The 58,339-nt window shown below is 39.2% G+C and overlaps 7 protein-coding genes across 7 annotated transcripts; 5 read left to right on the top strand and 2 right to left on the bottom strand.

Moving 5' to 3' along the window:
* The first annotated feature begins 2,877 nt into the window (after window positions 1-2,877).
* Window positions 2,878-17,731, top strand: LOC118275000 (uncharacterized). Its single transcript, XM_050696959.1, has 11 exons — window positions 2,878-3,017; window positions 4,522-4,659; window positions 5,192-5,329; window positions 6,641-6,775; window positions 7,527-7,703; window positions 9,740-9,832; window positions 10,320-10,418; window positions 10,867-11,016; window positions 12,651-12,788; window positions 14,781-14,890; window positions 15,140-17,731. The coding sequence occupies exons 1-11, from the start codon at window positions 3,010-3,012 to the stop codon at window positions 16,912-16,914; spliced, it is 2,961 nt and encodes a 986-aa protein (XP_050552916.1). The 5' UTR covers window positions 2,878-3,009; the 3' UTR covers window positions 16,915-17,731.
* Window positions 17,732-25,353: 7,622 nt separating this feature from the next.
* Window positions 25,354-28,226, top strand: LOC118274827 (NPC intracellular cholesterol transporter 2-like). The gene is made up of 4 exons (XM_035592552.2): window positions 25,354-25,503; window positions 26,840-26,953; window positions 27,066-27,247; window positions 27,830-28,226. Exons 1-4 carry the CDS (start codon window positions 25,431-25,433, stop codon window positions 27,980-27,982), a joined length of 522 nt encoding a protein of 173 aa, XP_035448445.2. The 5' UTR covers window positions 25,354-25,430; the 3' UTR covers window positions 27,983-28,226.
* Window positions 28,227-31,209: 2,983 nt separating this feature from the next.
* LOC118275120 (NPC intracellular cholesterol transporter 2-like) lies at window positions 31,210-34,105 on the top strand. The gene is made up of 4 exons (XM_035592984.2): window positions 31,210-31,378; window positions 32,715-32,828; window positions 32,941-33,122; window positions 33,705-34,105. Exons 1-4 carry the CDS (start codon window positions 31,267-31,269, stop codon window positions 33,855-33,857), a joined length of 561 nt encoding a protein of 186 aa, XP_035448877.2. The 5' UTR covers window positions 31,210-31,266; the 3' UTR covers window positions 33,858-34,105.
* Window positions 34,106-37,671: 3,566 nt separating this feature from the next.
* Window positions 37,672-41,115, top strand: LOC118274828 (uncharacterized). The gene is made up of 4 exons (XM_035592553.2): window positions 37,672-37,840; window positions 38,623-38,733; window positions 39,958-40,136; window positions 40,649-41,115. Exons 1-4 carry the CDS (start codon window positions 37,729-37,731, stop codon window positions 40,757-40,759), a joined length of 513 nt encoding a protein of 170 aa, XP_035448446.2. The 5' UTR covers window positions 37,672-37,728; the 3' UTR covers window positions 40,760-41,115.
* A 1,588-nt stretch (window positions 41,116-42,703) lies between these two features.
* LOC118274808 (uncharacterized) lies at window positions 42,704-45,130 on the bottom strand. The gene is made up of 4 exons (XM_050696994.1): window positions 44,963-45,130; window positions 43,894-44,007; window positions 43,255-43,448; window positions 42,704-43,012 (listed from the first exon to the last, which is right to left on the bottom strand). The coding sequence occupies exons 1-4, from the start codon at window positions 45,069-45,071 to the stop codon at window positions 42,920-42,922; spliced, it is 510 nt and encodes a 169-aa protein (XP_050552951.1). The 5' UTR covers window positions 45,072-45,130; the 3' UTR covers window positions 42,704-42,919.
* A 1,410-nt stretch (window positions 45,131-46,540) lies between these two features.
* LOC126911243 (uncharacterized) lies at window positions 46,541-51,594 on the top strand. Its single transcript, XM_050697116.1, has 2 exons — window positions 46,541-47,729; window positions 51,548-51,594. Exons 1-2 carry the CDS (start codon window positions 46,541-46,543, stop codon window positions 51,592-51,594), a joined length of 1,236 nt encoding a protein of 411 aa, XP_050553073.1.
* A 2,124-nt stretch (window positions 51,595-53,718) lies between these two features.
* LOC118275141 (uncharacterized) lies at window positions 53,719-57,168 on the bottom strand. Its single transcript, XM_050696993.1, has 4 exons — window positions 57,002-57,168; window positions 55,630-55,743; window positions 55,339-55,517; window positions 53,719-54,850 (listed from the first exon to the last, which is right to left on the bottom strand). Exons 1-4 carry the CDS (start codon window positions 57,072-57,074, stop codon window positions 54,698-54,700), a joined length of 519 nt encoding a protein of 172 aa, XP_050552950.1. The 5' UTR covers window positions 57,075-57,168; the 3' UTR covers window positions 53,719-54,697.
* Window positions 57,169-58,339: the final 1,171 nt, after the last annotated feature.

The following is a 58,339-nucleotide window of genomic DNA, read 5'->3' as shown; positions in this document are numbered from 1 at the left end:
GGAAGGGAGAATTGGGCCTATATATTTTATCTTTGCAAAATGTAGACTAGCTTCCTGCTTGCTGTTTGGTCCGTGCGGAATTTAAATATCTCGTATCCTAAATATGTAGTATATTAATGAACTTGTGTCCTTAGTTTTAAGTGACACGTGATTGTACTCAAGATTACAAATAACTTTCCCAAAAAATCTTTTGTATATTCATTAGTTTTATTTTTATCACAACAACAAAATCACTATACCTACATAAACAATTAAACATAGTTATTAAGCTTTTGTTTCATAGGGGGAAACCACTTAACGCCAGCTCGAGGCTCGAACTCGAACCGACCTAAGACCGAAATTAAAAGCTGATTAAAATTGATATAAGTATAAGGCGCGATAAGACCGCCCATTGTACACTATGTTTATTTATGTTGTCCTATGTGTACAATAAAGTATTAATAAATAGACAAAAATAGTTTTTAATAGATATCCAGCATACATTACATCATTACATTAACATCCTATAAGTGGGTAGTGCTCTCGCATTAAGAAGAATTGACCATTAACTCGTAATTAGAAATTAAAGTATCCTCAAGATGTTTTCCTTTACCGTATGTCAGTGGTGTTTGAGTAATCTTAGAAATTATAATATAACTCAGATATAGTCACACTGGTGCTCACCGTTAGTGGGTTTCGTGCCTGAACCTTCGTACATGACAAGAGGTCGTCACCAAGACAAATCAAGCACAACCATTAGACAATTGTAATGGAACCTTAAGATTAAGGGTATCCTTTTCCACCTATGGTTCTACGTAGACATGCTGTGAAGATGACCGATTCCACAGATACTAAGCTAAGTAGCTGTGCGAGTAAGATGGGATATGAAGATGCGTTGACGGGCGATGACGAAGATCGCCGAAAGTACCTCTGTTCTGCACATAGCTACACCACACGCGATCTATAGCACGCATCCGTAGCACACATCTTTAATCTTTCCATATAAAAAAGAAACATATCTTAGTTGAACACGTTTGCTAAGCTGTGTGTACTACCAATGAATATGAATGGTGGAAGCCGAACGCATCCACAGCAAAATAACATAGCACATCTCTGGAGGAAAATCACCCTAATGTAACTGTATCTCTAAATAAGCTCGGTTAATTGGTAATTTCAGCCGCTCATGTTGGCTAGTAAGTATATCTATCATTATCCTTATCTAAGTATGTTTTAGCCTGTTCAGTTATTTGGAATACGGTTACGAAAATAAAGATTTGATAGCACCGAAAAATTTCAATTGCAGAGAAGTAATTCTCACGAAAAAAAAGACATTGAGTTACTTTAGTGTCTTTAGTTAGCTGGGATATGGGCTGGATGATGAAGGATCCTACTTCATTGCTCGACCTATGCTTTGCTGATAGTATGCGATGTATCGATATCTTTCCATTTAAAAAAAACATAGCTTAGCTGAGTCCGTTTCCACTAGTGCTAAGCTATGTGTACCAATGAATATGATTGGTGGAAGTCATACGCATCCACAGCAACGTAGCATAGCACATCTCTGGTGAAAAAGAACCCTCACTGACTACGTTACGTCATTTGACGAATGCATGCATCCTTAGACTTAAAATAAGAAATTATAAGTCCAGGTTTTCTGACGATGTTTTCCTTCACCGTTTGTCAGTGGTGTCTAAGTAATTTTAGAAAGTACATATAACATGGAAAACGTCACATTGCCATAGGTTTCGAACCCGCACTCTCAAGCATCTCTTAAACCTTTTTGCTACCACGATATCATAATTAAGAACTTAGGTGATTAACATAATCTATTTCATTGTCTGGACTTTAAAAGAGACTATGACCTCTGAGTTTGTTTGGGCATTTCTTCTCAGAGTAGTCGGATAGGAAATGCCGGCCTCATCTAGCTATTTGAAATATTGACGTGTAAGTGTTATTTTATAACCTACTTACAGAAATAAATATCATTTAATTTCATTTCATAATGCCTCTCACCACGTGTTCGTATGTTGCTTGTAAGTATCTCCGTTTGTACAGAAAACACGCACGGTCCAACACACATAAATTAAATGTATACGGTACCTAAAAACATTAATGATCTACAACATGCAGCGATAATCGCCTTATCTACTTCTCTAAGGACTTGCCTAACCCTAAACCCTAGTTAAACCTTAGTTAATATTTCAAGTTTCTGTCTTCCATGGTTTACGCATTTCGATGTTTGGAAAAGTGTGTCGATGAAAATAAATACGCTCGAGTTTGAAACCTGTAATATTACCTAATTAACAAAAAGCTTGAAGTTAGCATAATATTGTGCCTTTGTACCAAAATGTTCGCCCAAAGAGAGATCAATCTCTAGCGTATATATTTATATACGTAAAGGGCAGCTTAGACAGACAAACAAGTCCACAACCTCTTGTATCAATTTATCGATCTCGTCTCTTCATGCACCCCTGTCGACGCAGCGTAGGTAGTACTTAGGTATACCTACATAGATATACAATACATGTACATCTATAGGGACTCGAAACTTCGAAAGCGCTACACGTGGCATGGTTACTCCATTATATAACCCTGCCGCTGACCGCTGTGACAACCGTGAAAGGATGATACGTTTCCATTGGAAAGCAATAATAAGTACCTTTCCCCCTATCGACCATGCATAAAAAAGTAACAAAGACGCCAGTTTCAATTATGAATGTCCAGTTAATCCTTTCGAGGGGTCTCCTGTTCTATTTTTAGGGTTGTCTGGAAACATTCCATCGCCATTCTTATTGGAAGTTCATCAAATTGATTCGTGTAAATGTTGATGTTGACCCCTTCGGTACACTAACAACTGAGCGGGACAGGTGAAAAATTGATCTGTGCTCTCAAATGCTAAACGTTGCAGTTATTTAGTGTTGTAACGCGGAGTTGACGTCACGCCGCTCCGGGAACAGTTTTTCCTGATTATTGATTGTGTTTTGCATTGCTAATTCGTTAATTAGTGCCCACTTTACATCTTAGCTCAAGATGCGAAGGTAATTACATTTTTATTACATTGAGTGCGATCTGTGGTTCGTTTTATGGCTTTATTACGTCTCGCCATTGTCACAGCGTAGCTTGACACTGACGGATCAGAGGGTGGCGGGTGGGTATGAGGCGGAGGAGGCAATTTTCGGAGCCTAAATTTACGAAGTAGGTTTAAGCTTTCCACACCTTAGCTCGGTTCCCAGCCGACTAAATCGAAAATGTCCTTGTAACGATTTTTGGCTGTATCATTGTCTGCGTGCCTGCTACGGCCGCGTGAAACAAACGTTACAGCGCTGGTTAAGCTACGCTCGCCGAGGTCGGTCCTCGGATGGGTGACCAGTTTCATTTTACGGCTGTTGATTACATTGGACCTGCATATAAGTAGTTCGTCCTTGCTATCGTGAACACATTTATGATATTTGTCTCGTATATAATGGATAATCCGAGAGTTTGACAAAGGGTTTAAATAAAATTGTTGTACGCAAACGTCAAACTACGGACAGCGAAGCGTAGATGGCAGCAGCTCCACGTAATGTGGCATTCTTGGACTGATGTTAATTTTAGATTCTTTTCTATATGATTTCGTAATGTTTTGCGTTAGTAATTAGTAGATTGTGTTAAATCAAATATTGTTATAATATCAGTGTAGTCGTTCTTGAGTTATAAGTATGCAGTTTTTAGAGAATCCTATTCTTAAATAGGTTTATCTTTATAGTCCAGCAGTGGAATATTCTAGGTTGTTGATGATGATTTTTTGGACTTCGGGAGTAGGTTGTAATGCGTACTGTTTCTACGTTAGGTATATAATAATAGAATCGAACTTTATCTGTTCTTAGACTATACTCAGTCATGGTGAAGGAAAATAACATAAATAGGAAGTAACCAGAATTTGTAACAAGAATAGATACCTATGAATTTACTACTAATACTATCTTTTAGTATGTGATAGTGATACGCGGAAGAGTAAATAAACATAAGAAGGTGGTTATAAGACTAACTTTATTTTTATAAATTGACCCTTTTTATAATAATAAGGGAGGATGATTGATTGATGATTTACATGAAGTATGTAGCACTGGTACATAGATGATGTCATAGGATGTTGCCCCCTACTGTATGTAGGTTAGGCTATAGGTTCCAGATGTTTTATACTTAGATACTATTACAACCTCAAATACCATATATAGATTTAAGACTTGTAAGTACCAGTAGGGTTATGTTCCAATATGAATTCTTATAACTAATTTATCTTATACCTATTACAAGGGAGGCCTTTGCCCTGTAGTGGGACGACCATAGCTGAAAATAAATAAATAAATTACAAGTCAAAAATGGTGAAGCTGTTTTAAGTAGGAGCAGACTTTTCATGTCACTATTGTTTGTTCTTATTTCACACAGAAGAAGTTTAAAGGCTTCATGTAGGTAGTCAAAGAAGGCTTTAAAGATTAATGAATATATGTACTTCTAAAGAGGATAATTTTGTATTTTCTATGAATGTTACATTAATTACAGTAAGAACAAATACCCGATGCGTCTCGGGGAGGCTGTGAACTCCATGCAGGTGGAAGTTATTGGCATGAAGAAGAGACCAATCGCCAAATCCAAGAAACGCAAGGGTAGGAAGAGAGCTAAGAAGACCACGACGAAGCCGTAAGTAAAACTTCGTGCATTTTTGATGGTATAACAGGTAAACGAGCTGACCTGATGTTAAGCAATCGCCGCCGCCCACACGAAACACCAAAGTGCATTGCCTTTGGGGGGTTAGGATTTAAGGGTTGTTGGGGTATCGGGGATTGGGAAGATTGAAAAGGGGGGTAAGGGGCTTCCGGTAACCTCACTCATACAGCAAAATACAAGGCAAGCGTTGTTTCACGTCGGTTTTCTGTGAGGCCGTGGTATCACTCCGGTCGGCCCATTTGTGCCGAAGCATGGCTCTCCCACACTTAAAGTTTTTTTTTAACTTTGACCCACACTAGGATTTTCTCCTATGTCGTGGGTGCGTTTACAAGCATACAAGTTCACGTACACATGACACCCAGACCCGAAACAACAATTTGTGGATCACACAAAGAGTTGCTTCGTGCGGGAATTGGACCCGCTACACGTTGCGCGGCAGCCGGTTACCCAGCCACCGCGCCAACCGTGCAGTCAAACAACACTAAGTAATCCTTAATACTTGCAGGGCTGCCAAGAAGAAAGACTCACCATCACCATCACCACCACCTCAAGTACCACAGGAGCGTGTAAGTAAGCCGCCACCGTTACCGTCGCCTGTATCTCCAATGAGATTGAGAAGCGGGCTAGTCGGTATGAGAAATGGGTAAGCACCCACTTTTTTATTATATTCAACTGCTAGGTTTGGATTTTTCATCGTACGGGTCATGACATGGGGAAGGTCTCCATAGGGAAGTGCCATAACAGGCGTTGCACCATGGGGGCTCCGGGGTTGGTCTACTAAGAGGGCCCGGTGCCTCCTTTAGGTGCAGATGGTGGCCACCGGGGAGGTTTTAGTGCGGTAAAAATCCCACACTCCCTAGTTTTTCCCCAAAAAGCTAGGCGCCTTTTGAAGGTTTCCCACCGTCAACAAAAAAAAAAAAGCTTTGGATTTTTCGTCGTACGGGTGACATTGGATTGTGTTTAGTAACTCTAATACCGCTCATCACCGCTACTCTTTCTGCGAGTGTAATACTTAGGAGTTTTTTGTTGGGGGTAAATAATTGACTTCTCCCGCCTTGGGTGAGATGAGAGGGAGTGTCAGATTCATACTGGAACAGGAACAGGGTGATTCTTAGAAGACTAAGAATCACCTGTTCCTACTCTTACTTTTTGAGCTGTACCTACGGCAACCGGTCTTCCGCGGCTCCAAATCAGATGTCAGCCTCATCTGTGCTGTAAAAAAAGAAGCATTAGCATAAGTTCTTTCTTGAATGTTCATATATTTATGTCATATGTTATGTGTAGGTTACTAGTAAGTGAAAAATATTACCAATATTTTTTATTATCCAGATGCCTTACAAAAATGTAATAGCAATCATACGCTAATAAATTGTAAAAATATCACCTTTCGTAATAAGTATGTTCAAAAACTAAATTATTTGTTTGAAAGCTTTAAAACGTAATTAAAATTAATGCAATGAAGTTTTATAGTTATTTAGTTTGTTTAAATGTTTTATTATTGTGCTCTGGTTAACACCAGCGCCTTTTAGTTTTTTAATATCAACGAGTTGCTATTATACCATTTGTAGCGTTGAACTCGACCTGCCGTAGTCAATCGTATTATTTATATAGGTATTTACATAATTATATACAAAAGGTAGAGGGAACAAAGAGGGAAAGTACCTTAAATACGAAAAACAGCCATTTTCAAAAGATATTTTTTTAATATTATGTTTTGCGATTGTTTTTGACAGCCTCGTTGGCTGAGTGGTTGTAATTGCGACTACTGGCAAGGAGTCCATCCTAAATGAGTTACATACTAAATTTCAATAGACAATGTAACTCAACCCCTGTTGAGAGTTGCTCCGTGCGGGAATCGAACCCGCTACACGTTGCGCGACAGCCGGTTACCCAGCCGCCACGCCAACCGTGCAGTCATATCATTTCATTCATTTGTTTTTAATGGCATTTTCAGGATTGAACGTCCGGACACTCCATTCCCTCTCCCGAGCTATTCAGGCGCACCGCTGGACTTGCGACAGGAACCATCCTGGGAATCTTCGTACAACATGCCCAGCACGTCTTATAGAGAACAGCGGTCGCCATTCCTGTGAGTATGAATAGGTATATGGTACAAGCAGGTAAACGAGCAGACGGATCACCTGATGGTAAGCAATCGCCGCCGCCCATGGACACCCGCAACACCAGAGCTACAAGTGCGTTGTCGACCGTTCAGTTAAGAATTTACACACTTCTATGAAATCCGCATCAAAATCGGTTCAGCTAACCACGTGATAATCGCGAACAAACGAACAAACATACATACAGATACTGTGCCCTTAGTATAAGTTTGCTTTATTGATGACTTTGTTTGATTGGCCGGCTCGAATAAGCCAACTAATCGCGCTCTCGTTTCGATTACTTTAAACGTAAAGCAGTCTCGTACTAAAGGTACTGGTCCTACTGAGCCCCTTTCGGTTTGAAGACAGTTAACACTTTAAACGCCACGGGGGTCACCGGTAGGGTTGCCAACTTTTTTTACAAGAAATAAAGTATATTTAGGTCTGAGAAGGAAAGTAAACAGTATTTTAGAAAAATTAACAGTATTTTTTTTTTTTTTAAATATGTGTGAGCGTCTAACATTTAACACTGTGTAGTGTTAAGCATTTTGAAAACAGTATTTTGTATACTTTATTATTGTTCAACAGTAAAAAGTATAATTTAGTGAAAAACAGTATAATACTGTTTTTAACAGTATAGTTGGGAACCCTAATCACCGGTGACCGACATTAGCGGAGGATTTGCCTTCAACAGTTTTCTATTGGCAGTCAAAGACTTAAAAATTGGTTTATTGTACATAGCAAGCCGCCAGAAGTCCCGCCAGTGCGGCGGTCGGGAGTCCGCATGCGTATCGACGGAGTGGTGGTGGTGAACCCACCGTCTTCGACAATAACTTACATGCAGCAACAACAGCAGTACAGCGCCAGGACCCTGTATCCCGTCAGAGAAGTACCAAGCGTCTCCCGTGCTATGGATGGGTAAATAGTATTTTTTATAGTACTCGTGTTTTCCTTAATTTTATTATAACTTTCTTGAGACGTACTAAATTAATTGTTATGTTATAGTTACTCACGTAAATGTTTGACGAGGAACTCGACGTAGCGATTGTTGTTAAGCTACTTTAGCTACTCCAGCTACAAGTATTTAGCTTCGCGACAATCGCTGTGTCGTATGTCGCGGAATGCTGCTCATGAATGTAATAAGCCTCTAGCATGACTTGAAACTAGGCGAGTTCCTCGCCAATCAGTTGCGTGAGTAAACCGATAACATAATAATTAATTTAGTAAAAACTAAATAAACTCTGATACCACAAACTTTAGACTTCTCTCTTCAACCGAAACCTATAAATACTTGGGTATGTCAGAAGCGTTAGGCATTGATGTAGCTGTCATGAAGCAATCGTTGCGGGAGCGCTTCTTTGGCCGCCTGAAGAAAGTTCTCAATAGTCTTTTATCAGGTGGTAACAAGGTGCGCGCTTACAACGGTTGGATCATGCCAGTACTGATGTACTCTTTTGGCATACTCAAGTGGACTCAAACGGAACTGGACGCCCTGGACAGAAAAGTCCGTTCATTGTTGACTGAGCATCGGATGCATCACCCACGATCATCAGTAATGAGACTGTACATACCACGTAAATGTGGGGGGCGAGGCTTTTTAAATGCCAAAACCCTACACAATAGTGAAGTGTGCAGTCTCCGAAAATATTTTTTCAAAATGGAGGTGGGGATGCATCGAGATGTTGTCTCAGTGGACAAAGGACTTACTCCGCTCTCCTTGGCTAATAAGGACTGGAGAGAACCTATAATACTAAGCACTAAGGATCGCAAGAATGTATGGCAAAGTAAGGAGTTGCACGGACGCTACTATCGGGCCCTACATGGGCCAGATACAGATTTCTTAGCGTCCGTATCCTGGCTACGTTTTGGTAACTTATTTGGAGAAACGGAAGGTTTTGTCTGTGCAATTATGGACGAAGTTATGTTGATGAACAACTACCGAAAGTATATTATAAAGGATGGAACGGCTGACATTTGTCGGGCATGTCATCGCCCAGGGGAATCCATTCGACATATAATTTCGGGTTGTTCTCATTTAGCTAACGGAGAGTACTTGCACAGACACAATCTTATAGCCAGGATTATTCATCAACAACTTGCTTTAAAATACAAACTTGTTGAATCTGAAGTGCCGTATTATAAGTATCTGCCTGACCCAGTTCTTGAAAATGGAGATGTCACACTGTATTGGGATCGAACTATCATCACAGACAGGACAATTGTTGCTAACAAACCTGACATTGTGGTGATAGATCGACCAAGCCGTCGCACAATGATAATTGATATAACAATCCCACACGACGAGAATCTTGTGAAAGCTAAAAAGGTAAAGCCAGTAAATATCTTAATTTAGCTCATGGGGTTGTCGATATGTGGGATGTAGATTCAGCAATCATTGTGCCGATAGTCGTATCTGCCAATGGCCTTATAGCCAAAAGCCTCGACCAACACCTGAGTAGGCTAACGTTAGATGGTTGGATCAAGAGCCTGATGCAGAAGGCAGTACTTCTGGACACGGCGCGTATTGTCCGGAAATTCCTCTCTCTTGAGCCCTGACCACCGGTAGCTTGGATTTATCCCGTTACTGGTGGGCTACTGCTTTTTATATTTTTAAATGTTTTATTTATTTTTTTTCTTTTTAATTTAATATTTAAAAATGTAACAAACAAGTAAAAGAAATAAAAATTATAAGGCTAACTAAAAAAATTTAGTATGTCTCATAGATATTTTTGCGCTGGATATCAGACTGGCTATTATGAGAAAAGAAGCTGTACTTTTATATACTCAGTGATACACAATTCGTTAAAAAGATTTTAATGACTGCACGACTGCACTGGCCAGTGGCTAGATGATCGGCTGTTACGTACAGTGTTGATTCGAGTGCTAATACCACACGGGGCAATTTTGTGTGATCCCTGAATCCCGAGTCTAGGTTTGTGTATTTTAATTTACAGATACTACAGCCCACATGTGAGGGAATTTGGCATACCGGAGTCGTCCTACCGTCCGATGCCAATAAGGCCACATATAAGCCCACCGGTCTACTCGTAAGTACTCTTCCTTAAATAATATAAATCCTCTTAGAATCAAACCAACTAGACACTTTGGCAATGCGTAGAGATGTAGCTTCGTTGTGCATTCTCTATCGCCTATACCACGGGGAGTGCTCTGAGGAATTGTTTGGTCTGATACCTGCCGCGTCTTTTCGCCATCGACCTACACGACAGCACTTTCATCCCCATCATATAGTATATAGTTGGCAGGCCACAACTGTGCGTTTCTCACTGAGATTATGTAGTGGAAAGTACGGTACCAAGGCAATAATATATAATCAAAGGTTGTAGGGAACCGCTGGATGCAGATCGCTTCCAACAGGGTCGAGCATGCATACATGAAGAGGTATTGATGAATGTAGAATGCAGAATAGGATAAACGACTAATTTTACTATAATGTCCGTCTTGTAGATTATTGAATAATATTAGACACGGTTTTCCGAAATAAATATTGACTTGCCTTACTCTCAAATGTTTCAGGGATCCATACTCTGCTCGTCCCTACTACGAGCCTCCGCCTCCGCCTCCGCCGTATTTCCAACCAATCAAGTCCGAGGCAGTTTCATCTATTTCCAATTAGTATGTAATGTATTTCTTTAACATATTTTATGTAAAGGAGGCCCAGAGTCCAACAGTCAAGAGCCGTTTGTTGACGATTCTTAAAAAAAAAACTGCCTCGTTGGTCGAGTGGTCGCAACGCAAGTGCGACTGCCGGGCAACGGGTTTCGGGTTCGATTCCCGGTTCAGGCGTATTATTACTGGGTTCTTTTCGGTTTTTCGAAAATTTCTCAGTCAGGGCTGAAAATCAGCGCCGTGCCTCGAGCTATCGCGCTTGGGCCGCGGCATTTAAGCTGAGTACTGGCCTTTTTGCACCGCGACTTTTATGTTAATTATTAATTTTATGTTTATTTTTTATTTTTTTAACGGTGCAAATAAACTGTTTTTTTTCTTTCTTTTTCTTTCAGTAGACACACGGAGTCTGGAATTGTGCCCAGTATATGGCATAACTGATTTTGTTTTATTACAGTGAAATGCGTACGGCGACGCGTACTCGGTATCTTCGTGAGAGGACTGAAGTTGGGAGGCCGGCAGAAGTGGATTCACCTCCTCACATCATCAGCCACACGGCGCCTATGAACAGCGTATCTATGGCCCCGCACACCATTGTAAAGGAACCGTTCGTATCACTTGTCTATTGCTTTATTTTTCTAATTCTAATATAAACATTGCCCCACACTAGGATTTTCTCCTGTGTCCTGTGTGAGTGTATTTGCAATCAACAAATAAATCGCATCTAGATCTGGAATAACAAATTGTGAACCACTCAAAGAGCCCGTCTATTCAATTTATAAGAACATTTTTAGGTATTTAAGTATATTGTTTTACAACGGGCCACTGTTGAAAATTCGAGACTCGAGCCGTCGTGTTCGGGCTACGGCATTTACAAACATACAAGTTCACATACACATGACACCCAGACCCAAAACAACAATTTGTGGATTACACAAAGAGTTGCTCCGTGCGGGAATCGAACCCGCTACACGTTGCGCGGCAGCCGGTTACCCAGCCACCACGCCAACCGTGCAGTCAATTTTAGCTGAGTACTGGCCTTTTTGCGTCATGATGCTAATCTGTTTACTCTATTTTCTCGTTATAACGGTGCCAATAAACTGATTTTCTTTCTTTCTTCTGTTACTTACATGTATTTACAGAAGGTTTTTGCGGTGAGTTTACAAACTTGCATAAAGCATATGGCAGAATAAGCGTTTGTGAAATTATTCTAAGGCGGATAGTGAGATGGGATCCCTCTTGCAAATGCTAGATACTCTTGATAAAACACACACTTATCTTAGTAAAAGGATTACTTAGAATTTAGAGTATGCCATTGCGAATAATATAGAGATGTTTGTCAGCTACGCTTGCGAGCGCGCGACCAATGAGGAAGCTTATTTTTTTTTTGTATTTAAAAAAAAACGTTGCCCCACATTAGGATTTTCTCCTGTGTCGTGGGTGCGTTTACAAACATACAAGTTCACATACACATCACGCCCAGACCCGGAACAACAATCTGTGGATCACACAAAGAGTTGTTCCGTGCGGGAATCCCGCGACACGTTTCATGGCAGCCAGTTGCCCAGCCACCGCGCCAACCGTGCAGTCAAACTTTCAAACTTAGACTGTCACTAGTGCTCAAAAGATACTTCTATACCATTCCAGATACCATAATTACGATATACCATATAATAAAAGCCATACATGACATACTATACATATATAGGTATACCATCTAATACGAGTTGTTGCACGTAAAGGTCCAACTACAATGTTGTGCCAAGTTTTATCGGATTTCGAGAATTCTCAGCTGGTAGTAACACGACGGATCGCTCCTTGATACTCATAACGTAACCTAAATGGCGAAAAGTGAGTATTTAATCTACTACATTTAACGTAAATCTCGGACTTAGTTTATTAACTAAGTCCAGGGCAGAGAGAGGGAGAGGTCCGGGTAAGGGAAGAAGGGAATTTAAGAAGCGTCTATATTAAATTAACTAAAATCACAGTTTACTCACGCATATTAACACATTGGCTGCCATTGGCGGTCAAAATGACCAACGCTAGCGGACGATTATTCTTCAGGAGGAGGAGCCTTCCACAGATTCATGTTGGCAGTCAAAGTATTAATGGAGAAAATCTCTACTAGTTTCGAGTCACAGAGGGACTCTTCATCAAGAGCAGCGTACGCAGATGCAGCGACGTCGCAGCCTATTGGCTTCCTGCTTCCCACCTATCTTTATTATGTTGTGTTTGTAGGAGTCCCGTAGACCCTGTGATGGAGCCGCGGCAGTCACCTCCAGTAGAGCCATACTTCAGAGTGCCACAAGTATCCGCTCTCTCTGTCACTCAGCTGCCGGCGCCTTCCTTCACGCAAATCAAGCCTTCAACGGTCGCGTAAGTATTATTTTTTACCTTTGATTGGTTTGGCCGCTCTCTCGCCTACGCCGATGGTAAGTGAAGATGCGGCCTACGATGGAGCACGTCTGGCCATAAGCAACCTCACTCGGGCTTTGAAGACACCCAGGGGCCTTAGTCTGAGAGGAGACGAGTGAGAGGGACGGAGCTATACAACCTTCATAGCTCCATCCCTCTCGCACTGCTCAGTGATCGACCATTCTGACACACTAATAGCAGACTAAGGCCCCAGGTTATACCCATCAGGAAACACAAAATATCTAAATAAAAAAATGGAGTTTGCTCGTTCTTTTCTATTTGGTGCTACACTTTGGAACGAGCACCTAGCTTTACTGATGGACAAACTGACAGACTATTACTATTTCTTTATTTGTTGATATTTCAATGGTTTATTGGAATAAATGATTTGACTTTAACTTTAAAATAAATCTGCCTTAGCATTTGGCTTGAACTATAACAGGAGTAGGAACGAGGTGGTTTTTAATCAATAAGAGTCTAACACTCCCTCTCGCCTCGTCCAAAGCGGGAGAAGTCATTGGATGTTTTACCCCCATAAAAAAAGGCGAAGAGGAGTGGCATACCTACATTCTACTCGCTTTAGTCTCACCCAAGGCGGGAGAAGTCATTGGATGACCCTCCAAAAACGTTTTTTTTTGCAGGAAAAATCTATCTATCTATACAGCGTGTAATAAAATACCCATATACATCAAGACGCACTGATGAATACAGGTTGAATAGAATCTCTACACAAAGTTTCAGCTTAAAATACGTTTAAAAAAATGTTACCAAATACTTGGTGTCGCATGGTTCTTGATTTTATATCATACAACAAACTTGTTACAACATTATAGGGGTCACTCGGTAATTACGAAAAATTTTTAAACTGACATGGTCACTAACACTATAATTAGAACTTATGACGGGATATTTACCATGTTTATTTAATTTGGTGAGTTTCCGATATTTCGGCACTGTTGCAAGCGCCATGATCACGGATTAACTCAATATCGGAAACTCACCAAATTAAATAAACATGGTAAATATCCCGTCATAAGTTCTAATTAGGTATAATGAGTTTAAAAACCCTTCCCGTATCGTTTGTTATGTTATCTAGAAACCGTGCACTTGATATGTATACCCCCTTTTTGTTACACAGTGTATATTATGACTTGTATTAACTACTTCGCTTTTGATTTGCAAGTCTAAAATCAATGTGCATGATTTATCTTTAAAGCTTGTTAATACAAGCAATTAACTAAATTACATTATAGTATTCTTGTTCCGACATGTTTATAAATTAATCATAATAAATACGTGCGTACTATAATAATTAACAATATTGTAGATTATTATCGATGACACAATCTTTATTAATTAAAAATAAATAAACAGATAGTCGCGCTGATTAAAAAAAAAGTACCTAGCAATATGACATCACTTTCTTGCACCAAATTTCGTGTGAAAAGTACCTTTTTAATCTCTTTTATCGTGTTAGATTATAAATTTCTAGTTAGCTTACGTAAGTGCATTGGTATTACCCTTCGTTAGATATTATCTATCCTACCGTCGCATGGTACCAACTTCTAACGGTAATTTTACTTAATACTTACCTTGGCTATTACATCTTTGTATAACTACATCTGAACAGGTCCGCTCATACTGTTGTGGTTCTTTCCTCTAAAGACCACTACAGAATCAACTTGCACGGTTCTCTCACATTATCCTCTATTTCATTGTCTGGACTTTAAAAGAGACTATGACCTTTGAGTTTGTTTCGGCATTTCTTCTCAGAGTAGTCCGATAGGAAATGCCGGCCTCATCTAGCTATTTGAAATATTGACGTGTAAAATTGTTATTTTATAACCTATTTACAGAAATAAATATCATTTATCATATCACATCACTGCTGGAAAAGCACTCTTACGCAGTTTGACCCTGCAAAGGTGTAAGATCTTGACATAAACGTTACAGATTCCTGGATATAAACAGCAACGGCACCGCTAGCAACTGCGCCAGTACATCTACCTGCAGACCTTCAGACCATCAGCTCAAAGACGAGAGACCTGGCGTACAAAACTACGGTAAGACTCACATACATAAGTGCATCAATTCTAGGGTTTGTCTTTTTATTTTTGTCTTCAAATGACAGCTTGTAGAGCTTAGAGAAAGTTGCTATATCAGTTGTGATAAGAGTCCTGAAGTTTTGCCCGTTCAGTGGTTTTTCCACGCGTGTGTAAGGAACTAAGGAAGCACAAATTCTCATCTCTGCAAAAACTGCATACATTTTTATTGTCACAGCTGTGAAACTAAGTAAACATTTGCAATTACAGGTAGTGAAGAAGAATCAGACGAGCTTGACGTGGATGGGCCACCTGCCTCAGGCAAAACACCAAAATATTTGTATGGCATCACTGAAGATTCACCAACTATGGACGAATTTTCTGTGGTCTACGACTGGGTACCACCAAGTCCAATAACCCAACAACCAACTCCAGAACCAGCACCACGCCCAACTCCCAGGGGATCAGCAAAAAGAAGAAGGGAGACCGCGAGACGCGTAAAACAATTTCTGCCAAACGACCTGTTCCATTTTATTTGGAAGCCATTACCACAGTCTTCATCTTTTAATGTACGAAGAGAAGTGTTCACCCAGATCAATACCGGCCCCACAACCACGTACGACAGCACATACGACTCGTTTGTAGCCATCTGGGACAGAGAATTTATGGAAAGTATTGCAGCGGAAACCAACAGATATGCTGAGCAGATGATGCGCAGGATGGCTGATGAAGGTTCCCTTAGCTTGCGAAGCCGAATTCTGTTTTGGAAAGAAACCAATGCTGATGAGCTGTACGTGTTCTTCGCAATAATACTGGCCATGGGTATCGTAGTAAAAGGGCACATAGAAGAATACTGGAGTACTGCCAAGGATATATTTTCAACTCCCTCGTTTTCTACAACGATGGCTTACAGCCGGTTTCTCCTACTCAATCGCTGTCTCCATTTCATGGACAATGAAACTTGCGATCCGATCAACATGACCCCCCCTCAAGCCAAACTACTTAAAGTACAACTTCTTGTTGATCACCTGAACAAGCGATTCTCAGAACTGTACACACTCGAACAAAACATTGTTGTAGACAACTTGATGTCTCAGACTAAACGTCAATCTTACGTGAAGGAAAAAGATCACGTAGTAAGTGCCGAAGCTTATGAGGTGTGTGAGTGTCAGACAGGATACTTGTGGAGATTTGACGTCCGCACAGAATACGACACGTCCCCTGATGCACAGCAAGCGGGCGACGGGCTGGTACCGAATACTTTGTCAAAGTTGCTTGAAGGTCTTGAATACAAGGGCTACACAGTATGGATGGATAAAAACTCTCCGTCTCTTGCTAGAATACTGAAATCTAAAGGGTTTGACTGCGTAGGAAAGTTGAAAATAGGTGATAAACATGTACCCAGTGAAATAACAGCAATGCAAAGGAGTGGTGTAGCTTTTGGCCAGATATCTGGTTATACATCTGGAGACGTGGATCTCATTGTAATAGGAGATCAGAAACGAGTAGCGATGGTATCAACATACCATGGAACTGGCACGGTGATCGACAGGAAGAACGATAAAGTGAAATCATCCATTCTTTATGATTACAACATCAATATGGGTGGCATTGATAAGAAGGATCATGTCGACGCCTCGTGCCCTGATGAAAAGCGATCCCAAATATGGTATAAAAAGATTTTCAAAAGGTTGCTCAACCTTAGTGTGCTGAATGCCTTTATAATGTACAAGTATACTCATGAAAAGGAGACTCAGAGGGGATTCCGTATGAACCTGATAAATTCGCTGTTGAAGCAGCATCAGCAGTGGAATGCAGTGCCAACACCGGTAGTGTTCTCCTCTGAAGAATTTGTTCATTACGCAGTGGAGAATAGGTTCCTGCCGAGTGCTAAGCAACGCATGCGTCGTCACTGCGCGCACTGCTCCAAGCGCTGCACATCATCCTGCTTCGGATGTAAGGTTCCACTGTGCGTGTTTACTTGCTTCCATCCGTTCCACACGCGCGATCCCAACGGAGCTGGAGAACCAGATCCGGTACCATAAATATTATCACAGGCATAGGCGTAGCCAGGTTTGGGGGTTCAAGCCCCCCCCGAAAAATTACCTAGACATTACAGAGCGTTATTTTTCTAGTTAGCATAGTACATCCCCTGTTTGGCAAAGGTCTCTATGATTACCTATACCTATACATTACTTTCTTGAACCCCTCCCGATACTAAAACCTGGATACGTCTATGATCACAGGTGTTCTCATCTAGTCAACTATTATCCCATCTAGTCAAAAATTTATATTTTGTGTCAAAAAGTATTTGGTAAGCTATGCATATCTATTATAATCTATACTCCCTTCTTGATACCAATTTGTATACGTTTTACGAATCGAATTCAGGTCGTGTTCAACAGTTTTTGATAATAATCACTGGATCGATCAGATCTCAGACTCAGTGTTCATTATAATACCTATTTATAAATATTTATTTTGGATAAATTTATACACGAAGACTTGGTCTGACTGACTAATGGATTGAAGTGTAGTTTAAGAGATGGATGAAGTAATGAGACTGCAATCTTGATAAGATGTAGATAGGAGCACTGTAGAGGAGAGTGACTGCCTCGTTGGCCGAGTGGTTGCAAGTGCGACTGCCGGGCCAGGGGTCTCGGGTTCGATTCCCGGGTCGGGCGAAGTATTGCTGGGCTTTTTCGGTTTTTCGAAAATTTCTCAGTAGTAGCACGGAGTCTGGAAATGTGCCCGGTATATGGCAATAGGCTCACCACCTATTAGGCAGTTGTCCCACCGGCAACGATGAACGAGTAACGAGTAGAGCTAGAACTAGAAACGAGTGAAAACAAAAACAAACAAGTGAACGAGCACTCGCCGGTAGTGTGAACAGTCAGCGATCAACTATTTGTATATGCATCTCTTTTGTTTACACGGAAAGTATATCTATTGTACGTTTCTTGAGCGAGAAAATAGCCCGATAGTTAGTCGTTCACTCGCCGTTGGTGGGACAACTGCCTTACATGGGACTAACAACAATTGTGAAAAGTGAGTGTCCACAGTGGCATTACGTGCACCTCTGCCTACACCTTCGGGGATTAAAGGCGATATGTATGTATGTAGGTATGTAGATAGGAGTTTTGAAATGTCATTTTCATCTGAGAGAAAGAAAATAAGCGTGGTAAAGTATGTTTGAGAAAAGTTTGTAAGAAGGTTTATTTCTATCTTTATATTTTTATCTTACTATTTAACAAATTATTATTAAGTGCTGAAAACACATTTAGCACCTGTTTCACCACCTTCATATAAGTGCCCGATAAACTTATGTGACAGATAGTGCATACAAATTACATTCTTCATTCAAAGTTATCTGATACATAGCGGCTATCCAGACATTGTGAAACAAGTTCTTATATCTTCATTCTTAGTATATTTTCTGTCATTTATAATCTAGGTATTGTGGTATTCTTTTCTTTCTTATTATGTGAAGACAAATACTTTTCTTCTGAGGTGATCTTTATTAGAGAAAATATGTATTTATATTTCTAGAGACGATTAGATGTTGAACCTACCGCAGACGTTGTTGAAGAAACACCTTTACGGTGTTTCTTCAACAATCTTAAAGTTGCTTAAAGTTGCCAGAATTTCCAATCCTTTATTACGGCTACTGATAAAATTACCAAAAAAACATAACCCTCCTTCTGGCGCAGTCGGGTAAATACCGTGTTTAATATAGGATAACTCTGAACGCACTAAGATTTAGAACTTGGCGCCATAGTAAGTTTTGTTCAGTTCAAATTACCTATCCAATGATGTATTGGAAGTTGGCACCAGGATTTGCATCCTCCTTTTGTTACTACCAAGCATAGTTTACTTTTCCCTTTATGTTCCAAAGCATCGTAGCATCTTTAAAACATTGAGTAATGATTAACTAAAAATTTCACTCTTATGATGAAGAGTCCCTCTGTGACTCGAAACTAGTAGAGCTCTTCTCCATTAATTTACTTGAGTAAACCGTGTTTATTATTTAATTTAGTATGTCTCACGACAGCTATTATAAAAGTGAGCAATTATCTTTAAATTCAAATATTTATTTATGTATCAAGTCTGTACTGTGGCTAGTATACAGAGTGTCCCTGAAGTCGACGTTCAATAGGCACCAGATAATCGGCAAGATTTCAACTGTTTTCAGAAAGATTATATAATAAAAATTCTAGGTCCTACAGTTTTAAATTACATTGACTTATATGTTATCCACGAAAAAGTACACCCTGTGCCTGTCTTTTGACTCTTGTTGCTACAAATCTTTATTTTTCGTCGTATTTGTTGGACGTCGACTTCAGGGACACCCTGTATTTCGCCATTTTTTATTTGTTTTTTTTTCTCTCTAAAAAATCATTTATCCTATAATATATTTATTATGTACCTATCAAAGTACCTTTACAATTACCATCCGAATTATGAAAGGCATTATTTAGACTCGATTGTGTATTTTTATTAATTATTTATTATCGACTATCTCTTCTGTAACGTCCCATATAATGTATTTTATCGGATGTATTTTTTAAATAGACTCTAGATTAAGATCTTACGGTTGTACCCATTTCATATATCTTCGGGTTATTTGGTGTTATTGTATATGTAAGTGAGTGTAAATAATGAACAAACATACAAGATAAAAAACACTTAATTATCATAATTTCGACAATGAAAAAGTACCGTATCTTTGTAGGCTCTATGTCTGTGTTTTGTATTACCAATAACGACTAATTTCAATAATCTATCTATTTGTAGATTTGCTTACTTATTGACACAAGCTCAATACAAAATGTGTCAACCTCGTATCTCTAAGCAAATCTACACATAGATAAATTATTGAAATTGGCCGTAAATCTTCTTTTAGTTTTTTGAGATCGCAAAAAAATCTCAGACAGACGACGCGAGAGTGCATACACATTACAATTAATGTGTTTTTGACAAGAATTAAATAGGTATTTAAGTTAAGCGATTACAAACCTACTCGATAAAGTAAAACAAACACTTCTTGAAAAGACTAAGATTTTACAAAACTGATAAAAATTATGATCAGTTCACAAATCAGAGTGGTTTATACAAATCCTAATTACCGGCCTAAATGTAGATTAAAATTATTTTTTATTTTCACTGTCGATATTATAAATAGGTGTTGATAAAATTGTTTTAGAAATTTGCGACCAGTATTTATTTTATAATATGTATTTGTAAATTCCACGGAATACACAAACAGAAATTAGACTTTCTGTATTCCGTGGTAAATTCATTCTCATAAAAAAATCAATGTACTTAATTCTGTAATTGACAATGACATTCGATTATGTCAATTTATGTCAAAGCTCATGTTAGCCTGATAGGTACATTGACTTTTCTATTCACTCAATTGGATTAGCGTTTTTGGAACGAAGTTCCTTATCGCGCGGTACGCTAGCTTAGGGGCTAGGCGAGTGTTACGAAAAATCCTCACGACATACGTTCTAAAACTTGAAAATTTCGATAAGTAACAGTGACAGCCATATTTATTTGCTGTTTTAGAGAGGTGGGAAGGTGATCAAATAAACCTAGCCTGGATAATTCTGCCTAGAATATTATCAAATCGATTTGAGAAAAAATATATATAAAAAAATCGATTCTAAATACATTGAAAATAAATAGATATTGATTTAAAAAATAATAGAATAAATATTCCGTTCATCGAATTAATTAAAATAACGTATTAATTTATACATTCACGAAACAAAAATGTGGCCGAAAATAGTCAACATAAATAAAATATAGATACCTATTTCTTTTATTTCAAAACGAAAGGAACTGAGAAAGGGGTGAATAAATGTCGGGAAAATGTTGTAACATCTATTCACCCTATTTTGTATCTATTCACCCTTTGAATTCTATTCAAGTCGTTTTACCGTATTCTTTAATTTGAAAAATGTGAGGATTTTTCGAGCAGTAGAGCTGGAGAGCTACAGCACATCCAATTTTGGATTCTTGATAAGAGCATCCTTTAGTTTAGTATACGCTTATTGCTTACGTAGTAATGTGGTTGACAATCAATATTTGTATTAATTCTGTATACTGTATAGATATTTACTATCATTAGAACTTGAGACGGGATATTTACTTACCATGTTTATTTATGACTATGACTTTCCGATATTTCGAAAACTTCAGTTCATCCGTGATCATGGCGCTTGTAACAGTGCTGAAATATCGGAAACTCATAGACATAAATAAACATGGTAAATACGGGATATTTACCATGTTTATTTTTGTTAAGTTCTAATTATAGTGTTAGTGACCATGTCAAACTTGTATAGATATTTGTCTAAACACTATTTATCTACTATAGCTAATATTTGTGTACTATAGGTATATTTACTATTTACCTTGTCATGTTATAATTGAAACAAAAAAAAAACAAGTAACAATGGACTTCTTAGGGCCCAGTGCTAATTTTTTTTTACGTCAACGCGATCGAAACGTCACTGCGTTTAGCTCTCTGATTGGTTAGTTAACTTGGAGTAACCAATCAGGGGCCAGGAGCGCCGAATGTCGAGTCAATTGTGTTAACGTAAAAAAAACTCGCACTAGGCTTTCAGAGTGCTTATTACGTCTTTATTTTACGTTTAACGACACCGAAACGAGAACGCGTTCAGCGCTCTGATTGGTGTGTTCATTCGAGCCGGTTAACCATACTCGTACTAAGGTACTAAGGGTACTGATTGGTTTGTACATTCGCGTTGGCCAATCAGAACGTCGAACGCGCTCCCGTTTCTGACTGGTGATAAAAAAATCAGGCTGTATTGAATTAAAATTATATTAAGTTAATTTACTGTACAAGCTCAAATTAATGCTATTTTCTAAGAGATGTGTGCTTAAAATAAAAGTAAAGGGCATTTTAGTGTATAATTACATTTAAATTGTACGTAGATGACGCTTTGTCTGTTTTGAACACACTACTAACTTGAACTCATATGATGCTTTTAAATGCGCAATTTCTACTTTTTGCTGTATATACATATGATAATGTGTCCATAATACAATGGTCGGCTCCATTGTTAACATTAGCTAACAACATTGTTAACATTAACTAAAAATCAGGGATGTTATGATGATATGGAATTTCGGATATGGATATGGATACGGATAGTGGAATTTTTTATATCGGTTCCGGTTTCGGATACGGATTAGAAATTATTCCAAAATATCCGGTGGTTTCGGATAGTTTCGGTTACGGATATTGGATTTTTAAGGAATTTCAAAAGTAACATACAAGTAGATAAACAAATGGTTTTATTTATAAATTGGTCACCATTTGGCTGGTACTTCAATCTGCTATTATAAGTAACTTTTCGTAACTTGTCTCATGTCTCATTTAGACTCCGCTCCTATCCGAAATTATCTGGAACATTTATTTCAGTTTCGGTTACGGAAATGGATATTTTATTATTTCGGATATCCGATAGTTTCGGTTACGGATGTGGATATCCTTAACAACCTTGCTAAAAATCATGGCTTACTCAAGTGGCGACGTCGCGCAGCCTACTCTAGGCTGTGTAGTCGTCGCGTCTGCGCACGCTACCCATAATGAAGAGTCCCACTGTGACTCAGTAGCAGAGATTTTCTTCAGTAATTTATATGAGTAAACCGTGATTTTTTGTTAATTTAGTATGGCTCAAAATAGTTATAAAAAAAATATTGTTAACATTAGCCAACAACATTGTTAACATTAGTGGACAATAGTGCTACTGTTAACCGATAACATTGCCAACATTGGTAATATATCCAAATTCATAGTCCACAATATTTCATTGCTATCGTTAGCTGACAACGATACCGTTGTTAACATTAGCTGACAACATTGCTAATATACGTATTAGCCGACAACATAATATAATTATGCCATATGTACGTAATTAGTTAAGCACATATTTTTCTGTAATAGGTTTAGGAGTATTCTCAACCGCCCTGTAAAGAGTCTTCACATTTTTAAAATTACACGGCGGTTGAACAATAAAATTGTGGTAGCTGTTTTAATTTACATAATGTACAATGATATATTAAAATGTATGTACGTGCAGGGTACACGATTAAGGCTCGAGAGGATTGTATAGTAGACGTGCGCGTCGCGGTGAAGCAATCTTTAAAAACATTCAAGTAGCCTGACTCGTTGGTCGAGTGGTCGCAAGTGCGACTGCCGAACAAGGGGTCTCCGGTTCGATTCCCGGGTCGGGCAAAGTATTACTTGGCTTTTTTCGAATTTTCGAAAATTTCTCGGTAGTAGCACGGAGTCTGGAATTGTGTCCAGTATATGGCAATAGGCTCACCCCCTATTACATGGGACTTATAACACAAATGGTGAAAAGTGGGTGTACATACTGTACATTGTATAGCGGCATTACGTGCCGTAATGTGCACCTCTGCCTACCCCTTCGGGGATAAAAGGCGTGACGTTGTGTGTGTGCATTCAAGTAGCTTGCTCGTCATTGGTCGAAATTATTCATACAAGTGTAGGAGAGCCAGGCTTCGGCACGAATGGGCCGGTTCGACCGGAGTGATACCACGGCCTCACAGAAAACCAACGTGAAACAACGCTTGCGTTGTGTTTCGTTGTGTGAGTCAGGTTACCGGAGGCCCAATTCCCAATCTTCCTAATTCTTGATTCCCCAACAACCCTTAAATTCCTAACCTCAAAAGGCCGGCAACGCACTTGTAACGCCTCTGGTGTTCTAATTGTGCCATGAGTGGCAGCGATTGCCTACCATCAGGTGATCCGTCTGCTTGTTTACCGGTTTATTCTATAAAAAATACATCCAATGACATGGCGGACCGTGATCGAGTTCACTTCGATCTTTGAAATTGAAACTTACAAAATAAGTGGTACGCGCATGTCTGCTCGAGCCTTAACGTTCATTAGATGTTTACTCCATTGTGTACCTTTATGAAATAAATAAACGATAATTATGAAAGAAAATATGTGTTTTTATTGACATTTTATGTTTTTTTTTTTACGTTTGATGGGTCGACGTTTGGCCGCTATCTCACCAGTTTCGCGTTCTGTTGTCATGTGTATATGAACTTGTATGTTTGTAAACGCACCCACGACACAGGAGAAAATTGCTGCTTTGTTAATCAATATAAATAAAAAATGCGCGACTGCAGCGCTACACCTGCGCTGCGGCCGCGCTTCATTTTATCGATCGACTAGTGACGATGCGCACATAGTTTTTGTTCAGGTTTAAACATGAATGAAAATCAGGTGGAACAATTTATCGATGAGGTTGAGAGTCGTCCAGCGACATGGGATTCGAAGTCAGACAAGTATAGTAATAAAATCGAAATACGATAGTAATAAAATGGCAACGTTATCATAGGTTCTTCTGTTTTTTTTTCTTTTTCCAAAATCTTTTTTCGTTTTAATAGTAACACTAACTAAGTAAATTGTTTCATCGTCAGAATCCATTGTGAAACTGAAATGTACAACACTATGATGCTCGAATCTAGCGGTTGCAGCGCTGCAGCACCTTCAACACAGGACAACTCAATGGTGTGTTCAAGTATAATATCTTTCCTTCCTTTTGTTTTAATACTATTTTAACGAATATTAAGAACCCACCATGTAATACTCGTATCCTAGTTCTACTGAAGTTACTAATTACATTGTAATTTTCAAAATTACAAGATATTAGTAACAAGATAAAAACGTTACTTGGTTCTCTTTCAACCAATGTTAAGTATCGGAATATCAAGAGACGAGGTGAACTGAGAAGCTCAGGACTGATCATCAAGATGGTGAATCTGTTTAGATGCTCTCTGCCCCATCTAGGGGACATACGAGTAATAGGTGACGAAGGAACGAGACTTTATATTGTATTTATTGAAATATTTTTATTTATCGAAGAAGAATTTATGTAACTCCATACAACACGCGACGCCTCTCTCCACTTCACTCGGGGAAAGTCAGAGTACCTTTAATTATTTAAGTAACACAAAATATTTTCGATGATGCATCAGCACACAGCTATGTATTGTTATCGTTGTTTTATCAATGTTATTAAAGCTTTAGTCCACACTAGCTTCCGCCCGCGACTCCGTCCGCGCGGATGTCGGTCTTCGCGTGGATGTTTTATTTCTCCATTTTGAGTAACTCTGACAATGACATCTTATAAATATCTATTGAACCCAAATACGGCTAGGATAAAAAGTAACCTATTTCATGCCCAGGATAATAAGGTATCCATTATTATTATTATTATTCCAAGTTTCATCGAAATCGAACCGTTAGTTTTCACGTGATGCCTGAACATAGAGACAGACAGACAAAAAAATTTTAATCACATATTTGGGTTTGGTATCGATCCAGTAACACCCCTGCTGTTTATTTTTTCAATATTTTCAATGTACAGAATTGACCCTTCTACAGATTTATTATATGTGTAGATGTGTGTTATCAACTGACTACGTATAAATAAATGCAGTTTATGTCGGATTGGTATCACTTAGTCTGTGCACGTTGGAACAAGCCAACATGTTGCGTGTTGTGGCTTACGTCTGCGCTCTCCTGGCACTAGCACACGGACAGACCACCAATGTACAGTCGTGTAAGTCTGCGCCAAACATTATAATAATAATCACCTCTCATCTTCATTATGTAGACTCAAGAATCATTGTGACGATAGTCGTATCAGCCAATGGCCTCATAGCTAAAAGCCTCGACCAACACCTGAGTCAGCTAACGTCAAGGTACGAATTGAAGACGACAAAAATTGTGACATAAATGTAAGATAAATCGGTACTGTTTACACATGTACGGACTTTTGTGTCTGAGTAGTGTCAAATTTGTAGTGCGAGCTGTTCACCTACGTAGGTACTGTAGGTAGTGATGCTTGATCAGCATGGATAAAAGAATTGAGAACGCTGAAATAACTTATCTTAATCCAACATCTGTGGATATACCGTTAGATCGATATTTGGTATTAGCTGTATAGAGTTTCTGACAAAAATAGATGTTAATCCATGATTTCGGATTGAGATAGGTTATTAATTTTGGCTGTTGAACGAGGTGCGGTGTATTAAAAGTGTACACAGCACTCGATGCGACACCTATTATCGTGTCGCAAGAAATATTCCAATTACAGAGACTCGTGTTCACACAGAGACATTCGATGCACTGCGTACGAAGTATACTGTCGTCGGCTATTCGTACCTGCCTTCCGATGGTTGGGTCAGGGCCTGATGCAGAAAGCTAAATACTAAAGTACTTCTGGACACGGCGCGTATTGTTCGGAAATTCCTCTCTATGGAGCCCTGACAGTGTGCAGTGGCTTCAATTCCTCTCGTTATTATTGGGATACTATTATTGGGATATTTCATGTGTATTTTTGAATGTTTTATGTAGGGCCAAAATATTTAACTCCAAAATAAATACATTTGGACAAAAGGCCAAGTTATCTGTTATCGCTCCGATACATAGAAGCATTATCAATGTGATTTACTGATAAAAACATAATTCCTAAGGATTATTTTTTAAATGTATTTAAAAATCAGTAGATGACTCGATCAGTTCATAAATATCTTTCCTACTAAATGTCTTCTAAAAAGATACGTGTATATAGGGTTAGCTAGATATGATGAACTTCTAAATTAGAAATAGGTGTTTCTTCTCGGATCTAGGTGTGTTGTGAACCTGTGGTTCAACCAATCGTGAGATAATTGCAGACAAGCACACGTTCGGGTCAAACCGAGGACCATTACATAAGTAAATAGATTAAATTCACCTCGGGTGCCTTCTTCCTAGGTCGTCTCGTGACATTATCAAACTTGACATTCTTTTTGTTTTGTCATAGTTTCTTGTGAATAAACTGTTTTACTTTCTTTCACCATTTCTTTCCTTCCTTACTTCTTTCTTTCTTTAAAGCAAATGTTTTATTTTTACAGGTTCTCTAAGCAGTGCACCGTTACCGATCAACGCGCACATTGAGGGTTGTGTGGATCCGCCGTGTATCTTACCGCAGGGCACTTATGCGGTGGTAAACGTCATATTCCGAGCTCGTAAGTACTTCATCTAGGTATATTGTACTATACGCATGTATTTACTTATTAAACACAGTAAACACATGTTTGTTTTACGGCTTACTAATAAATAGTATTTTTATATTTGCAGCGCGCCCTATCCAAAGCATGACAACTGTTGCGACAGTACATATTATGGGGTTGGGAATACCATACGGTCTCGGAGAGGCCGCAGACACATGCAATTACCTCACTAACTCCCACTGTCCTCTTGATAAGGGGGAGGTGGTGCAGTACACCCTACATGTGTTCATCGAGACATTCTTCCCCGCAGTAAGTAACATCTAAAATTAATGTAACGTAAATAGGATTTTAGCAGGCTGTCTCGGGTTCCACCAGACCAGCTCAGTGGTACCATATATTGTATCGTCACCTAATCTACATACGATTGTCAAGATTCATAATGATACAGATGATATGTCAAAGTAAAAATAATATAGTGTATGTCAAATTGTATGAAGTGTTTCGATATTATAAATATAGTTACAACTATCAGTTTCCCGCGCCTTCGTCGGCGTATAATAATCATTTTCGTGTTTTCGAAAAATCGTGAACCCATTTTTGTACTGAATTCCAATCAAATGTGTTCAATGGTTTTTTAAACGATGATGTTGATATTTTGATGCAGTCCCTTCTTGGAATTTCCTGGTAGAAAACTGTGAGACTTCCTTTCCCGGGTCACAAACTATCGTTGAATCGAATTTCACCCAAATAAGTTCAATGGTTTAAAATATAGAAAGTCCTAGTAATTTAACGCAGTTCCCGTTTTCGTGAACTTTTCCGTTTTAGAATAAAGTTTTAATACTGTTAGCTCTTCCAATGTGCAGATTACTTACAAGAATTTTCTATTTACAGGGTACCAATGTAACAGTCGAGTTAAGAGTTACTGAGGGGTGGGGGTTGTTTGCTCCGACATTGTGGTGCATCCGTGTCCCGCTCTCCATTGTCGGTCCACTGCCCAGTTCTAATATTTCTGCCCACAATGCTACTATAACTGATAAAGTATAATCTTGAACATGCTCTAATGCACCCATCATCAACGTTACCGACAGCCCATAAGAAGAAGAATTACGGAGAAGGATTGAGCATTCATCATCACGCCTGCTCTCGTGGATTGGCGATTTCAAACTTATAATTAGATATTGAAGTCCAGTATGTGTATTCTCAACTACCAAATAAACTGATATTTAGTTTTAATGATTTAGTTTAGAGGTAAGATTATTTTTTACACAATAAAGAAATACACCATTAATGATTTGCTTTTAATTTTGTCGTCTGGACATGATGCACAACATCAGTTCCTCTAGCGACAATATTGCCGACAAAGCGGCAAATACAAATCGCGTGCAAAATGTTGTTTAGTGGATACGAGGTTATAAGGTATGCTTTGGGTGTACTAGAACAACATTAAGTATGGCCAAATAAATTGATACAAACGGAGTTTCGTTGAATTTTTTTTTTTGTGCCAAATTTATGAAATAATGGGCGATGTAGTATACCATTTCAGAATCCTTATCGCCATATTATCCTATAGCGCCAACTTTGGTGAAATTTGCCACCACTACGGCAGTATTGCCGTAGTGGTGGCAAATTTCCGTAAAAAAAATGTATATTTTTTTTTTCAGTACAGTCACATACACACAACTTCACGCCTTTTATCCCCGAAGGGGTAGGCAGAGATGCACATTACGACACGTAATGCCGCTATACAATTTAATAGTACAGTCACTTAATGTAAAATGGAAATTGTATGTAGAGAACTTGGGTCGTTTAAAGATGACATCCTCTTCTAAACTAAGGCAGTTGGCTCAGAGTGTATCATAACATATTACTGAAGCACTATTCAGGATAACGTAAGTAAAATTACAGACAAAAAATAAAGATTTGTAGTAACAAGAGTCCAAAGACTGGCACAGGGTGTACTTTCGACGGTAAAACATAAGTCACTGTAATATAAAATTTGTAGGACTTAGAATTTTGTTTATATTTTTCTGATAACAGTTGGAACCCTGCTAATCATTAGGTTCCATTTGGACGTCAGCTTACGGGACATACTGTATATTGTATAAGATATGAAACTAAATTAATTACCTTCCACCCTCATCAAAAAGCCCCAATAAAACTAAACTACTCTTAAGGTGCTCCCATACAGCAGTTATATAACGTCAGAGACTGATTTAACATTTGTGTTTAAACAAATTATAACAGTAATTGTAGAGTATGTTACACGCTATTGCAAATGTTATATTGTTACACATTGTTGTATAACGTTATATAACTGCTGTGTGGGAGCACCTTTACAATAACACAAAACTAGAACAAGTTAACGAATTCACTCTCCTCGGCTTAACTATAGATACACATGTAAACTGGAATGCGCACATACAAAAAAATAGAGCAAAACTTTTAAAATTCTCATACGCATTACGCAAAATCAAAAAAATCACCAACCTATAAACAGCACTTGTTCCTACTATGCCTACGCCCAAGCGTGGCTTAGTTATGGCATCATACGAGTATTATGGGGAAATAGTACCGATACACATACCACCTTTACCTTACAAAAGAAACTGATCCGGATAATAACCAATATCGAACAAACAGACAGCTGAACCACATTTCCAAAAACATAAAATTCGCACACTTACCCGTTTATACATCCTAGAAATATGCAAATTCGTCCGTATCATTACCCAGAATTCTATACTGCCCGACAAGACATGCAAAGTAAATATAGTCTACGACACAGGAATAGATAAATTTTGTACTTAAATACCTATATTTATTTAGAAACTAGAGATTCAGCGACCCCACAGTCAAACCATTACAACGGTTTTGTGGGGCTTAGTCTATAATAATGTTACCTGTGTGGAAATGAAATAAATAAACAAAATAATAATAAATTAAGCCTGAATTTTTATTGGGTCCATAATTGTTACTTTTACCTGTAAGACTAAAACATCTATGTACATACATTGTGGAAAGCAAATAAATGAATATGAATATGAATAAGATGTAGACAAACTACATTTAGAAATTTGGAGAAATTAAATAATTCTTTGGCTGCTAAATTAAATATAAAAACATTTGATATTAGTAATCTGAATAATGACTACAACGATTTCTATGAGAGGTTAAATCATCCTCCATGACAGAATCAAATAATGCATGATTCCGATAATTAGGTGGTCTAAATACACAAACTATAACATGTCTATCCAGCTCAACACAGGACAACTCAATGGTGTGTTCAAGTATAGTATCTTTCCTTCCTTTTGTTTTAATACTATTTTAACGAATATTAAGAACCCACCATGTAATACTCGTATCCTAGTTCTACTGAAGTTACTAATTACATTGTAATTTTCAAAATTACAAGATATTACTAACAAGATAAAAACGTTACTTGGTTCTCTTTCAACCAATGTTAAGTATCGGAATATCAAGAGACGAGGTGAACTGAGAAGCTCAGGACTGATCATCAAGATGGTGAATCTGTTTAGATGCTCTCTGCCCCATCTAGGGGGCATACGACTAAATAGGTGACGAGAGACGAGACTTTATATCGTATTTATTGAAATATTTTTATTTATCGAAGAAGAATTTATGTAACTCCATACAACACGCGACGCCTCTTTCCACTTCACTCGGGGAAAGTCAGAGTACCTTTAATTATTTAAGTAAATTTACACAAAATATTTTCGATGATGCATCAGCACACAGCTATGTATTGTAATCGTTGTTTTATCAATGATATTAAAGCTTTAGTCCACACTAGCTTCCGCCCGCGACTCCGTCCGCGCGGATGTCGGTCTTCGCGTGGATGTTTTATTTCTCCATTTTGAGTAACTCTGACAATGACATCTTATAAATATCTATTGCTTGGACCCAAATACGGCGTGGCCCATAATAATTAAGGAGATCCCTCTATTGAGCTACTGCTGTTGTGCTCGCGTTCTGTAGAATAAAACTGAAAAATAAAGATTTCTTTCTACGTATTTTTCAAGGATAAAAAGTATCCTATTTTATGCCCAGGACAGTAAGATATAATTTATTATACCAAGTTTCATCGAAATCGAACCGTTAGTTTTCACGTGATGCCTGAACATAGAGACAGACAGACAAAAAAATTTTAATCACATATTTGGGTTTTGTATCGATCCAGTAACACCTCCTGCTGTTTATTTTTTCAATATTTTCAATGTACAGAATTGACCCTTCTACAGATTTATTATATGTGTAGATGTGTGTTATCAACTGACTACGTATAAATAAATGCAGTTTATGTCGGAATGGTATCACTCAGTCTGTGCACGTTGGAACAAGCCAACATGTTGCGTGTTGTGGCTTACGTCTGCGCTCTCCTGGCACTAGCACACGGACAGACCACCAATGTACAGTCGTGTAAGTCTGCGCCAAACATTATGATAATAATCACCTCTCATCTTCATTATGTAGACTCAAGAATCATTGTGACGATAGTCGTATCAGCCAATGGCCTCATAGCTAAAAGCATCGACCAACACCTGAGTCAGCTAACGTCAAGGTACGAATTGAAGACGACAAAAATTGTGACATAAATGTAAGATAAATCGGTACTGTTTACACATGTACGGACTTTTGTGTCTGAGTAGTGTCAAATTTGTAGTGCGAGCTGTTCACCTACGTAGGTACTGTAGGTAGTGATGCTTGATCAGCATGGATAAAAGAATTGAGAACGCTGAAATAACTTATCTTAATCCAACATCTGTGGATATACCGTTAGATCGATATTTGGTATTGGCTGTATAGAGTTTCTGACAAAAATAGATGTTAATCCATGATTTCGGATTGAGATAGGTTATTAATTTTGGCTGTTGAACGAGGTGCGGTGTATTAAAAGTGTACACAGCACTCGATGCGACACCTATTATCGTGTCGCAAGAAATATTCCAATTACAGAGACTCGTGTTCACACAGAGACATTCGATGCACTGCGTACGAAGTATACTGTCGTCGGCTATTCGTACCTGCCTTCCGATGGTTGGGTCAGGGCCTGATGCAGAAAGCTAAATACTAAAGTACTTCTGGACACGGCGCGTATTGTTCGGAAATTCCTCTCTATGGAGCCCTGACAGTGTGCAGTGGCTTCAATTCCTCTCGTTATTATTGGGATACTATTATTGGGATATTTCATGTGTATTTTTGAATGTTTTATGTAGGGCCAAAATATTTAACTCCAAAATAAATACATTTGGACAAAAGGCCAAGTTATCTGATATCGCTCCGATACATAGAAGCATTATCAATGTGATTTACTGATAAAAACATAATTCCTAAGGATTATTTTTTAAATGTATTTAAAAATCAGTAGATGACTCGATCAGTTCATAAATATCTTTCCTACTAAATGTCTTCTAAAAAGATACGTGTATATAGGGTTAGCTAGATATGATGAACTTCTAAATTAGAAATAGGTGTTTCTTCTCAGATCTAGGTGTGTTGTGAACCTGTGGTTCAACCAATCGTGAGATAATTGCAGACAAGCACACGTTCGGGTCAAACCGAGGACCATTACATAAGTAAATAGATTAAATTCACCTCGGGTGCCTTCTTCCTAGGTCGTCTCGTGACATTATCAAACTTGACATTCTTTTTGTTTTGTCTTAGTTTCTTGTGAATAAACTGTTTTACTTTCTTTCACCATTTCTTTCCTTCCTTACTTCTTTCTTTCTTTAAAGCAAATGTTTTATTTTTACAGGTTCTCTAAGCAGTGCACCGTTACCGATCAACGCGCACATTGAGGGTTGTGTGGATCCGCCGTGTATCTTACCGCAGGGCACTTATGCGGTGGTAAACGTCATATTCCGAGCTCGTAAGTACTTCATCTAGGTATATTGTACTATACGCATGTATTTACTTATTAAACACAGTAAACACATGTTTGTTTTACGGCTTACTAATAAATAGTATTTTTATATTTTCAGCGCGCCCTATCCAAAGCATGACAACTGTTGCGACAGCACATATTATGGGGTTGCCAATCCCATACGGTCTCGGAGAGGCCGCACACACATGCAATTACCTCACTAACTCCCAGTGTCCTCTTGATAAGGGAGAAGTGGTGCAGTACACCCTACATATGTTCATCGAGTCATTCTTCCCCGCAGTAAGTAACATCTAAAATTAATGTAACGTAAATAGGATTTTAGCAGGCAGTCTCGGGTTCCACCAGACCAGCTCAGTGGTACCATATATTGTATGGTCACCTAATCTACATACGATTGTCAAGATTCATAATGATACAGATGATATGTCAAAGTAAAAATAATATAGTGTATGTCAAATTGTATGAAGTGTTTCGATATTATAAATATAGTTACAACTATCAGTTTCCCGCGCCTTCGTCGGCGTATAATAATCATTTTCGTGTTTTCGAAAAATCGTGAACCCATTTTTGTACTGAATTCCAATCAAATGTGTTCAATGGTTTTTTAAACGATGATGTTGATATTTTGATGCAGTCCCTTCTTGGAATTTCCTGGTAGAAAACTGTGAGACTTCCTTTCCCGGGTCACAAACTATCGTTGAATCGAATTTCACCCAAATAAGTTCAATGGTTTAAAATATAGAAAGTCCTAGTAATTTAACGCAGTTCCCGTTTTCGTGAACTTTTCCGTTTTAGAATAAAGTTTTAATACTGTTAGCTCTTCCAATGTGCAGATTACTTACAAGAATTTTCTATTTACAGGGTACCAATGTAACAGTCGAGTTAAGAGTTACTGAGGGGTGGGGGTTGTTTGCTCCGACATTGTGGTGCATCCGTGTCCCGCTCTCCATTGTCGGTCCACTGCCCAGTTCTAATATTTCTGCCCACAATGCTACTATAACTGATAAAGTATAATCTTGAAAAAGCTCTAATGCACCCATCATCAACGTTACCGACAGCCCATAAGAAGAAGAATTACGGAGAAGAATTGAGCATTCATCATCACGCCTGCTCTCGTGGATTGGCGATTTCAAACTTATAATTAGATATTGAAGTCCAGTATGTGTATTCTCAACTACCAAATAAACTGATACCTATTTAGTTTTCATGATTTAGTTTAGAGGTAAGATTATTTTTTACACAATAAAGAAATACACCATTAATGATTTGCTTTTAATTTTGTCGTCTGGACATGATGCACAACATCAGTTCTTCTAGCGACAATATTGCCGACAAAGCGGCAAATACAAATCGCGTGCAAAATGTTGTTTAGTGGATACGAGGTTATAAGGTATGCTTTGGGTGTACTAGAAGAACATTAAGTATGGCCAAATAAATTGATACAAACGGAGTTTCGTTGAAATTTTTTTTTTGTGCCAAATTTATGAAATGATGTGCGATGTAGTATACCATTTCAGAATCCTTATTGCCATATTATCCTACAACGCCAACTTTGGTGAAATTTGCCACCACTACGGCAATACATTTTTTTTTTCAGTACAGTCACACACACACAACTTCACGCCTTTTATCCCCGAAGGGGTAGGCAGAGATGCACATTACGACACGTAATGCCGCTATACAATTTAATAGTACAGTCACTTAATGTAAAATGGAAATTGTATGTAGAGAACTTGGGTCGTTTAAAGATGACATCCTCTTCTAAACTAAGGCAGTTGGCTCAGAGTGTATCATAACATATTACTGAAGCACTATTCAGGATAACGTAAGTAAAATTACAGACAAAAAATAAAGATTTGTAGTAACAAGAGTCCAAAGACTGGCACAGGGTGTACTTTCGACGGTAAAACATAAGTCACTGTAATATAAAATTTGTAGGACTTAGAATTTTGTTTATATTTTTCTGATAACAGTTGGAACCCTGCTAATCATTAGGTTCCATTTGGACGTCAGCTTACGGGACATACTGTATATTGTATAAGATATGAAACTAAATTAATTACCTTCCACCCTCATCAAAAAGCCCCAATAAAACTAAACTACTCTTATGCCCGGTTTACATTATTCCAGTCCAGCGATCCAGTCCAGTACTGGATTGCTTACTGGAAAAATGTAAACCGGCACTGGAATGAACTGAATCCAGTAAGCATTCCAGTCCAGTAACTGGATTCGCGGTCTACTTTTCGGTCCAGTGCGATCAATCCAGTGCAACTGGAATAATGTAGACGGCCAATCCAGTGCCATTCCAGTGCTGACGAAGTACACACGTGTTGGTTGTTTTTGCGGACTTTTTTTGCGAAGAAAAAGGATTTAACAATGGTGAAGAAGTTATCTGAAGACGAAACTATAAAGTTTGTCTCTATACACAGAAGAAGGACAATATAGGTGGTGAGCCTATTGCCATATACTGGGCACATTTCCAGTCACCGTGCTAATAATTAAATTATTTTTGAAAACCCGATAAAAGCGCAGTAATACTTGCCAGGCACTTACAACCACTCTGATAACGAGGCAGTCTTCCGCAAATTGTTGTGTTCCTTTTTTTTTTAGTTCCTTATCAACCTCATTAATAACTTCTTGTAGCAAGAGTGATTGAGCACGTTTAAAACATTTTCGAAACTGATCTCTTCTTGAAATCATTGTCACTGTAGTGTTCACACTTCAACGGCTTCTAAATAACTGGAATAATGTAGACGTACATATCCAGTCCAGTAAGCAATCCAGTACTGGACTGGATCGCTGGACTGGAATAATGTAAACCGGGCATTAAGGTGCTCCCACACAGCAGTTATATAACGTTAGAGACTGATTTAACATTTGTGTTTAAACAAATTATAACAATAATTGTAGAGTATGTTACACGCTATTGCAAATGTTATATTGTTACACATTGTTGTATAACGTTATATAACTGCTGTGTTCCCACACAGCTTTACAATAACACAAAACTAGAACAAGTTAACGAATTCACTCTCCTCGGCTTAACTATAGATACACATGTAAACTGGAATGCGCACATACAAAAAAATAGAGCAAAACTTTCAAAATTCTCATACGCATTACGCAAAATCAAAAAAATCACCAACCTATAAACAGCACTTGTTCCTACTATGCCTACGCCCAAGCGTGGCTTAGTTATGGCATCATACGAGTATTATGGGGAAATAGTACCGATACACATACCATCTTTACCTTACAAAAGAAACTGATCCGGATAATAACCAATATCGAACAAACAGACAGCTGCAAACCACATTTCCAAAAACATAAAATTCGCACACTTACCCGTTTATACATCCTAGAAATATGCAAATTCGTCCGTATCATTACCCAGAATTCTATACTGCCCGACAAGACATGCAAAGTAAATATAGTCTACGACACAGGAATAGATAAATTTTGTACTTAAATACCTATATTTATTTAGAAACTAGAGATTCAGCGACCCCACAGTCAAACCATTACAACGGTTTTGTGGGGCTTAGTCTGTAATAATGTTACCTGTGTGGAAATGAAATAAATAAACAAAATAATAATATATTAAGCCTGAATTTTTATATCTTTAAAATTGCTGTGCCCAAACTGGGTCCATAATTGTTACTTTTACCTGTAAGACTAAAACATCTATGTACATACATTGTGGAAAGCAAATAAATGAATATGAATATGAATAAGATGTAGACAAACTACATTTAGAAATTTGGAGAAATTAAATAATTCTTTGGCTGCTAAATTAAATATAAAAACATTTGATATTAGTAATCTGAATAATGACTACAACGATTTCTATGAGAGGTTAAATCATCCTCCATGACAGAATCAAATAATGCATGATTCCGATAATTAGGTGGTCTAAATACACAAACTATAACATGTCTATCCAGCTCAATACAGGACAACTCAATGGTGTGTTCAAGTATAATATCTTTCCTTCCTTTTGTTTTAATACTATTTTAACGAATATTAAGAACCCACCATGTAATACTCGTATCCTAGTTCTACTGAAGTTACTAATTACATTGTAATTTTCAAAATTACAAGATATAAAAGTTACTTGGTTCTCTTTCAACCAATGTTAAGTATCGGAATATCAAGAGACGAGGTGAACTGAGAAGCTCAGGACTGATCATCAAGATGGTGAATCTGTTTAGATGCTCTCTGCCCCATCTAGGGAACATACGACTAAATAGGTGACGAAGGAACGAGACTTTATATCGTATTTATTGAAATATTTTTATTTATCGAAGAAGAATTTATGTAACTCCATACAACACGCGACGCCTCTTTCCACTTCACTCGGGGAAAGTCAGAGTACCTTTAATTATTTAAGTAACACAAAATATTTTCGACGATGCATCAGCACACAGCTATGTATTGTAATCGTTGTTTTATCAATGATATTAAAGCTTTAGTCCACACTAGCTTCCGCCCGCGACTCCGTCCGCGCGGATGTCGGTCTTCGCGTGGATGTTTTATTTCTCCATTTTGAGTAACTTTGACAATGACATCTTATAAATATCTATTGAACCCAAATACGGCTAGGATAAAAAGTAACCTATTTCATGCCCAGGATAATAAGGTATCCATTATTATTATTATTATTCCAAGTTTCATCGAAATCGAACCGTTAGTTTTCACGTGACGCCTGAACATAGAGACAGACAGACAAAAAAATTTTAATCATATATTTGGGTATGGTATCGATCCAGTTTATTTTTTCAATATTTTCAATGTACAGAATTGACCCTTCTACAGATTTATTATAATTATGTGTAGATGTGTGTTATCAACTGACTACGTATAAATAAATGCAGTTTATGTCGGAATGGTATCACTCAGTCTGTGCACGTTGGAACAAGCCAACATGTTGCGTGTTGTGGCTTACGTCTGCGCTCTCCTGGCACTAGCACACGGACAGACCACCAATGTACAGTCGTGTAAGTCTGCGCCAAACATTATAATAATAATCACCTCTCATCTTCATTATGTAGACTCAAGAATCATTGTGACGATAGTCGTATCAGCCAATGGCCTCATAGCTAAAAGCATCGACCAACACCTGAGTTAGGTAACGTTAAGGTACGAATTGAAGGGCGAAGATCGCCCAGAGAACAAGGTGGAGCATACGGTGGCGGTGTGCTCTGCATGGGCTGAGCACCGCCGTGTCCTCAGGGATGTGGTCAGCGACGGCGACCTCTCGCGTCCAGCATTGGTTCAAGCTATGGTGCAGGACGAGGAGGACGCCTCCTTCTGCGAAGCAGTCCTGATAGCCAAGGAAGAGGCGGGGCGCATGAGGGATGGAACCTCCTCACGCCCCAGCCGACGCGAGAGACACTCCGGGCGTTGGGGATCGCGCGACGATCTCCGGCCACCTTACGGTTGCCGGAGATACGCACTTACGTGCGGGTCTGCAAAATAAATATATTTGGATAAAAAGCCAAGTAATCTGATATCGTTCCGATATATAGGAGCATTATCACTAATCGTGAGATTATTGCACACAAGCACACGTTCGGGTCAAACCGAGGACCATTACATAAGTAAATAGATTAAATTCACCTCGGGCGCCTTCTTCCTAGGTCGTCTCGTGACATTATCAAACTTGTCATTTTTTTTGTTTTGTCATAGTTTCTTGTGAATAAATTGATTTATTTTCTTTCACCATTACTTTCTTTCCTTCCTTCTTTCTTTCTTTAATGCAAATGTTTTATTTTTACAGGTTCAAACAATGCACCCTTACCGATCCACGCGTACATTGAGGGTTGTGTGGAGCCGCCGTGTGTCTTTCAGCCGGGCACCTATGTGGTGGTAAACGTCGTATTCCGAGCACGTCAGTATATTATTCTATACGCATACTCTAGACTCTAGATGTAGGTACTGGTAAATGTTACACATTAACCTTTACAAAGACACAATTGACCAAGTCGCTACGTATACTGTTCATGATTATTTATAACTCGTTGGCAGGCTACAACTGTACCTTTCTCACGAAACTTTCTGCCACGCTCAGCAAATCTGTGGAATGAGCTGTCATCGGCGGTATTTCCGTACCAATACGATCTTCAAACCTTCAAGAAAAGAGCTTTTTAAAAGGCTAGCGACGCACCTGTGTCTCCTTTGGGGTTGCGGGTGTCCATGAGCGGCGCTGATCGCTTACCATCAGGTGATCCGTCCGATCGTGTGCTTCGTCGTCGGTCTCTTTTTATGAAATAGGTGATTTTTTTTTATCGCCGCCGCCTTTGAGCTTCCGAAACACAAGAGGGTTACAAGTGCGTTGCCTACCTTATGGGGGTTAGGAATTAAGGGTTATTGGGGAATCAGGGGTCGTAAATGGGGGGTAATTCGCCCTCCAGTAACCTCTACAAAAATAAGGCACGCGTTGTTTCACGACGGTTTTCTGTGAAGCCGTGATATCACTCCGGTCGAGCCGCACAAACTTGAGCGCAATGTGTGCAACCAGTGTTGCAAGCCACACGAAACTAAAGGTTGTTAATTGAACGACTAATGGTGCTTGTTGGCTGTGACGCACACAAACACTTCGGCAATATATTTATGTCCGTATTTCTTTACACGTATTTTACTAGTGGCTGAGGGCTACATGTTGTTACATGTAGTGCTTCGACTATGTTTGCTGAGGCGCGGACGGATGATTTTTTCGCGATTATCAGGAAGCGAAGCGCTTCATTATTAAGTCGCCTACGAGGCAGCTCAAACAGTCTCCTGAGGGTATTGTCCGAGCGGTGGGACCTGTCCCTGTTACAGAGGTGGATGCAGCTTCATGTTAGCGCTTCTCCTCTTTTCTTTGACATTGTATATTAATTGTATTATTTTACTTGATTGTATTTACGACATTATGAGTACTATGGGTTTTTAATTTCTATTTTTGTTTTATATTTTATTTTATTTGATTAATTTTGATTTTAATTGTATTTTTATTTTGATTTTATTTAATTGATTGTATTTATTGATTGTGATTTTGATTTATGTAATTTATGGACTGAGTCTGAAATAAATGATTAATTATAATAATAAAAAAACCTTTTTATATTTTCAGCGCGCCGTATCCAAAGCATGACAACTCATGCGACAACAGTTTTCCTTTGGCCGTCACCATTCATTCTCGGAGAGGCCGCACACACGTGCAATTACCTCACTAACTCCCAGTGCCCTCTTGATAAGGGAGAGGTGGTGCAGTACACCCTACATATGTTCATCGAGACATTCATCCTTGGCGTAAGTAAAAACTTTAAATTGGTTTTAAAACGTAAATAGGATTTTAGCAGGCAGTCTCAGGTTCCATCAGACCAGTTCAGTGGTACCATATATTGTATGGTCCCTCATAAATACCATCTCAACAATACTTCGCTCGTGCTGAGAGTCTAACTCAAGGCTTAGCGGTCGCACTTACTACCAGTTAAATACGTTTTAAAATAAATGTTTTAAATAATGCTATTAGCACAGAATACCTTTTTTTGACGGGGGAAAATCATCCAATGACTTCTCCCGCCTTGGCCGAGGCGGGAGGGAGCGCCAGACTCTTACTGACTAAAAACCACCCCGTTCCTACTCCAGCTTTTCAAACCGGAGCCCTGGTAAACCTGCTAGGTAGTCCGCAGCTCCGGATCAGGCATCTGCCCTACTGGGCCCCATCTGTGGTGGTCTGATGGCTCTTTGAGGCGCGCGCGGGCACAGAATACTAAGCTCTTCCAATGTGCAGATTACTGACAAGAATTTTCTATTTTCAGAGTACACAGGTACCAGCCGAGTTCAGGGTTACTGAGGGGCCGGGAGCCACGGACCCAACATTATGGTGCTTCAGTGTCCCGGTCATTTTTGGTCGTAGATCCCAGTTTTAATATTTCTGCCCACAATGCTACTATAACTGATAAAGTATAATCTTGAAAAAGCTCTAATGCACCCATCATCAACGTTACCGACAGCCCATAAGAAGAAGAATTACGGAGAAGGATTGAGCATTCATCATCACGCTTGCTCTCGTGGATTTGCGATTTCAAACTTAATACTAATTAGATGTTCTAAGTCCAGTATATTGTCAGATAGCCGCTATCTATTATAATAATATATACTTAATATTGAAAATAAAATAAATTAATAATTTGGTTTCCCTCAATTTGAAACTGATATTTAGTTGTGAGATTTAGTTTAGAGGTAAGATTATTTTTTACACAATAAAGAAATACGCCATTAAGAATTTGTTTTTAATTTTGTTTACCTAGCAACGTTGCCTACCATTACATTAATGATGCGCGACCGACATGAGCGTGTTTCGGTGCAACATGTGTTATTTTGTGGCGTACAATCGACCAATGACTCCCGACTCCCATCCTGGGTGAGGTGAGAAGGAGTGTCAGACTCTTATAGACTCAAAACTACCCCAGTCCTAGTCCTGCTTCAGACCCGATCCCCATTTATCCGCTAGGTCGTCTGCAGCTCCGGGTCGGGCATCAGCCCAACTGGACCCCATTTGTGGTGACATATAACTGAGCTATGTTGCCGAAACAAATAGTTGTATGTGATATGATGCTTTATAGCACAACATCAAACCTTTTACGTTCCTGAAAGTATTCGCTGGGTGCGCGACGACAGCGCCAACTAGCGGTTGCAACTACGGTGGCCTCCGAAATGTCAAAGGCTGTCATTACGACGAGTTATTTACAAACGAACAATTTTAATTAAATATTGTAATTTACATTTATTCCAATAAATATTCTAAATCTATATAGGTAATCTATGTAGGTCTTTTTTATTTTTCGTCTAAAATGGTACAATCAATAGATTTCGCTTAGTACATTACGGATTTTTCATATAATCGTCCAGTAACTCCCGCCCTGGGTGAGGTGAGAGGGAGTGTCAGGCTCCTTTTGACTAAAACCTAATTTAACCTTGACGAAAATAAAGTTTCTAAACTAAATTTTGACACACGGAAACACGTAGAAAATTTATATTTTGCACTGGCAACCCTTTCACCGTGTGCATAAAACTTTGTGATTGGTTTACGAGTGTTGCCCAGTGTTGCCAACATTGTGTGCATTGGTTTGTTGTTAAAATCGTCATATAAGCGGGAAATGTTTTTGTATCTATGTTGTATGAACAGCGTATTGTATGCAAAAAACGTTGTACTATGTATTATGAAGCCAAAGTTAAATCGATTTTTGACACCTTTTTATACTCAACTAGTGGTCGCCTAGTAGTCGAAATTCGACCATATACGATTTAATTTACAATACCACTTAACATACGTTCAAGGATAATTTTTATTTAACGAATTGCTATTCGTTTTGTAAAATTCAAATTAATATATTCCGGCGCATCATGAATAACAAAACCTCCTTCAATGAGAAACCTCTTTTCATATGAGACGTGAGAATATCATCGCAATGTCTGTCAATTTTGACGTTTTGTCAAATACAATACTATGCATGGTAGTGTGTGTAATGTTTTATTTATTGATTTAATGTACTTTAAAAGCATTCTTTTTGAAAAATATTAACGTTCTGGACTTCTCCTACACATAAACTATAAGTGTACCAAATTTTATGCTCCTACGTCCGCGCAATTTTCGTAAAAAGGGGTCGAAAGTTTTTGCATCACGTATTAATATATAGATAGTTTGGCCACCTTCTACGTTATGGTGTCATTGTGTTACTCTTTCACGTAAAAAGTACTGCAACTCTATGTAAATTAAGATTTTCCTGAAGTTGTCACCGGGTCTCAGTTTAAAGAGAAAGGTGAGGTGAGACGTAACAATGAAGTACTGGATACACAAAATAAAATATAAGTTAACAACAGCAAGCGAGTATTTATTTAAAAAAAGACAACGAAGAACTTGGATACATATTTCTATTCAATATTGTGTTCTAAAAGGTCTTAAAGAATTAATTATATGTTATGTAAGCAAAATTTCCATTGTCATTGTGCGAGGCAGTTCAGCAGTGGACGTCTTATGGCTGGTATGATGATGATGAAGCAAAATTGTTTCTGCAGCAAGCACCAGATTAAGGAGAAACAATCCTGATGGGAACGCGGACGCACACCACGGGAGCGTTGCTCTGGTCAACGATACGGAACTCCACTGTGACTTCAGTACCCTGCAATAGCAGCGAGATGTTATTGAGGACCATCACCAACAGTATACTACACCCATTCAGGCCACTAGCTATGTAAGTCAGTCTCAACCAGCGGACCACATAGCTACGCAATAAAAGAGCTCGAGTATATGGCTTAGATTCAAGCTGAAAACTACCACAGCAGAACTGAAAGACCTTTATTTTACGAAGCCTCTACTTTCACCAGTATATCAGATACTTCTAACTAACCAAAATCTACTTACCACTGGGAAGAAAGCTTCAATGAACATCCTGAGGGTGTAACCCAAAGTCTGTCCAGCTGCAACGGGGCAGGAGGCGTTGGTCAGATGGTTGCAGGTCTCAGAGTTCGCGCCCAGGTCGTAAGGAATGGGTAGATTTACTAATCCGACCCTCAAGTACGCCGTGGCGAGAGTTCTCATGCTGGTCATATCGCGAGCTGTAGAGAAAACGCCAGTAGTTCAAATATGCACAAGGACTATACTACGTACAAGGATACATTTGGAAGTGCACAACTTGATTCCTCCTAGTCCTTTCCATCATCGAACCATAAGACAATCGGCGAGGCATCACCGTTTCATGGTGGATATCCCACCCACTCGCACTCGCTTCAAGCTTCCTTGTGCGAACTGCTAGGGAGTGGAACTCCTTGCCGGAGTCTGTGTTTCCTGATGGGTATAACCTGGGTGTCTTCAAAGCCCGAGTGAATAGGTTGCTTATGGGCAGACGTGCTCCATCGTAGGCCGCATCATCACTTACCATCAGGCGAGATAGCGGCCAAACGTCGGCCCATTTAACATACAAAAAAAAACTGCACAAAGCATTAGTTGCAGGTGTTCTGGCCATAACTGTCAACACCACTACTTTAGTACAAGGATACTCACGTGCCACGAACTCCATGTCAACGATGGCATCCTGCAGCTGCGGCAGTGCGCACGGTGGACTGGTGCAGCCCTGGATGTATGTGTTGCTGGGCAGAGGTGCCTGGGTGTGCTGACCTGTCACAGATAGTAACAGCTATAGCTGGTTGGAAAAGGTTATATATTTTTGTGACGGCAACCAGCCAGCCAGCTAGAAAGTACTTGCAAAAGAAATGACAAAAAGAAATATGACTAAACAGATGATTTTTCAGGTGCCTGGTTATGCTGACCTGTCACAGATATTAACAGCTATTGCTGGTTGGAAAAGATTATATACCTATGGTTATAAGTTGTGTATTTGTGACAGCCAGCCAGCCAGAAAGGACTTGGTAACGAAATAATAAAAAGAGATTTATGACTTAAGAGATGATCTATTTCCATTGAAAATATTCGCCAGGAAAGCTAGTAGCCAGTCTTTGACCCATCACATATAAAAAAGGCAAATAGATGATGCAGTAAATTGTTGGGCACTTTATAACAGCTACAAATATTGGAAGAATGGCCTCTTCGGGCTCGAGATGTGATAATACTTGCAAAGGACTTGGCAGATAGCAAGTTAAAGAATAATTTCAGAGGGAAATTATAAAAATAAAACGTATGTGTAGCAAAAGAAAGAAATGGATGTGAAGTGTGGGAGAGCCATGCTTCGGGCACGGATGGGCCGGCTCGTCCGGAGTGATACCACGGTCTCACACAAAACTGAAGGGAAACAACGCTAGCGTTGTGTACCGTCGTGTGAGTGAGGTTACCAGCCCAATAATAACCTCTTCCCGAATTTTCTCAATCCCCGAATCCCCAACAATTATAAAATTGCTAACAAATACACTTATAACGCGTTGTTTCGGTGTTTCGGGTTGCCATGGGCAGCGGTGGCTTACAATAAGGTGATCCGTCTGCTAGTTTACCGGCCTAACCCATAAAATAAAGACTATAAATTGAAGACGATGATGATGAAGATGGTTCAAATTTAATTAAAAATATTAGAAAAAAAGAAAATATTGTATTAAATGAAAATACAGTAGAAGTAACTTACACTGGCTGACTTGCGTCGTGTTGGCAGCCGCGAGGGCGAGGAGAGCAGAGAACGAGACCACGAACCGGTACATTTTGTCTGCTGTTTGGAGACGAATGTATTCATTCATAAATTTCTAGTATTTATACCAAAACTATATCGCTTTATCGAGCCTCTATCGCAGGTGTGTCATTTGATTCAAAAACTTTGATAAAAATCAATGAATTGATTTTCATTCATCGGCCCACTGTTAATTCTACCTACATTTAAAGATTTATAGATAAGCAACGATTGCCTATACGATTAATATAAAATAAGAGATATGTTATAATTGTTTTGTATCCTAATCCATGTATTAGGTACTGGTATGACTAACTTTCAAATTATGAATCACATGACAGAATACTTTAATAATTATTATTCAACACCAATGAATAAATAGCTGTTTTTCACTTGAAATATAGCTCCAAGTTGTACGTACTGCTAAGTATATTTAGTACCGTCGACATTAGATGATCATATCCACAATCCCTTACTGGCTATTTCTTCGGTCAGAAGATAAGCATTGCCATTCAACGTGGCAATGCGGCCAGTCTTCTGGGAACGTTCCCCAGTGACAGCGATGCGGATGAGTACTTCGACGCCTAACGAGAATAATTATTTTATTCTTTTTTCTTTATTTTAGTTAGTTTTTATTCCTTTTTAGGTATTTTTAAGTTGTAAATAATGTGTAATCTTTTATAGAAAATAAATTTGAGTGTAGGAAATAAAAGAAATCCCTTATTATCTCCAAGTTTTTGCCAAAAACTCAATACAACTACCTCATGAATGTTAAACATCATGAATCAATCATTGCATCGGTTGTTAATCTTCGGCTGTTAGACACCACTGACATTACAGTGAAGAAAATATCGTTGTCATTAGTTTTGTGGGACATATTAAATTAAATGTTAGGTTTTTCGGCTTACTCGCGTAACTGTTTGACGAGGAACTCGACTAGTTTCAAGCAACACTAGGAACTCATATTCATGAGCAGCATTTCGTGACACGTGACTCCGAAATGTCGCGAGGGTGAAAAACTTAATAATTAAGTTTGAAATTGTCAATTTGCTTTGAGGAAGAGTGGTGATTAATTCTAACTTTTGAATTTTGAGTCAAAATTATTTATTTGAAATAGACCGGGAAGACATTTTTGGGCGTCAAAGCAAATATTATAATACTAGCTGTGTTCGCGACTTCGTACGCGTGATAACGTTTTGCCAAGTAAATCTCGATCCCGCGGGAATTCTAAAAACCTATTTGTACTCTACAACCTCCTCTTTTACGAGCGTTGGGTTACCTATGTTACCTATGCCAAATATAAGTGAACATTGTCGATAAAAGAAATAAATAAAATATTGAAAATATCTACCTAAAGAACTATTATTTAATACAATATACATAATTTATTCACAAAACGTATATATTATTATATTATCTAAATAAAAACCTGCTAATATTTATTAATTACTAACAAGAATGGTAACTAGGAATAATTATTAATCTAAACTAACACATTATTTACAACTTAAAAATACAAAAAAAATCAAAAAAAAATCGATGTTTCAGGTACTCGAGCCATCCGTCAACGTCTCGGCTCAACGACTCTCGGATCAGGTGCGGGTCATCCAACGCAATCGTAGATTGGACGAGGCTGCACTTGATCGGCTACGCTCAGAAGCACTGCGCAACCATGTCGTCCCCGCCCCACCACAAGAGGTGGCACAAACACCTACAGTGTCACAAAATGTGATACCGACCACTCCTGCTGCTGGAGTAGAGGACGACAGGGTTGAACAAGTAAGTACTCAGTGCAATGAACGACTGAGGAGTGCTTTGGAGGATGCGATTCGTGAATATAGATTTGCTCCTTTAAAACCAAAACTGCCACGTTTGCCCATGTGTGGAAAAAATAGGGCGCTGGTAAGCGCTCTGGATTCGCTACTTAAAACATATTTTGAAAGTAGCGAAAACCTCTATGATACACACTCGATCCTGTACTGTGGGGCGGTAGCAGCTTGTCGAGTGGCTAACGTCAGATTCTCGAATCTTGACGCAGCAGTCCGACCAAAACCAGCAGTACCAGCCTGGCAGTGCAGGATTGAGCGTCGTATCAGTGAGGCCAGGGTGCTTATTGGCAAACTATCCTGCTTCAGGGATGGCAATACTCGTCCTAGAGTGATGCGCTTTGTAAGACGTGCATTTGTGGGGACTGAAACCAGTCCTCATGAATACATGTCACGTGTTACAGAGCGCATCGACTTCCTGAAGCAGAAAGTCTACGCATGGGCAAATCGTATCAGGCGGTACAAAAAGCGAGTAGAGCGATATACTCAGAATCGCATGTTCCAAAGAGATCAGAGATGGGTATATAGAAATTGGGAACGATCCAACCAAGATGTGACTGATGGGCGGCGACCGGATGATGAAGCCACTAACACATTTTGGCGCAACATCTGGTCGGTGCCTGTTAGCCACACAGAGGATGACTGGATTTGTGATGTTGAGCGGAGGTGTGAAACTGTGCCAGAGATGGAGGAGGTGATAATCACCTCCTCTGATGTGAGCAGTGCAGCCTGTTCGGTCCCAAATTGGAAATCACCGGGGCCAGACGGGCTGCACAACTTCTGGCTCAAATGGTTCACCAGTTCACACGCTCGCTTAGCATCACAGTTCCAGGCAGCTTTAGAAGCTGGATCGTTGCCCCAATTTCTAACAACAGGCGTTACCCATCTGCTCCATAAATCAGGTAGTTCCACTGAACCCAAAAATTATAGACCAATTACATGTTTACCAACGGTCTATAAACTTCTTACATCTATTTTGAGAACAAAAATAACAAAACATATTGAAAAACATTCTATTATGTCTGTATCTCAAAATGGATGTAGGAAGGGGTCTCGTGGAACTAAGGAGCTACTCCTCATTGATATGGTTGTAAGCCAACAGGTTCGTCGGTCCCGAAAGAATTTGTCTACATGCTGGATAGATTATAAAAAGGCATATGACTCTGTGCCACATACATGGCTCATGAGGGTGCTGGAGTTGTATAAGATAGATGCAACTCTACGCGCCTTCTTGCAGTCATGTATGAGGCAATGGAGTACTGTGCTTTGCTATCCGGGATGTAGACAAATCCAAGGGAGTGAAGAACCTGTAAGGATAGTGCGAGGAATATTCCAGGGTGACAGTCTGAGCCCACTATGGTTCTGCTTGGCCTTGAATCCTCTCAGTACTTTATTGGAGGCTTCAGGGCTAGGCTATCCTTTGCGAAGAAGGGGTCTAGTCATATCCCACTTGCTTTACATGGATGACCTCAAGTTGTTTGCTCCAAATAATAAACAACTGATGGAACTACTGAAAATAACTGAAAAATTTAGTAGTTCCATCAGAATGGAATTTGGAGTAGATAAATGTGCTGTCATGCATGTGAAGCGAGGAGGATTGTGGAATCTGAGGGTCTAGAACTCTCAGATGTCACAAAACTAAGAACGCTCTCCGCAAATGATACTTACAAGTACCTGGGTATGTCAGAGGGATTAGGCATTAATGGACCGGACATGAAACAATCGTTAAGGGAACGCTTCTTTGGCCGCCTGAATAAAGTGCTGAAAAGTTCATTATCAGGCGGAAACAAGGTGCGAGCCTATAACGGTTGGGTCATGCCGGTCCTGATGTATTCTTTTGGTATACTCAAGTGGACTCAGACTGAACTTGACGCCCTGGATAGGCGAGTCCGAACACTGCTGACTGCAAATCGTATGCATCACCCTCGTTCATCGATCATGAGGTTGTACATCCCGCGGAAGTGTGGGGGTCGAGGCTTATTAAATGCTAAGACCCTTCATAACCGTGAGGTGTGCAACCTCAGGGAATATTTCCTGAAAGTAAACGAGGGTATGCATCGAGAAGTAGCAGCAGTGGACAATGGATTCACTCCACTATCTTTAGCAAAAGAGAACTGGCGCAAACCTGTGGTATTAAGCGTCAATGACCGCAAGGAGGTATGGCATAGCAAGGAGCTCCACGGACGCTTCTTCCGGGCCCTTCATGGACCCAGTGTAGATTTTCTGGCGTCCGTATCTTGGCTACGATTCAGTAATCTCTTTGGTGAAACTGAAGGATTTGTCTGTGCAATTATGGACGAAGTTATCCTTACGAATAACTACCGGAAATATATTATTAAGGATGGGACCGTTGACATATGTCGGGCATGTCATAGTCCTGGTGAATCCATAAGACATATAATTTCTGGTTGTGGTCGTTTGGCTAATGGTGAATATTTGCATAGACATAATCAGGTGGCCAAGATTATCCACCAGCAACTTGCTTTGCACTATCAACTTGTTGAGTTTGAGGTTCCATACTACAAGTATGTGCCCGATCCAGTTCTCGAAAACGGCCATATCACGTTGTACTGGGATCGATCTATCATCACTGACAGGACTATTGTAGCCAATAAACCTGATATAGTGGTGATAGATCGGCAAGCGCGCCGCGCGATGATAGTCGATATCACCATTCCTCATGACGAGAACCTCGTGAAAGCTGAAAAAGATAAACAAATAAAATATCTTGACTTGGCTCACGAGGTTGTCGACATGTGGAGTGTGGATTCGGCTATCATTGTGCCGATAGTCGTGTCGGCCAACGGATTAATACCCAACAGCCTCGACAATCACCTTAGGAGGCTGGGGTTGGGCGGATGGATCAAGGGCCTGATGCAGAAGGCAGTACTCCTCGAAACGGCACGTATTGTGAGGAGGTTTCTGTCTCTGGAGCCCTAACCACCGGTAGCTTGGACCATGTTCCCGCTACTGGTCGGCTCCTACTTTTATATTTTTAAATATTATTTTATATTGTATGTTTTAAATATTATTTAAAAATGTAAATTTAGAGAATTTTAAATAAATATGGAGAACAAAAAAAATAAGGAATAAAAACTAACTTAAAACTAAAATAAAGGCGTTAGGCGTGGTTAGGCTAAATAAAACGATTTATTACGTAAAGGAATCATACTATATGAAGATTTAAATTAAATTCGAGCAGCCGCCATCTTGGATTTATTTACATTTTGACAACACCATCGGTTTACCGCCCTTGAAAACCTCGAATATCAACATCCAATATGAAAAGTAGCGGATTTTACAATCCTCTTGCGACATCAACTCGTCCCACATGCTTACGGCCCATTTGGGACGACTTGCAGAAAATCAAAATAAATATTATTTTCAATCTGCCACTCGTCCCACGTTACTTTCAAATGAGCTGTAGCCATGTGGGACGAGTTGATGAATCACCCCTGCGATATATCCGAATGTTTCATGTCGGTTTTCTGGAGGCCGTGGTATCACTCCGGTCGAGCCGGCTCATTCGTGCTGAAGCATGGCACTCTCGGTTTTTTTTATGTATTACCTGATGGTAAGCAATCGCCGCCGCCCATGGACACTTGAAACACCAGAGGCTTTACAAGTGCGTTACCGGCTTTTTGGGAGTTAGGAATTTAAGGGTTGTTGTTCGGGAATGGGAATGGGGAAGATTGGGAAGGGGGGAATTGGGCCTCCGGTAACCTCACTCACACAACGAAACACAACGCAAGCGTTGTTTCACGTCGGTTTTCTGTGAGGCCATACACATAACCTTCAAAGTAGTAATTTCGTTGTTGCCAACCATTATTCTAAGATATAGAAGTACTGAGATAAGGCAGTTGTTGTTAAAAAAATAATAATTAATCAATTTAATGTCCGCAGGTGCGATAATATTATTGTTTGTCAACGCAGGTGTCTTGTGCATTTTGTTATCAGTTGAGCTGTTGAATCATGTCGTAATGTCTAGCTACGACTCATTAATTGGAAATTAGTAACGTGTATTAGGTTTTTTTTGAGGGGGGAAAATCATCCAATGACTTCTCTCGCCTTGGGCGAGGCGAGAGGGAGTGTCAGACTCTTACCGACTAAAAACCACCCCGTTCCTACTCCTGCTTTTCGAACCAGAGCCCCGGTAAACCCGCTAGGTAGTCCGCAGCTCCGGATCAGGCATCAACCCTACTGGGCCATGTGTATAATAGGGTAATTTTTATTTTAATGTCCGTCTTGTAGATTGTGTTTTTATAAAGAACGTTGCCCCACATTAGAATTCTATTCTCCTGTGTCGTAGGTGCGTTTACAAACATACAATTTCACATATACATGACACCTAGACCCAGAACAACAATCTGTGGAACACACAAAGAGTTGTTCTGTGCGGGAATCGAAACCGCGACACGTTGCACGGCAGCCAGTTGCCCAACCACCGCGCCAACTGTGCAGTCATATAGATATATTTTATTTTATTACAGAAACAAATAGGCACTTTTGAAGATATATTCATTTGAAATATCGCGTGACGCCACTTCTAGATACGTTTTATACGTAGAAGTGACATATTTGCTCCCACTACAAAATTTTGATTCGTTTTATCTAAGGATTGTCCTGGATTTGTGTCGGGGCAGAACTTCCTTGTTGCAAATCTTAAAGTGAATTCTGATTGAAGAAGCAATGACCAAGTCTTTGGACATTCAATCCACAGGCACTAAGAAGAAAGTAACAGCAGCTCTAACAGGATATCATTTCTGATGGCTATGATGGTACAATTTGTACCTACATCACATTCTCGCCAAACAAACGTCACTCTATTTTTCTTCCTTCCAATTGATTCCCCAAGAACCCTTAAATTCCTAACCCCCGAAAGGCCGACAACCTACTTATGAGGCATCTGGTGTTTCAAGTGTCCATGGGCGACGGCGATTGCTTACCATCAGGTGATCCGTCTGCTTGTTTACGGGCTTAATCCATAAAAAAATCATTTCTTCCTCCTAATCAGTCCATTCACAATTCAGACTCCCATATCAACGATACTTACCCGGGAATCAAGTCCAAGACAGAATCTATAAAAGGTAAAAGGAATCGGAATCTATAAAATGATTAAAAACTTAAGCCAAAGCTGCCTAAAGGTGCTCCCACACAGCAGTTATATAACGTTATACAACATTGTGTAACATTTATAACAGCATGTAACATACTCTACAACCACTGTTATAATTTGTTTAAACACAAATGTTATTGTTACACATTGTTGTATAACGTTATATAACCGCTGTGTGGGAGCACCTTAAGGGCTACTATCCATGTTGTAACATTTGAATCAAAAACTATAGGCGGGTGTAACGTTACCGCTTCGTGGACAGTTTTCATTGTTTCTTAGCAAGATGCAAGCATTTGTCATTTGTTTGTAGGCTGCCTATTGTGTGTGAAAGATGCGTGCATTCGTCAAAACACGCAACGCTGTCCTGTCTGTTGCTTTATAATAGGGATAACGACGGGGTATGAAAATGATAAAACACGTATTTTTTTACACTAACAATACAGTAAGATTATTTCGTTTTAATTCTCCCTCGCTAATTCTTTATCGCTCGATTCGAGCTGCGGGAGCCGCCGAGTCAACACCTCCTGAAGATGCTCTGTGGAGGAGCGAAACATACGTCGAGTGGTATATTGCATGTTATGTGTGTGTTTTATGTTGCACCTCTGCTGCATGAGCATTTAATTGCGGGCGGGAGGGCGGTGCTGCACGCCGCATGTAAACTAAATAATCTTACTGTATTGTTAGTGTAGCATGGATTTCCGCAAAGTAACGCCTGATACTATTCTATACACGTAGGTATTTTTTGCATACAAATATATAGGTACAATATAACTAAAATTTTTTCATTACCTAACTGATGGACTAAATAGATTATCATTTGTTATACCCCGACATCATCTCTATTGGGATTGGGATTGGGTAATTATGCCAGTTATATTAGGTCTTAAAATTGTATGCAATTGGATATTATTTTATGTATGTATATGGATCCCCATATAAAATAACCTGTTACGAATCATCAGTTCATAGGAGGCATGTAATTATTTACTTACCCAAATCAATGAAAAAGTCATTCGTATAATGGTTTGCCTAAAGGTCGATTTATACTAGCGCAGAGTCGAAGCGCATCGAAGCGTCTATCCAAAAAACTGCACATAACAAATTCAACCTTAACTCCACTGGCGTAAGTGTCGATTTATACTAGTGCGGAGTCAAAGTGTTGTTCGCGCGCAGACGCGCGAATTCCGACGAATGCGCGCGCCTTTTTAAAATCTCAGAAGTAATGTGTGCTGTGGAGTTAAGGTTGAATTTGTTATGTTCAGTTTTGGAAAGACGCTTCGATGCGCTTCGACTCTGCGCTAGTGTAAATTGACACTTACGCTGCGGAGTTAAGGTTGAATTTGTTATGTGCAGTTTTGGATAGACGCTTAGATAGACCCTAATTAGTGTTCATCTCTGCTTATATTTTCAGGAACGTAAAAGGTTTGATGTTGTGCTATAAAGCATCATATCACATACAACTATTTGTTTCGGCAACATAGCTCAGTTATATGCCACCACAAATGGGGTCCAGTTGGGCTGATGCCCGACCCGGAGCTGCAGACGACCTAGCGGATAACTGGGGCTCGGGTCTGAAGCAGGAGTAGGACTGGGGTAGTTTTGAGTCTATAAGAGTCTGACACTCCTTCTCACCTCACCCAGGATGGGAGTCGGGAGTCATTGGACGATTATACCCCACAAAATAATACATGTTGCACCGAAACACGCTCATGTCGGTCGCGCATCATTAATGTAATGGTAGGCAACGTTGCTAGGTACACGAAATTAAAAGCAAATTCTTAATGGCGTATTTCTTTATTGTGTAAAAAATAATCTTACCTCTAAACTAAATCTCACAACTAACTAACACGAACTAAATATCAGTTTCAGATTGAGGGAAACTGCCAAATTATTAATTTATTTTATTTTCAATATCTAAAGATAGCGGGTATCTAAATATGGTCATAAAACAATAAAATAACAATGTATAAAAGAAAGTCTATTTGTATTGTACTATCTTATTTTGGGTTCAGGTCCCCATATATACCTTTACATGAGTCAAAATAAGGCCACTCGGGTAGAAATCGTTAGTAGCAGCAGTAGCAGGAGCTCGGTTTTAAGTCAGTAAAAGATTCCTCTCGCCGCTCTCAAGGCGGTTTCACATATTAAACTCATATGTTCTCTCTCTGTGTATATGGTTAATATATTTTTTGCTTTTCATGTCCCAAATTGCAGGACGTTGCAAAGCCAAACGGCAGTGTTGTGCTAGGCGAGATTTCTATATAAATTGAGATACTTGCATACAATGTTAACGCCTGCCATGCCCGCGACACGCGACTGGGCGCGATGTATACGTGGAACGCCTAAGGTCTTTCTCTAGCGAAAATATCAGTCTAACATGAGCATATTACTGTATATATTATATACTGCCATGTTCAATAAATGTCAATTTGTTTAGTTATTCTAGTGCATTTCGTTAAAGCCGTGGCGGGCTTGAGGTAAGGCGCCTGCTTCTCATGTATGCAGGTACGCAAACCTGGCAAGTACCGAAGTGACTGCTTCCAAGCTACATATACTTTCTTAGATTATTTTAACGCTGTCATACAGTGCAAGAAAACGTTGTGAGGTGTGACACTTAGAATATCTAATTATAAGTTTGAAATCGCCAATCCACGAGAGCAGGCGTGATGATGAATGCTCAATCCTTCTCCGTAATTCTTCTTCTTATGGGCTGTTGGTAACGTTGATGATGGGTGCATTAGAGCTTTTTCAAGATTATACTTTATCAGTTAAAGTAGCATTGTGGGCAGAAATATTGGAACTGGGTAGTGGACCGACAATGGAGAGCGGGACACGGATGCACCACAATGTCGGAGCAAAAAACCCCGACCCCTCAGTAACTCTGAACTCCACTGGTACATTGGTACCCTGTAAATAGAAAATTCTTGTAAGTAATCTGCACATTGGAAGAGCTAACAGTATTAAAACTTTATTCTAAAACGGAAAAGTTCACGAAAACGGGAACTGCGTTAAATTACTAGGACTTTCTATATTTTAAACCATTGAACTTATTTGGGTGAAATTCGATTCAACGATAGTTTGTGACCCGGGAAAGGAAGTCTCACAGTTTTCTACCAGGAAATTCCAAGAAGGGACTGCATCAAAATATCAACATCATCGTTTAAAAAACCATTGAACACATTTGATTGGAATTCAGTACAAAAATGGGTTCACGATTTTTCGAAAACACGAAAATGATTATTATACGCCATATCATCGGTATCATTATGAATCTTGACAATCGTATGTAGATTAGGTGACCATACAATATATGGTACCACTGAGCTGGTCTGGTGGAACCCGAGACTGCCTGCTAAAATCCTATTTACGTTACATTAATTTTAGATGTTACTTACTGCGGGGAAGAATGTCTCGATGAACATATGTAGGGTGTACTGCACCACCTCTCCCTCGAGAAGAGGACAGTAGGAGTTAGTGAGGTAATTGCATGTTTGTGCGGCCTCTCCGAGACCGTATGGTAATCCCAACCCTATATGTGCTGTCGCAACAGTTGTCATGCTTTGGATACGGCGCGCTGAAAATATAAAAATACTATTTATTAGTAAGCCGTAAAACAAACATGTGTTTACTGTGTTTAATAAGTAAATACATGCGTATAGTACAATATACCTAGATGAAGTACTTACGAGCTCGGAATATGACGTTTACCACCACATAAGTGCCCTGCGGTAAGATACACGGCGGATCCACACAACCCTCAATGTGCGCGTTGATCGGTAAGGGTGCACTGTTTAGAGAACCTGTAAAAATAAAACATTTGCTTTAAAGAAAGAAAGAAGTAAGGCAGGAAAGAAATTGTGAAAGAAAGTAAAACAGTTTATTCACAAGAAACTAAGACAAAACAAAAAGAATGACAAGTTTGATAATGTCACGAGACGACCTAGGAAGAAGGCGCCCGTGTGCTTGTCTGCAATTATCTCACGATTGGTTGAACCACAGGTTCACAACACACCTAGATCCGAGAAGAAACACCTATTTCTAATTTAGAAGTTCATCATATCTAGCTAACCCTATATACACGTATCTTTTTAGAAGACATTTAGTAGGAAAGATATTTATGAACTGATCGAGTCATCTACTGATTTTTAAATACATTTAAAAAATAATCCTTAGGAATTATGTTTTTATCAGTAAATCACATTGATAATGCTTCTATGTATCGGAGCGATATCAGATAACTTGGCCTTTTGTCCAAATGTATTTATTTTGGAGTTAAATATTTTGGGCCTACATAAAACATTCAAAAATACACATGAAATATCCCAATAATAGTATCCCAATAATAACGAGAGGAATTGAAGCCACTGCACACTGTCAGGGCTCCATAGAGAGGAATTTCCGAACAATACGCGCCGTGTCCAGAAGTACTTTAGTATTTAGCTTTCTGCATCAGGCCCTGACCCAACCATCGGAAGGCAGGTACGAATAGCCGACGACAGTATACTTCGTACGCAGTGCATCGAATGTCTCTGTGTGAACACGAGTCTCTGTAATTGGAATATTTCTTGCGACACGATAATAGGTGTCGCATCGAGTGCTGTGTACACTTTTAATACACCGCACCTCGTTCAACAGCCAAAATTAATAACCTATCTTAATCCGAAATCATGGATTAACATCTATTTTTGTCAGAAACTCTATACAGCTAATACCAAATATCGATCTAACGGTATATCCACAGATGTTGGATTAAGATAAGTTATTTCAGCGTTCTCAATTCTTTTATCCATGCTGATCAAGCATCACTACCTACAGTACCTACGTAGGTGAACAGCTCGCACTACAAATTTGACACTACTCAGACACAAAAGTCCGTACATGTGTAAACACAATTTTTGTCGTCTTCAATTCCGTACCTAAACGTTAGGTAATTCAGGTGTTGGTCGATGCTTTTAGCTATGAGGCCATTGGCTGATACGACTATCGTCACAATGATTCTTGAGTCTACATAATGAAGATGAGCGGTGATTATTATTATAATGTTTGGCGCAGACTTACACGACTGTACATTGGTGGTCTGTCCGTGTGCTAGTGCCAGGAGAGCGCAGACGTAAGCCACAACACGCAACATGTTGGCTTGTTCCAACGTGCACAGACTGAGTGATACCAATCCGATATAAACTATTGCATTTATTTATACGTAATCAGTTGATAACACACATGTGGGCTAAAGCTTTAATATCTTTGATAAAACAACGATTAGAATACACAGCTGTGTGCTGATTCATCGTTGAAAATATTTTGCGTACCAATTCATGTGTTTTTAATGTGATCCACGCTTGAGCTAAATTTAAGTAGTTAAAGGCACTCTGACTTTCCCCGAGGGATGTGGAGGGAGGCGTCTATTGGAGGGCCTCGTGCTCCTTGTGAATGGCTGATGATATGGCCCTCACTGAATGTTGCTCTATTTACTGGACAGCCTGTATATCTACTGTGTTATCAGTAGTTGTTGCATGATGCTTGAACACACACACAGACAGACAGATGAAAATGTTTTTAATTAGATTTTTGGGTTCGGCATCTATCTTGTAACTGTTATTATTTTGTAATGGTAACAAAATCTGTAAGTCAGTAGCGCCACCTGGTGGTAAATATGTTTGTCGTTATAGTTTGAAAAATAAAATTATCTATAGTCTGTTCGTCTCGTCAACCGTTGTTTTATTACAGTAACACCCCCTACTATTTATTTTAAAACACGAAGCGAAACGGTTCATGGGATTGAGTGAAACGGGTTGCTTCAATTTGGCAGAAATTTGAAAACGGGTATTTCGTTTGGCATAACAAATACACTTCGCATAATTTTAAGTTGCAAGCATTGTCGCAAGACACTGATGTCTAACTAGCTTTTGCCTGCGACTTTGCCCGCTTGGAATAAACCCCTGGCAGCATTTCTTTTTTTATGGAATACCCCAGTAAACAAGCACATATCACCTGATGGTAAGCAATCGCCGCCGTCCATGGACACTTGAAACACCAGAGGCGTTACAAGTGCGTTGCAGGCCTTTTGGGGGTTAGGAATTTAATTAAATAGTTGTTGTTCGATGTGGAGGACTAAAGGGGAGGCCTTTATTTAGTGGACGTTTTCCGGTGGTCTTATGGACGATGATGATATGGAGATTCAGCGATTTAAAAGATAAATAGTCCCGAGAATTTCACACGGAGTTCCCGTTCGCTGACGTTTGCACGATGGAGCACGTCTGCCCATGAGCAACCTATTCACTCGGGCCTAGAAGACACCCAGGTTATACCTATCAGGAAACACAGACTCCGGTAAAGAATTCCACTCCCTAGCAGTTCGTACAATGAAATTATCTACCATAAGCGGTGGTGCTTCGC

The sequence above is a fragment of the Spodoptera frugiperda genome, chromosome 11 (genome assembly GCF_023101765.2).
Source record: "Spodoptera frugiperda isolate SF20-4 chromosome 11, AGI-APGP_CSIRO_Sfru_2.0, whole genome shotgun sequence".
Classification (NCBI taxonomy): domain Eukaryota; kingdom Metazoa; phylum Arthropoda; class Insecta; order Lepidoptera; family Noctuidae; genus Spodoptera; species Spodoptera frugiperda.
The sequence above is the reverse complement of the archived record's forward strand: the minus strand, read 5'-3'. Positions and strand labels throughout refer to the sequence as shown.

Bases quoted from the DNA above. Each gene is read 5' to 3' on its own strand.
- LOC118275000 (XM_050696959.1), top strand. The intron at 4,660-5,191 runs GTAAGTAAAACT...TAATACTTGCAG, and splicing joins AAGAAGACCACGACGAAGCC to GGCTGCCAAGAAGAAAGACT. The intron at 9,833-10,319 runs GTAAGTACTCTT...CAAATGTTTCAG, and splicing joins ATAAGCCCACCGGTCTACTC to GGATCCATACTCTGCTCGTC.
- LOC118274827 (XM_035592552.2), top strand. From the start codon at position 25,431: ATGTTGCGTGTTGTGGCTTACGTCTGCGCTCTCCTGGCACTAGCACAC. The intron at 25,504-26,839 runs GTAAGTCTGCGC...TTATTTTTACAG, and splicing joins GACCACCAATGTACAGTCGT to GTTCTCTAAGCAGTGCACCG. The intron at 26,954-27,065 runs GTAAGTACTTCA...TTATATTTGCAG, and splicing joins AAACGTCATATTCCGAGCTC to CGCGCCCTATCCAAAGCATG.
- LOC118275120 (XM_035592984.2), top strand. From the start codon at position 31,267: ATGGTATCACTCAGTCTGTGCACGTTGGAACAAGCCAACATGTTGCGT. The intron at 32,829-32,940 runs GTAAGTACTTCA...TTATATTTTCAG, and splicing joins AAACGTCATATTCCGAGCTC to CGCGCCCTATCCAAAGCATG. The intron at 33,123-33,704 runs GTAAGTAACATC...TTCTATTTACAG, and splicing joins TCGAGTCATTCTTCCCCGCA to GGTACCAATGTAACAGTCGA.
- LOC118274828 (XM_035592553.2), top strand. From the start codon at position 37,729: ATGGTATCACTCAGTCTGTGCACGTTGGAACAAGCCAACATGTTGCGT. The intron at 37,841-38,622 runs GTAAGTCTGCGC...TTATTTTTACAG, and splicing joins GACCACCAATGTACAGTCGT to GTTCAAACAATGCACCCTTA. The intron at 38,734-39,957 runs GTCAGTATATTA...TTATATTTTCAG, and splicing joins AAACGTCGTATTCCGAGCAC to CGCGCCGTATCCAAAGCATG.
- LOC118274808 (XM_050696994.1), bottom strand. From the start codon at position 45,071: ATGAATGAATACATTCGTCTCCAAACAGCAGACAAAATGTACCGGTTC. The intron at 43,449-43,893 runs GTGAGTATCCTT...TTTTCTCTACAG, and splicing joins TGACATGGAGTTCGTGGCAC to CTCGCGATATGACCAGCATG. The intron at 43,013-43,254 runs GTAAGTAGATTT...CTGCTATTGCAG, and splicing joins TTGAAGCTTTCTTCCCAGTG to GGTACTGAAGTCACAGTGGA.
- LOC126911243 (XM_050697116.1), top strand. From the start codon at position 46,541: ATGTTTCAGGTACTCGAGCCATCCGTCAACGTCTCGGCTCAACGACTC. The intron at 47,730-51,547 runs GTAGTTCCACTG...TTCAATCCACAG, and splicing joins CCATCTGCTCCATAAATCAG to GCACTAAGAAGAAAGTAACA.
- LOC118275141 (XM_050696993.1), bottom strand. From the start codon at position 57,074: ATGTTGCGTGTTGTGGCTTACGTCTGCGCTCTCCTGGCACTAGCACAC. The intron at 55,744-57,001 runs GTAAGTCTGCGC...TTATTTTTACAG, and splicing joins GACCACCAATGTACAGTCGT to GTTCTCTAAACAGTGCACCC. The intron at 54,851-55,338 runs GTAAGTAACATC...TTCTATTTACAG, and splicing joins TCGAGACATTCTTCCCCGCA to GGTACCAATGTACCAGTGGA.